We start from the raw sequence: 72,089 nt of genomic DNA, 5'->3' as shown, positions 1-72,089 counted from the left end.
GCATAATTTACGTGAGTTTAAAATCATAATGACCGCGCATAGCGCGGGTGGTACACTAGTACTTATAAAAATCAAAACTTGATTTCTTTATTTTCCTTTTAATTTCAAATAATTTATATAAAAAAAATGAGCTTCGATTTTTATGTGCAATACTGTTTTAAATATAATGTATAATTGTGACATTTTGTTGAAGTATCGCAAATAAATTGTTATAATTTTGATGCATAAAATGAGTGTCACATATGTGTGACTAAATTACAACACAATATTTAAAAGATGCAAAATTGACATAAATATATAACATTAGTGCAACGCTATTATAAATATGTGGTATAATTATGACATTTTGTGGAGGTGTCACAAATAAATTGTGTAATCTTGAGACATAATAATGAATGTAGCATATGTGTCACTCAACTGTGGCACAATCTTCAGATGACGTACAATTAACGTAAATATACGACATTAATGCCACACAATTGTAAATAGAGTTAATATATAGATAAAGCCACTTTCATATAATAAAATTAAAATTTGGCCTATGAAATAAAAACATTAAAAAATGGCCAAGTTTTGTGCAAAATGTCAGAAATACCCCTAACATTAAAAACATAAAAATTAGCCATTTCTTCTCCAATTCTCTCTCTCCCCTCTTTCTCTCTCTAGGTCTACGCATTCTCTCTCTGCTTTCTCATTCTCTTCTCTCTCTCATCTCTCTCTCCACTCTCTGTCTTCTCGACGAGTGAGAACCAGCCAGCCGAGCAACGATCCGGCGCGGCGGCGGTTGTGGGAGGCTTCGGGGAGGGTCAGGCGGTGGTAATTGTTAGTCAAGGGGTTGAAGAAGCCGCGGCGATTGGAGGAGCGGCTGAAGGGAACTAAAATTCTCTCCGATCTGATATTTGATCGGCGAATTCGTGAGCTCCACCGGAATAAGCTCGGCGGTGGTTTCAGATCTTACGACTGTGATTCCAGAGACGAGCAGTCGCGCCGTCAGGGAGCTTCAATCAGGAATCAGGGCATTCTAGGGCTGGCGATTAGAGTACTTGGGGGAAGAAGAAGGAAGAGGAGGGGCGGAGTGATGGTGGTTCTGATTCGAGTAATTGGGGAAAGAGGAAGGAAGAGGAGGGGTGGAGGAGGGTGATGAAGATGTGGAGAAGGAGATCGAGGAGGCGACGAGAAACACCGCCGTCTATCTCCACCACCGCCTTCACCTCCATCGACGTCGCCGCCAGCCACCTGCCGCAATTCAAGTGGCAAAAGGAAGACAAAATCCTTCTCCCAGTTCTGGTTCCACGGGCAGAGCTCCGCCATCAGCTTCAACCTGCGGCTAGATCTTGTCGGCTATTATCCGAGAAATGCTCTAGAATAGTTCTCTCTCTTTCTTCTCTATATCTCTCTCTCTTTGTTAGTCTCGACCGCCGCCGCCAGCTTCAGATTCAAATCTGTAGAGAAGAGAAGCAGATAAGATGGTGGACAAAGAGCCGACCTCTCGCCAGTCTTCTAGAGACGGCGGCTGAGAGGTGTCGGCGATTTCAAACGAAGAAATTAGGTCTCGATTTTGTATAATCTGGAGTTGTAAATTCCGAGGAGAGAGATGGAAGATGAGAGAGTTTGGGGGCAAGGGCTGATAGCGACGCCGCCGTCGCCGGAGTCGGCCATGGCAGAGTTGAGTTTGATGTTGAATTTGAATAGAGGTGTGAATTGAGTCGGCCATGGCAGAGTTCGTGCGAATTTGGAGTTGTATAATTCCTAATGCAAAAGAGATGGAAGATGATATTACAATTAGGGTAATTCCAGATTATACAATTCGAGAGATGTAATTGTGATGTGCGAATCTGGAGTTGTATATACGAAGGATGACTAATTCGTTCAATTAGGGTAATTACTAATTCTTCAAACAATTCTCTGTGCGTTCAGATTCAATTTTATACGAAGCGCGTTGGACTTTGTTAGGCTAATTTTTTCAGTGGTGATATATGAAATTTATTTGAGAGATTTAATTGATTAAAAGAGAAAAAATTTATGATTAATGATGTTGAATTCACAATTAGGTCTATGAATTCACATTTTAATGTTCTTCAATTCACAACCAGACCTATGAATTCACAACATAATATTCTCGAATTCACAACCAGATCTATGAATTCACAATTTAATGTTTTTGAATTCACAACCATCTCGATGAATTCACAACTTAATGTTCTTGAATTTACAACCAACTCGATGAATTCACAACTTAATATTCTTGAATTCACAATTAGATCTATGAATTTACAACTAAAATTCAAATTCAAAACCAAAATAAATTCTAGTTTTAGTTGTGAATTCAAACTTTAAAAACTCAAATTCACAACCAAAATAAATTATGGTTGTGAATTCGACTTGTTGTGAATTCACAACCAAAAAATTCTTATTGTGAATTAAATTTAGGTTGTGAATTTGACTGATTGTGAATTCACAACCAAAAAAATCTGGTTGTGAATTAAATTTTGATTGTGAATTCGACTGGTTGTGAATTCACAACCAAAAAATTCTGGATGTGAATTAAATTTTAGGTGTAAATTCACAACCAAAAAATTCTTGTTGTGTATTCGACTGTGTAGGGTTTAGGGTTTAGGGTTTAGGGTTTAGGTTTTAGGTTTTAGGGTTTAGGGTTTAGGGTTTTGGGTTTATGTTTTAGGTTTTAGGGTTTAGGGTTCATGGTTTCAGTTTTAGGGTTTAGAGTGGATTTAGGATTTAGGGTTTAGAGTGGATTTACGGTTTAGGGTTTAGGTTTTAGGGTTTAGGGTTTAGAGTGAATTTAGGGTTTAGGGTTTAGAGTGGGCTTAGGCTTGTGAATTCACAATCAAAAAATTATTGTTGTGAATTCGACTGTTTAAGGTTTAGGGTTTAGGGTTTAGAGTGAGTTTAGAGTTTAGGGTTTAGGGTTTACGGTTGTGAATTAAATTTTCGTTGTGAATTCGACTGATTTTGAATTCACAACCAAAAAATTCTTATTGTGAATTAAATTTAGGTTGTGAATTCGACTGGTTGTGAATTAAATTTTGATTGTGAATTCGACTAGTTGTGAATTCACAAACAAAAAATTCTGGTTGTGAATTCGACTGGTTGTGAATTGTGAATTCACAACCAAAAAATTTTGGTTGTGAATTCACACTGGTTGTGAATTGCGGGATTTTTTAAAGGGGTGATGTTTAAAGGGTAAAATGAAGTGGACATTTTTTTTAATTTTTAATGTGAAGGGTATTTTGGTAACACTGGCCATTTTTTAATATTTTTATCTTAGTGGACAATTTTTAATTTTACAATATGAAAGTGACCATTTTAAAAATCCACTTTTGTAAATATGTGGTATAATTATGATATTTTATTGAGGTGTCGCAAATACAATGTCACAATTTTGAGACATAAAGATAAGGGTCACATCTGTGTCACTAAAATAGGACACAATATCTAGATGACGCACAATTGGTGTAAATATATGACACTAAAAGCTTAAGTGCCGTAATTTTACAACATATACATCTAATGTCACATGTGTATATGTCGCAATAGGTCTGCTTTCTTGTAGTAATTAACCGCAATTCTCCTAAAATCGTAACAATTAAAATAAAACAACCCCCCCCCACACTTAGCCTTTTACTTGTCCTCAAGCAAAATCCATATTAATCAAATGAAGAGTGCTGAGGAGTAATATATGCAGAGCAGAGGAATGGACTTGGACAGAGGCATCGCTCGGGTCAGAGGAACAGGATCAATCAGAGGAATGGGCTCCGTCAGAGGAACGAGCTCGGTCAGAGGAATCACTAAAGTCAGAGGGATGACTTACCTACAAGATAGTCAACGGTAAAAGTGACCACTTCACCCGGGAAACGCCAGAGCAGAGGAATCGCTCGTTCGCAGAGGAATCCAAGGCTCCGCGATATGTACGTTTCTTTGTCTTTGAACAGAGGAATGAGCAAAGGCAGACGAAATTACCATCGTGCCCCTGACCACGCGGGGAGCATGACTTCTAGGACGAAATTACTATTCTACCCTCAAATGTACTCTATAAATACCCATGCACTCACATTATGTATCTTAACGTGTTCCCTATTAATACAACAGCAAACTTACTTTCTCTCAGCAATTCGACTCTATTATCTTAAGTTCCACGATCAACACTAGGTAAAACTCATAATCTAACCACAATTCACCGATTAAAACGTTACCCACTCAATCATGATTCACCAGCTTGCGCCATCTGTGGGAAAGCTATGAGTTTGAGGCGTGAGTTTCAGCTTGCGCATGCAGATCTGCAATTGCGGGCGGATTTGCATGCGCAAGAACCGATTAGTTCGATGATTCGAGTACCCAGGTGGATTCGGGGCGGTAGATCTACTTTTTCCGCTCCGATCCATCTAAAAACTCATAGATTCGCAGGTTTTGTTGCTTTCTCGCATGTGCACGTTTGGAGGATGGGTTCAATCAAGAATCGGGTGCTGGTATCTATATATTTTGCATGCTATGACGTTAATTGCATGTGGTTCTCATGTTTTCTCGTATGATCTTCATTTTTTACCGTATCTAACGTATTTCACTAATGATCTCTCGGTTGTTGCTCTGTTTTTACTTGTTTTTGGGTTTTCTGGGTGCTTCCTCTGACAATCGGTTCTCTCTCCGTGTTTGAATCTGTGCCCTGGGTTTATTTCCCGGTGCATGGAGGTATTTTGGTCGGGGATTCATAATGGCCTTCACGCCAGTATTAAGGATTTCTTATATTAAGGATTCCTCTGACAAAGGGTGGTTCGATCTGTCTTTTATGGGGTTTTTTCTCACATTTTTTACGTGTAGGTACCATGGACTCCTCTGATGTTTGCCGCACCCTCGAGAAGGACTTTGACAACACCAGGCTCAACTCTGCCGCCCATACTGAGATGCCCGTCTCTCTCCTTAGCAGTCTGCCAGTCAGCACTGTTTTATCTACACCGCCGGGCTTCCTCAACAACTCCGCTACCCCGCTGACGGGCCAGAACATCACCCCCCAGAGATCTGCTCTGGTTGCTGCTGGATCTGAGTTGCAGGGCTTGGTTTCCACATCTGGTGGTGGGTCGCTAAACTTCGTCCTAGCAGAGCAGATGATGGCTCTGTTAAATTACACTGCTGTGCGTCAAGCGCTGGGAACTCCGTTCGTCCCAACTGTCCCCGCTACCGCCCCTCTGCTGGGAATGCTCAACCAGCAGGGCACTGAACTACCACCTCACGCTGCTCTGGAGGTGAACGAATAAATTGCCAATAAACAGCCTGCACTGCCGAAAGAAACACCGAAATTCCCCGCTGAGAGGGAACCGGAGATGAGGCCAGAGGGGAGCCGTACTGTGCTGCATAGCATTTTCAGAAGGGAGGGGGTGGACGAATCTGACAGTCATTCCATTACTCCTATGTTCGAAGAGGAAGGGCCAAGGGAAAATGCGAAGCTGAAAAATCAGGTGTCACAACTGAAAAACCAACTCAAAGATCTGGAGGATACTCTGAGGGAGAAATCTCAGAGGGTTGAAAAATCACAGAGGTCAGAGAGATCCCACAGAGCAGAGAAGTCATACTGGTCAGAGAAGTCCCGCCGGACTGAGAGGTCAGAGGGACGGGAACAGGAGCACACCTCTGGCAAGCAGGGATACAGGGGCCACAAACGCCACCATGCCCATGATTCACCAAGAGACAGGAGGGAACATGGGAGATACAGGGATGAAGGGCGTGCCAAAACATCAAGGATCCAAACCACCACTAGCCGGATCCCGTTCTCTGCTGATATCCTGGCAGATACCTTGCCAAGGAGCTACAAACCTATTTCACTTGACTACGACGGTACCACTGACCCCGAGGTGCACCTCAGCCGGTTCGAGGGGCTCGTCACTCTACACATGTATTCAGAAGGCATCAAGTGCCGTATATTCTCTACTACTTTGACTGGACCCGCCCAGCTATGGTTCGAAACTTTGGCCCCAAACTCTATTCACTCTTTTGAGGACCTACAAACATGTTTCCTCAGACAGTTCGCAAGGTCGCGAAGGGTAGGGAAGTCAGCCATCTCTCTGATGGATATAAAACAAGATCAACATGAAACGCTACGGGAGTACACGACCCGATTTAATCTCGCTGCTCTGGAGGTTCCAGAGGCAGAGTCACAAATAAAAAACTGTGCATACGTCAGAGGGTTGAAGCCTGGGCTTTTCTTCGATGAGTTACAGATCAGGCTGACGAGAGATTTTGATGACATCATGTTAAGACTACCAGGGTATTTGCAGTTAGAGGATGCCCGAATGGCCTGGAAGGCAGAATATGATAAACACAAGGCCAAAAGTGTCGAGGCCGTGCCAGAGCAGAACAACCGGAACCAAGATCGGGCACCTTTCAGAGGGTTGCCCCCTAGGGTACTTCCTCCTCAGACAGAGTACCACTCCGCCAACAGCACACAGTGAACGAGGTCAACCGCTTCGATGAATATACTCCTCTGAACAAACCACAAGAAGAAATCTTTCATCTGATTAAAAACCAGCCATTTTTCCGGGCACCGGGCACTTACAGGGATGGGCAGCCACAACAGGGGCATAACCACAAACTATGCGAATACCACAACTCTTATGGGCACTATATTAGGTACTGTGGGCATCTCAAGCATCAATTGAAACTCTTGGTACGCTAGGGCAACCTGGATCAATTCATAGCCAGAGGGAATGAGGGTCAGGGTCAACAAGCTCAGGGAAATGACCAGAGGCAAGATCAGGGCAATAACTGGGACCGACGCCCAGAGGAAAACCGCGATCAGCGCAGAGGAGTTGCACAGCCTCAGATACCTCCCCATCCGGCTAGAAGGGAGGTGCACATGATCTTTAGGGAAAATGGGCTACCAACTTCCAACCGAGCCAAGAAACAGGTTGTGCGGGTAGTGATGTCAGGATATTATCCTAAACAAGTAATGGAAATCACGGGCGGAGCAGAGGAACCAGCCATAACCTTCGGATCAGAGGACTTGAGGACTCTCATGTACCCCCACGACGATGCATTGGTTTTCACGGCCGATATAGCAAGCTGCATCGTACATCGCATCTTTGTGGATTCTGGGAGTGCGGTGAATATTCTATATTTGGAATGTCTCCAAGCTATGGGGATTGAAGCCACTATTGAACCTACGAACGCTCCTATGTTCGGATTTGGCGGAGAAATCGTCATGCCGCTAGGGTTTGTGGAGTTGCCAGTTAGTCTTGGCAGAGCATACGCCAGCAAGACCAGGGTGATACGATTTTTGGTGGTAGACATACCCAAACCATCTTACAATGTGATACTTGGGCGCCCTGCTCTAACGGCGTTCAGAGAAATCATTTCAATGTTCCACCTAAAGATGAAATTCCCAATCGAAGGTGGAAGAGTAGGGGAAGTGTGGGGCAATCAAAAGATGTCAAAGGAATGCCATGTGCGAATGCTCGTGCACTCTTCAGGTAAAAAAAGAGATAGGGTGGCAGAAGGATTAGATGCTAGGAAGAAGGGGAAGACGGGTGATATCGCTGCCCCGGCAGAGGAACGACGGGAACTGACAGAGTTGTTAAATGCTCAAGACACTGCAGAGAAATCCGCCTTGATATCTACCAATGATGTGTGTAATATGATTGAGTTATTTCCGGGAAAAGAGGGCTTTCAGATGAAAATCGGGTCATCCATGGATAAACAAGCCAGAGCAGAGTTAATCAACTGCCTTAAGAGAAATGCAGATGTGTTTGCTTTCAGCACAGCCGACTTAAAGGGCATTGACAGAGGATTGGCGGAACATCGCCTCAATGTAGATCCCAATGTAAAACCAGTAAAACAAAGAACAAGACACTTTGGGGCTGAAAAAGATGCTGCGATCAGAGAACATGTCCAAGGATTACTAGATGCGGGTCATATCGAAGAGGTGCAGTACCCGAAATGGATTTCAAACGCCGTGATGGTGGCCAAAAAGACAAACACCTGGCACATGTGTGTGGATTACAGGGACTTGAATGCTGCTTGCCCTAAGGATCATTACCTTTACCGAGGATTGACCAACTGGTGGATTCTACCTCGGGTTGTGCGCTGCTATCCATGATGGATCCATATCAGAGGTATCACCAAGTCAAAATGCATAAAGGAGATATAGCCAAAATGGCCTTTGCCATCTGCTGCGGGGTATTCGGTTGGAAGAGCATGTCGTTCGGTCTTAAAAACGCGGAGGCTACATATCAAAGAATGATGGAAAAAATATTTAAGGAACAACTCTCGAAGAATATATCAGCATACATGGATGATATGCTTGTGCGAAGTATCAGGGCAGAAGATCACGTCTCTGACTTAGAGGAAATTTTCACAGTCATCAGAAATCATAGGCTCATGCTTAACCCAGCGAAGTGCACTTTTGGGGTCACCACAGGGAAATTTTTGGGGTACAAGGTCACTCCGGCAGGGATCGAGGTCAATTTAGATAAGGTAAAGGCCATAATGGATATGACACCACCCAGAGAAATCAAAGAAATGCAAACTCTGAATGGGCGTATCATTGCCCTGAGCAGGTTCATTTCATGATCGGCAGAGCGAAGCTTGCCATTTTTTAAGATTTTGAGGAAGGGGGCCAAATTTCAATGGGATGCGGAATGTCGATTAGCTTTTGATGATCTTAAAGCGTACTTAGCAAAGCTCCCGACTCTGACCAAACCAATTCCCGGGGAGGTGTTATATTTGTACATAGCAGTGGGTGAAGAATCAGTCAGCTCTGTCCTTATCAGAGAGGAGGGGAGCCATCAGAAGCCAATCTACTTTGTCAGCCGGGTGATTCAGGGGCCCGCATTAAACTATTTAGAAATTGGAAAGGCTGCTCTGGCAGTCATGGTCACAGCTCGGAAACTAAGACCCTACTTCTTATCGCATCGCGTGGTGGTTCGAACTGCCTTACCTTTCAAACAGGTGCTAGGAAGGCCAGATCTTTCGGGACGCATGGTGAAATGGGCCGTGGAGTTAGGGGAATATGATGTGAATTATGAACCAAGGCTGGCTATCAAGGCCCAAGCCCTTACGGACTTTATTCAAGTAACTACTCGTCGCCCGGTGCAAGTGTTTTGGGTGGCTTTCGTGGATAGATCAGTTACAAAAGAGGGATGTGGGATCAGAGTGTATATCATTTCTCCAGGATCAGAGGTGTACCAATTCGCTATCAAATTCATCTGTAAGATGTCCAACAATGAAGCCGAGTATGAGGCCGTGGTCAGAGCAGCACATATTTTGTCAGAGCTGAGGGTGGAGTGTGTCATCATCAGAATCGACTCACAATTGGTGGCTCAACAATTCTCGGGAGGATATCACATCAAAGAAGATCGGATGCGGCATACCATTGCAAGATTACTGAACTGAAGAAAAAATTTATGGAATTCAGAATAGAACAGATCTCTCGAGAAGAAAACACTCGGGCAGATTTACTAGCACGAGTCGCCAGTGCAGTGGAACAAACGTGGAACGATGAGATCATGCTGCTCTGCGACACCAGAGAAATGGGGACTTCCCAGGTTTTTACGGTGGAAATTCGGGATGATTGGCGGGCTCCAATTATACACTTTCTCATAACAGGAGAACGATTGAGCAAAGAATCCAATCAGAGGGCTCGATACGAGAACTATTGTTTGATCAATGATCAACTCTACAAGTGCTCCTTCACCCATCCCTTACTAAAATGTTTATCTCCTGAGGAGGCTAACTTTGCTCTGACAGAAATTCATGCAGGTTGCTGTGGTGGGCACACGGGGTTCAGGGATCTTATACGAAAAACCATCCAGGCAGGGTTCTATTGGCCAACCATCACTAATGACGCCAGAGAATTCATTCGCAAATGCGAAGCTTGTCAGAGGCATGCCAGCAAGATCAATATTCTAGGGGAGACTATGGGAGTAATGTATGCTGCTTGCCCATTCGACAAATGGGGCATATATATCATCGGGAAATTGCCTACGGCACCAGGGGACAAGTGCTTTCTCATCGTGGCGGTGGATTACTTCTCCAAGTGGGTAGAAGCCGAGGCCGTGTCAGAGATCGACGAGGGAACCGTAGAGCGATTCATCTGGCGAAACATATGTTGCCGGTATGGAGTCCCCAGAATCATTGTATCGGACAATAGAACCCAATTTACAGGGCAGAGGATTGCCGATTTTTGTGATCGCATGGATATAACGCAACGCTTCGTTGCGTTATATCCGCAAGCAAATGGACAGGTGGAGTTAGCAAATAGAACAATTTGCGAAGGGATCAAAAAGCGGCTAAATCAGAGCAGAGGGAAGTGGGTCGATGAGCTAGATACCGTACTTTGGGCCTATCGCACCAGCCCAAAAATAGTAACCGGGGAGGCACCATTCACTCTGGTATATGGATCCAACGCGGTGATACCAGCGGAAGCCAGACTGGAGTCGTACCGGATAACAACATATAACACAGAGCAAAATGCAGAACTCCGCAGAGCCGAGCTAGACCTAGTGGAAGCGCAGAGGGACGAAGCCCAGGTCAGAGCAGCGAAATACAAGAGCATTATCAATGCCAGATATGACAAGAGGGTCAGAGAGCGAAAGCTGTCCAAAAGCAACCTAGTTCTCAAGAGGGCCGACGCTCTGAAACCAGTGGGCAAGTTCGAACCCAATTGGGAGGGTCCTTTTATTGTCACAGAGGTTTTGGGTGGCGAAGCATACGTATTGTCGGATCCAGACGGCAGAGCTCTCCCAAGACCGTGGAATATCAACACCTTGAAAAAGTTCTATGTGTAATTTTGTTTCACGAACTATCAAATTATAGACCGGATACTCTTTTTCCCCACAGGAGTTTTAACGAGGTTCGGGGCCATGTTATTAATAAAATTGGATGCGTGGTTTTAGGAATTCCGCGGTGTTGTCTCAATTCATTTTAATTATCTCATTTTAATTTGCATATTTTACTTAACATGTTCATGCAGAGCATTGCACATGTCACCAGAGGGGGGGAGTAGGGTATATACCCATAATTCATAATTTCAATCCAAATTGCTGCTTAGCAAGTCAAGGGGAAGACAAACATCTAGGGTCAACATCCACGTAAAGGGAAAAACAGAGGGTTCATTTTAATTGTAAGCCGTGAAAGTTGGATGCATCCCCCGGATCATCCATGCTCCGCGTAGAGGGTTCGTTTTAATCGTAAGCCGTAAAAGTTGGATGCATCCCCTGGATCATCCATGCTCCGCGCAGAGGGTTCGCTTTAACCGTAAGCCACGAAAGTTAGATGCATCCCCCGGATCATCCATGCTCCGTGCAGGGTGTTCTCTTAACCATAAGCCACGAAAATTAAGCGGGTCCCTTTGACCGTCTATGCTCCGTGCAGGGTGTTCTCTTAATCGTAAGCCGCGAAAGTTGGATGCATTCCCCGGATCATCCATGCTCCGCGCAGAGGGTTTGCTTTAATCGTAAGCCACGAAAGTTGGATGCATCCCCCGGATCATCCATGCTCCGTGCAGGGTGTTCTCTTAACCATAAGCCACGAAAGTTAGGCGGGTCCCTCTGACCGTCTATGCTCCGTGCAGGGTGTTCTCTTAATCGTAAGCCGCGAAAGTTGGATGCATCCCCCGGATCATCCATGCTCCGCGCAGAGGGTTCGTTTTAACCGTAAGCCACGAAAGTTGGATTCATCCCCCGAATCATCCATGCTCCGTGCAGGGTGTTCTCTTAACCATAAGCCACGAAAGTTAGGCGGGTCCCTCTGACCGTCTATGCTCCGTGCAGGGAGTTCTCTTAATCGTAAGCCGCGAAAGTTGGATGCATCCCCCGGATCATCCATGCTCCGCGCAGAGGGTTCTTTCTTAATCGTAAGCCGCGAAAGTTAGCTGAGTCCCTATGACCAGCTATGCTCTGCGCAGAGTAATTCCAGCCAGCGCGAGGGAACCGTCAGAGAAATGCCTAGGAGGGAAGCGTCAGAGAAATGTTTAGGAGGGAAGCGTCAGAGAAATGCCCAAGAGGGAAGCGTCAGAGAAAGGCATTCGAGGGAAGCGTCGGAAAAATGCATATGAGGAAGTCAGAGCCATGAAAGGCAGAAGAATCGCGCATACTCCAACAACACAAACAAGTAGAAACTGACCAGAGAAATCACAACAATTTCAACAACACATTCAGAAGAAAGCCGACCAGAGGAATCACGAACACTTCAACAAAAACTCAAAACCCTACTTTCTACAGAGGAGACAATAGCTACATCTCGGAGCGCCAAAATACAATTCACATCAATTCAAAGGCAAGACAACAACAACAGGACAACACGAAGGGTAAATAAATGCGGAGCCAGATCAAAAAGCGAACTCATGTCATTTCAAAATAAGGGAGAAATCATTCAGATGTATCATTCAAATGTAGCAGAGTATTTACAGTTAAAATATACAAATTCCGGCAAAAAAAAGGAGAGAATAATAATGGCAGTCAGGAGGTAGGAGCAGCGGCAGAGTAGTCAGGGGCAGCAACTTCAGCGGCAGCATCGGAGGCTTCAGTAGAGGGGACCCCTTCTTCGAGCACCTTCAGCGTGTCAGAGTCATCCACCTCGCGCAGTCGCTGTTCCACGTCCAACAACTTCAAAGCCTCTTTGGTATATTCTTTCAAATTTCGATACAGGGCAAAGAGCTGATCCACAGCTGCAGAGGTGGAGGCGGAAGTATCAAAGGTGGAAGCATCGAAGGCGGGAGGCAAAGGAGGGTCCATGCTGAATTGAGCAAAACCCCGGGAGCCAACATCAGCCCAATTTCTCAACTGACCCACGAATGTCTTTAGGGCTTCGCAGAAAGGGGCCTGGTACTTGGGAGCAGCCGGCACGGGATCGGGACAAACCCCAAAGGCAAAAAGGGGAAGGACCCTATCCAGAACCGGGTACCACCACAGAGGCTTCTCCGGGGATTCAGCAGTTATGCCCAACAGAGCATTGAGGTCCTCATCCTTGATGTTGTCCATCAAGGCCGCCAAATCCAGAGCAGAGGCCTGCTCCGCTGACGGTCCCAGCACTTCCGCCGTCTTCATCGTCGTCTCCTTGATAACATGGGCAAAAAGCTGGGAAAACCCCTCCAGATACTCTGGTGTTCTCTGAAATGCCGCCAGGGTATCCTCCAGCATTACGTCCAGAAATTGCTGGCCCCGTGGGGAGATGAAGAATTCCAAACGATGATCCCGGGCACCTAGCACATAGCCCCGCTGCAGAGCACCTTCACAGGTCGCTTTCCAGCGGCGCTTGGACTCCTTATACTTCAATTGGTATCGCGCCCGGAAACGCGCCAGGTTCTCATATCCCTCCTTCTTGGTCCTCTCCAGCTCAGAGGCCAGGGAGGCCTTCTCCACCTCCAGCTGATCAACCTTGGCTCGCAACGCGGCCATGTCGGTATACGCCTGGCTGAAACGCTCCACCAGGACCGTGACTTCTTGATCGCGCTTCGCTTGCGCCTCCTTCTCCTTTATTAAGTCTTTTTCCAGTGTATCGTAGTCATCGATACACTGGATTGCCTCGCCTATGTGGGACTCCAGCTGCAGGGGATCAGAGGGAAAGTGTCAGAGCAGAGAAATCAAAAAATAAAAAACACCAAAAATTGCTAAAGTAAGAATAAATGCAGGGTACCTGAGTCCACAGTTGGCCAATGCTGCTGGCCAATTTTGCCCTTTTCATTTTGGAAGCTGCCTCCCGATCCTTAGGATGGATCTGGGTAAGCAATTTCTGCACGAAATCTCATCCCTTCATGGACGAGACATGCTTGGAACCAGAGGCCTCTGATGCCTCTGCAGTAAGGGCAAGAAGATTTCCCCCTTCGGCATCCACGGAGGTGGTCTCCGTTTCATCTGCCGGCTCCTCCTCCACCAGCCTGCTCCCTTTTTGCAGGGCCTCCCTCCTCCTTTTCTCTCCAAGGGACACCAAGGTACCCTTCATCTTCTTTCTTGTAAATGCAGGGGTAGGGATGTCCTAGGCCTTCTCCAGAGCGGAAGCATCCTCGGAAATTTCCACCACGGGGATATTACCCCCAAAAATAGCAGACCTTCCCTCTGCTATGTGGGAACCAGAGCTAGAGCCACCAGCCCTCTGACTGTCCGGGCTGAACATCGCCAAGACCTCCATGGACTTTCCTTTGCCCGGAGGAAGGCTTCGAGTGGGGGTAGTCACCCCGGCGACGTCAGACATAGTTCGGGAGGTGTCCATCCCAGAGCCAGCAGGCTGCTCTGACGTATCCGCTCTGGAGCTGGCATCTCCAGAGCCACGTCCCCCGGGACAAGAGGGACGGTCAGCCGAAAGGATTGATCGACATTTCTGTCTCCACGACATGCCTACAGACAAACAAGGTTATATTATCAAAATCAGAGGAATGACTATATATATACTTATTAACACGTGATATTACCTATAGCTGTGCGTGGATACAGGGGGAATAAATCGTTGGCTGCTAGAGCCGAGTTGCTATCAGTAAGCTGTTTGCAAGGGAAGGGCTCTTCGTTATTTAGGGCGTTAAGGTGGGCTATCACCCCCAGATCAAAATCACTGGGGGTTCCTTGGGAAGAGGGCTTATGCTTGGTGCGAATTTCATGCCACTTTAGCTCTTGGGCACCGTATTGGCGCCAAGTGCCAGTGGAGGTCACCACGTAGCAATAATAGGGCAGGGAGCCCTTATCATAGGAGTTCATGGAGTTGAGGAAGGTGGTGAGGTATGTTTTGCGAGCGGCGAAGCTATACAGGGGACCACCCTGTAATCTCAGGGATTGGGTTTGAAGGAATAACTTTTTCGTGTCTTCGACACCGTGAGCTCTACACAGAATATGGAAACAAAATAACCTCCGAAGGGCGGAGGGGGCTATTTGGCAGAAGGGAATCTGGAAATAGTTGCAAACTTTGACTAGAAGTAGAGGAGGGGGAAGTCTCAATCCGGCGTCAATCTGGGCTCGTCATATGGCTACAATATTCATTTGCATCCTACGGAAGGGCTCTAAAGATTTGGACTGGGGTTCGAACCTCAGGCCGGTGGGATTTCTACATATCTCCGCCATCTTGCTCATGTCCGCAAAATCCAGCCTAGAGTCGGGAATGGGCTTAGGCATTTTAGGATGAGGGGGGAGATTCGGGAGAGACCGGAGGGTCTTGAGGGTTCGGAGGAGCAGAAGAAGTCGAAAGGTCCTGGGGATTCTGGGGAGCAGGAGAAGAAGGTGGAGAAGCCGGAGAAGAGGGAGTGGGAGAAGGGAAAAAAATAGGTTGGTCGGCGGAGGAAGAAGCCATGGCTAACTATAACCTAGACTTTACAAGCTCTGAAAGAGAGCACCAACAGATTCAATACAACTAACCCACGCTGAACACAAGTATCAAGGAGAGGGGATGTCAGATTTACCTAAGCTTGCGGTAGAAACTGAGGAAGATAAGTCGCAGGGTATACGCCGGAATTGGGGAAGGAAGGCCGCCGGAAATGATGGAAGTAATGAAGCGTACGAAGTAAGGATGGAGAAAATGAAAAGTAAAAAATTAAGTTTGAATCCACTAAGGTTTAACCTACGCGGGCAACAGCAAAGTAGCGGGATGAACGACACGTGGCACTGAGGGGAGGATCGACGGTTAAGGATTTCTATGGGAATACGAAAAGACGAAAGGGCTGAAAAGGTAGCCTCAGGATGCGGTAAAGTATGCTGCAAGAGGGCAGGTATTTAATGCATATGACGTTTGCAATGTGCGCAAACACTCTAACTAGTTACTTCGTTCCAAAGCAACTAGCCAGACCAGAGAGGGGAGTAGCTGATGAGGAGTAATATATGCAGAGCAGAGGAATGGACTTGGACAGAGGCATCGCTCGGGTTAGAGGAACGGGATCAGTCAGAGGAACGGGCTCAGTCAGAGGAATCACTGAAGTTAGAGGGATGACTTACCCACAAGATAGTCAACGGTAAAAGTGACCACTTCACCCGGGAAGCGCCAGAGCAGAGGAATCACTCGTTCGCAGAAGAATCCAAGGCTTCGCGATATGTACGTTTCTTTGTCTTTGAATAGAGGAATGAGTAAAGGCAGACGAAATTACCATCGTGCCCCTGACCACGTGGGGAGCATGACTTCTAGGATGAAATTACTATTCCACCCCCCAAATGTACTCTATAAATACCCAGCACTCATATTATGTATCTTAACGTGTTCCCTATTAATACAACAACAAACTTACTTTCTCTCAGCAATTCGACTCTATTCTCTCAATTTCCACGATCAACACTAGGTAAAACTCATAATCTAACCACAATTCACCGATTAAAATGTTACCCACTCAATCATGATTCACCACACTTAGAACAAAACACTGCCTGAAATAAGAGTGTAAGAGAAACACTTCCCTGAAATATCATTCAAGGAGATGAGCCCATGAAGTTCCGTATTGCCATGCATGTTTCTCATCCACACAAGATGTCAATCCCAAGAGCACAGATGCTGCACCATACACCAAGGACACAACCCAACAAAAATCAAACATAGCAAAAGAAAAAAGAAACAAAGGAAACTAAGAAAAATCATGGGTTGCCTCCCACGCAACGCTAGTTTTAGAGTCGCCAGCCCGACTTAAGGGAACCCTTAACCAAAGCCTGATTGAAGTTTCAGCTGCCTTAGTGCCTGTGTTAATACATCATCTTTCAATGCATCTGTGGGCCCTTTTCATGCACATCCAATGCTCATAGCACCTAATGATCTCTCTTCTACATCTCTTCAGGAGTCAAATTCAAAATTTCCATATTCTTTCTCATCCATCAGTAGTGCACACTATAAATCGTGCACTATATCATCTTCATGTTGCAGCATATCCAAAAAATCTTCTTCAATGGCTGCCTCCTCTTGCAAGTTAGCTAGGAACTCTTGCACAATGTCGTCTTCATCCTGCAACTTATCAAGAAGTTCATGCACAATGTGATCCTCCTCCACAACATTAAATATCTCAACATAAGGACAGTTCTGCAACGAAGGATTATGAGTAGTAGGTTTCTTATCAAAAACTGAGAATATTACCGATCTACCTGACCCGGCCATACTCAATGTTCCAGATCCCACGTCAATGCGAGTATGGGTGGTGGCCATGAAAGGTCGGCTAAGCAAAACAAGATGTCCATTCTCTCCTCTAATTCATTTGCTCACATCAAGCACCATAAAGTCCACTAACACTATAATCCCTCTCACTGTGACTTCCACATCTTCCACAAGTCCCTGTGGGCTGCTAATAGAGCCGTCAGCTAGCTCTATTTTTATATCAGTGCACTTTAACTCGTCTTTCTTCCTGCCCAGCATCTCAAAAATATCAAGCGGCATCAAATTGACTGCCGCACCCAAATCGAGCATACCTGAGACCTCCTCAAGTCCACCCAATCCAATACCAAAAATGAAGCTTCCTAGATCTCCTTGCTTCGGTAGTGGTTGGGTTGGATTAGTAGTGACAGGCGACAGAGGCTTGCTGGGGCATTGGATAACTTTAATTACTTCCACGATTTTGCTTCTCCATTTTCCAATGGTGTCTTCCCCGAGTTTCCCTGCTGAAAACCTTTCTTGTCACGCTCCACTCCTTGAGGCAAAATATCAAATCCCTTGATCCTTGGGGCATCTTCTTTGACAATTTCAATAGCGTGAGCTTGATGCAGTTGTTGGCCCTAAGTGGAGGACTTTCCAATTTGCTGCGGTTGCTGTAGCTGATTCAAAGCCCCCGTGAGTTGCCCAACTGTAGTCTCAAGGCGCTTGATGATAGCACTCTGAGCCTCCATCGCTTGCTTGCATAAATGTTTGCATCGTATCCTCAAATGATGGTCCCGAGTGTTGGTACTACTGCTGTTGGGGCTCAAAATTATTCTGCTGCATAAAGCCCTGATTGTACTGCTCAGGAAAATTCTGTTGCTGCGGAAAGAGTTTCTGCTGCTGGTTCTGATATCATATTTGCTGTGGAGGTCTGCGAAACTAATTCCCTTGATTTGACCCTGACCCGCTAGGAGCTTGACTCCTCCAACCAGAATTTGAATTTTGCTGGCCTTGATTAAACATGAATTTTTGCTCAAACTGGGGTCTGTTTGAATATCCTTGAGCAGCATAAACTTCAGCTTGTCCTTCTGGTGTGTATTTTTCCATTCTGTGACACTCATTAATTCCATGGTCAAAATCACCACAAATTCCACAGCTTTCTATAGTCTGCTCTCGGGCAGTAGGAATTTCTGCCTTGCTCATCTTTAGCTGCTGCTGCTCCTTCATCATCTCGGCCATCTGCTTTTGTAGCTCATAATTCGGTGCCACTGCACTCGCTTCAACCCGTCGTCTACAGGTCGACTTTTGTTGGAAACTCTCAGCTAGAGTCTTGGAAAATCTGATTGAGCTCTGCAGCTGTCTTCCTGGCTATGTTTCCGCCAACAGTGCTGTCATGAATTGAGCCGTGTGAACCAATCCATCATAGAAAAACTAGCTCAACATGATAGGAGCAGCTTTTGCAATCTTTCCTACGCCTCATGGAAAGGCTCATCAGCTCCTTGGATGAAATTCATAATCTGTGTATGAATCTCCTGTGTCTTGTGATTGGGATAAAACTTCAGCATAAATTTCTCACATGCCTCTCCCCAAGTAGTGATGGAGTTTGGCGACAGGGATAACAGCTACGTCCTTGCCCTATCCTTCAACGCATACTGGAAGCATTTAAGTTTCAAATGATCTTCTGTAATAACCTATAGCGGGAAGGTCTGCACCTGGGTGCAAAAATCTTGGATAAACTTCAGTGCATCTTCATTAGGCAGCCCGTAAAAGAGTGGAAGCAAGTTTGAATCGTTCGGCGTCAACTTATAATTCCTAACTGCAGTAGAAAGAACTATAGCTGAACTCGTGGCCTCAATGATAGGCCGGGTAAAATCTCATATGTACTGCAGATTTCTTGCTGCCATTTATTCTCTATCATGATTGGATTGCACTTCTTCTTCTTCTATTTGATCACCTCTAGACTCTTCAGAATGATTAGAGTCAGTATCTGCAGTGTCCTTCAGATTGGTATCTGAATAAAACCTTTTTGTACGTTCACACTCCTTTTCCACAAAACTGTTTGAACTCGACTCAGACTCCTCCATGCGGTTTCTAAACACTTCCTTGCTGCAACTTCTAAACACCTCGCTAGGCCGATTAATGTTGTCAATGCATGGCACCAATTTTCTTTTCAAACTTCGGCGACCCTGCATACACAACACTAGCAAACAAATCAAACACACCAGATGGAGAAAATAACCAAGTCAAAAGAAAGAAATAAAATAAACACAGAAAACAAAGAACACACAATAAAACACCTAAAGCCTTCCCCGGCAACGGCGCCAAAATTTGACAAAACTCAAAGCACCTATTGAATTGACTCGCAATCGTACGAGGTCAATTGCAGTGAAATAAGCTAACCCAAGTCGTACTCTCAAGGAAGGCTAAGCAGGGCGTTCACTCGTCTTGCGCACAATTAACAAGAAATTAAACCTAAACACTCTAATCAATATTTTGGGTCTGACACACTCTCTCTCTCATTAACTAGCACGTAATTGAAATAAAGCATATAAAACTATCTAAGCGAAAAATCAAATGTAAATAAACAGTAATGAAATAGCATGTAATTCTACGCTAGGGTTTTTAAATAAGAACATCAATTATCTAGGCAACAATCTAAATCACATATAAGAATTAATCTAAAGAGCATACGGAAAGAAATAACAGATACTGTATTGAAATCATAAATCTAAGAGTTTTATCTAGGCAATAAATGGAAACTTACAGTAATGACGATAATTGGAAAATAAATCTCTAACTATTGAATTACTCTAGGCGTAAGGATAAAATCTCAAAGCGAATAAACCCTATCTAAGAAAACTGGTGTCTGGAACGATGGCTAGAACTACGTCTCGGAAAAGTGTACCCTCGAGAAATGAGAAATAAGCCATTTATACTCTAGGCGTGAGAAAATGCACCCAGCGGGTGCTGGGGTGTTGAGCGAGAGGCACCCCAGCGGATGCTGGGGTGTTAAGCGAGAGGCAGGCGTGTGAGCAACATCCCAACAACCGATGGGGGTGTTCGAGTGAGGAATCCAGCCAGCTGGGCTAGTCGCTAGGAAGTGTTTTGCGAAGGCGAGCGACTGTTGGTGTGCTTGGCGGGGGTGGTTGGCTCGCCTGCTGTGCTTTGGAGGCTCGGGCGCTGGACACAGCCCGCGAGCGCTGGAGGAGTTTGACAAGAGAGGGAGCGAGTTCTGGGAATCAGTGTGGTCGCTGGAGTGGAGGCCCCGCCCGCTGGAATGTAGCTCGGGCGCTGGATAGGAACGCGAGCGCTGTAAAGGCGGCTGAAAAGCGAGCGAGATGCTGACGCGAGAGCGAGCGAGACCCCAGCGAGTTGGCGAGCTTGCGCGGTCACTGGGCAGGTCGCTAGGAATCCAGCGAGAATGGGCGCGGCTGCTGGCCTTTTGAGCGGGCGCTTGGAAAGGTGCGCGCTGCCTCGTGCGCGTGCGCAAGCGCCTTTTCTTAAATCCTCACTGTCCACTATTTCTTCAATTCCCTGCAAAATGTAGTCCATACGTCATAAATACTTATGAATCAATTAAAATGTGAATCAAAAAAACAACCTCAATTCTCCTAAAATCGTAACAATTAAACATAAAAGGGTGGAATTAGAGTAATCCTACTTTTGAGGATAAAAATATTCAATTATCCATTTTATCAATCATGAGTAAACAACCCCTTTTAATTACTAATTTTGATTAGGATATCTCGAAATGAAGTTTCAAAAAGTTTACTAATCACGGCGACTTTTACGAGACTTAATGAGAACAAGATTTCTTGATCATAAAATAATACAGAAAAAAGATCCCTCTAAAAAAAAAATTACAGAAAAAAGATAAAAGAAAATCTTTGTGCAGCAAATAGCTTCAAATCATTTATAGATCCGAGCTGTGGTAAGTGGTTCCCGTTACATAATCCCAACACAAATCTCACCTGAAAATTCTAATTCGAGTAAAAAATATTTGATTTCATCTGCGAGGAGATGAAATCATACAAATGCAATCACAACTAAACCCTAGAATTACAACCTTAAGAAATCTACTTTCTTAGGCATAAGAAACGCAACAAGCCAAGAAACAGACTGTACTCAACAGGCTTAGATTGCTCATCTGCTTCTACCCTTAGCTTGCATAAATCGACCGACGTCTCAATAAACTACGAAATGATCCACTCTAGTCATCTTTGTTTTGATCTGCTCTCGAGTCAGAGTCATTTTCACCATCATGAGCCTTCAACCCCAAACTCAAATCCAAGGTGCTTTCATTCAGATCTTGCCGTTCTTCACGATTGCTCTCTGAAGCCTGACACAGTGCATATGAATAGTTTAGAGCTGCTTATGCTGAAAATTGTCGTCTAGAAGGGGACCGGGGGAAAGGGTATATTTCTTTATGGGTCGAACAATATTTAAGTAATATCTTGGATATGTGTACCAACACAGGCTACCAAAATAGCGGAACATTAGAACATAGCAAGATAAGAAATCTACAATAGCTTGATGGAAACAATTTGAGCAGATGGACCTGCCAATTTCCTGAAGGGTGAGTTCTCTTTGATGGGAAAGGGTGGAAACATATATTTTCACCCTTTCTTTAACTCTTTTAACATGTTCCGTAGGGTGGATTAATTTTGCCAGGCATGATGGAAATTTTTTCCGACAGCCGTTTTCTCCCTCCCGTTCACTCCAATTCATGATTATATAATTATGGGGTATTCCACTAGAGAACAAGGGATACAAAAGATAGGGACCACTACAATGTGATAAAATTTTCCTATCTTTTCTTATTCTTCATTTTCTAAATTTACAATCAAAGAGAATGCACCCTAAAGGGTAGGAAAAACTGCTCTATAGTTTTTCAGTAAAGATATCCCTATTTATGAAAACCAAGTACTCTTGGACTTGTCTATGAAGAGTGTAGGCTTTGATATGACGATCCACAAAGAACAGAGACCTAATAAACAACCAGAGCAAAAGATGAGAGAAAAACAAGCATTAGGTCACCTGGTTTTCATCCATCGGTACATCATTCATGTCAGGTTTTTCATCACCTCTTGACATCGCCTCTACTGCATCTGAGTTATCATCACTTGGCTTATTTTCATCCTCTATGTGCTCCGAGGATTCATTTTTTTGTTCTTCAAGCACAACAACCTGTCCAATTATACAGATGCAAAATAAGAAAACATAATTTACAGGATCTAGAAGTAATCACGCAAACGGTTAGTCGGCACTACAAGTTGAATACTTTTGGACAATCCACAATCCATTAACAATGCTGGTGAACCCAATAACAGGGCGTAAATGCTGAAAAGATCTTTACTTTTTCACTTTGAATAACATAAATAAATAAGTAATAGCAATGTAGCATGTGTTTATCCATGCCAACACACAGGTCATTCATATTGCTAAAGAACAGAGGGTATACAGGGCACTGAGAAGTTCATATTCTGACTACAAACCATTAAGAGCTTCAGGTACAGGTTGCAACGAAAAAAATGTGTTTCTCATCGTCTTTATCAGTAAAATTGTCTACTCAAACACTCAATTGCCTCAACAGACCACAACAATAAAAGCTAAGAATCTTATGCAAACAAGTATCTTTCTAAAACAAATCATCCCGAGGATTCTCATGGGTAAGAAGGATGATCTTTACCTAGGTAGCAGAAATACATATGGTTCCTCTCCACCACTTATAAATTAAATCGAGCAAAAAAAAACCTGTTCTCCGCCTGGACCCCCCCCCCCCCCCCCCCCCCCCCACCCCCTAAAATAAAAGAATATACAAACAAAGCTACATGAGAATCCATAAGGTTGTGTCTGGATAAAAAGGTTTGATATGTAGTGAGTATGTTAGGGAAGGATTTGGAATCACTCCAATTAATGGGTCTTCACTCCAAAAGAAGTTTGGGACAAAAGTATTGGAATTTATGAATTTCAAATCTACCTCAACGGATTAGTTATTATGAATTTCAAATCCATCTTCCAATTGGAAAGCATGAACATATGCATACTTCCAAAAATTCAGTCAATAATTATACATTGATCCCCAATTCGTGGAATTTAATTACAAAAAAAAACAAAACCCTAGACCGCAAGAAAAACTCATAAATCGCACCAAATCGAATCCGATAACCCTAAATTCAGCTGCCAGAAATAGAAACCCATACACAAGCCAGCACACAGGCAAATACACAAGCAATTAAAAGACACGATTGAAATAAACCAAAATTGAGATCAAAATCAAATAACGCGAAAATTACCGGGATATACTTGAATCGTTTCTTCGGAAGCTCCTCCACCGCAGCATCGTCGTCTTTACTTGAATTTTTGGGTTCAGCATTACCATTATCGCCGCCGTTGATATCATTGTTGCTGCCATCTTTCGATTCGCTGGGAGCGATGGGCGTCCACTTGTAAAGCTGGAGGTGGGAGGAGCCGTTGCTTCCATTGGCGGTTCCGTTAGAGGCCGCGTGATGGTGGTGGTTGGAATTAGGCGGCGGCACGTAAACCCACTTCTTCTTCCACTTGCGAACCGGGCCGGTGAAGACGGTGGCGGGGCCCCCGTAACGGGTAGAAGATCGGCCGAACCTGGCCCCTACTCCCTCCATTAATGAGATGAAGCGGCGGAGGCGAGTACCGGCGGCGGCTTTCTGATGACTAGATTTGAATGGGAGCGTATGTAACTGTAACACGTCGTTTCTCAATAATTCGTTTTCCTTCGCTTCAAATTTTAATTGTGTATCTTCATTTTTTTTTCTTGTTTTTAGATACAGTAATAATTTTGGTCGCCCTTTTAATTTAAGGGTTGAATACTAAGAAAATTTTGGTCAATTTCTAAAGAATGGAGCATAATAAAATCCTTCAATAATTACTCTAATTGAAATTTTAAAGCTATATTTTGATTTGTCTAGGTTTTTATCTATTGAAAGTAGGCAACCCTATTGTCATTAATAGATTTGATTAGATTAGATTAGATTGAGGGTTATGATAAGTCAAAATTCTCCGAGTTCTAAATTGATACTTCCTCCGTCTGAGATATCGTTTTCACATTGTGGATGACGCGTATTTTAAGAAAAATGGTGGATAGTAGTACTTCCTCCGTCTCATTAAAGTTGGCCACATTTCATTTTTGGTGTGTCCCATTATTCTTGGCCACTTTCTAAAATAAGCAATAATTTAACTTAGTTAGGATCACTAATTAAGTTACTAATTAAATCCTAAATCTTGTTTAAAATAAACACACACACCCTATTCACACACAAACACTACACAGCAGCCGTTTCTCCTTCCTATCTTTTTCTCCGGCGGGATGTCACCACCATGGCCGCCGCCGCTTCTTGCCCCTCGAAGCAGCGATGGGTCCCCTCGTCTCCTTCTCTCCCTCTGTTCTCTCTCAGATCTAACCGTCACCGTCGCCCCGTCCAGCTGACAGCAGCGGCTACCGCCACCGTCGCCCCTTGCCCTCTCAAGCAGCCATGTCGGTGCCCTCTTCTCCCAACCCTAGATTTGAAATCGCCGTCTTCTATTCGCCTCGTTTGAATCGCCTGATTTTGTTGAGTGATTTAGGAGTTTTTGAATTGAATCACACACAAACACACTCGTCTGCACTCTCGTCTGTGCTCTCCCAGCAGGGTCGTTTGATTTCAGGTACAAGATCTGGTTTTCTAAAGATCTCGCCTTCACAGTGTTTGGGGGCAAGATCTGGTTTTTGATTTCTGGTTTTTTAGTGGATTTTGAAGGGTTGTGGTTGGCGGCGGTGGTGGTTGTTGGAAGATTTGAGGGTGGTCGGTGCTGAAAAAAAGAAGAGGAGGAAGAAAAAACTGAGGGTGGTCGGTGGTGGTGGTGCTCCGGTTGCCGGTGGCCGGTGGCGACGAGTTGCTGGCAGATTTGTGGTGGTTGTTGTCAAATTTTCTAATTAAGCAATTAAGATTAAAAAAAAAGTGTATTTAAAAATATGGACCACTCAATTAAAAGCATAACAATACATTTCTTAATTTCCGTGCCGAAAAGAACGTGGCCAACTTTAATGGGACGGAGAGAGTAAATAATAGCGGATATTGTAGTAAGTGGAGTTTGGGCCCCACAATAAAGGCACGTTTTGATTAAAATATAAGGTTAAGAGAATAAATTGTATGTGGACCCTACAACTATAAATAAATGTGTAAACGATATCGCGGACAGACCGAAATGGCAAATGTGAAAATAATATTGCGGACGGAGGGAGTATATATTTTTTATATTATAAAAAAAACATTTAAAAGTTTAAGAAAACCTTTTATTTGAAGGTTTGTACCATGTGGATCTTTTATATATTTTAAGAATATATTTGAAGTATCCAGCTTCGTATGGACGACCGCACTTAATAATTTATATTAAAATTTTTGTATAAGGTTTATGGAAATACCACAAATAATATAAGTTACTTGTGTTTTTCAAAAATCAACTTTTTACTATTAAGGGATGTTCAGTTTGTAGGTAATTAGTCTTGTAATATCTTGTTCGGTTAGATCGATACAACTGATACTTAATCTCGAGGGGAATATGCCAAGACTTATAAGCCATGACTCGTATTGCACAAAATCTATTAGTCACATGGGGTAGGTTTGATACTTTTTCTTTGCTATTTTCTATTGCACAAAATCTAACTTCGTTTTGACGAGGTTGGTGTGTGTTTCTTCCAAAATAATCAATGTTCGTCTTGCCATGTTGTCCCATAACAATGATTTCATCAAACTGAGTAGTTCATGTACTCATAATTTACATCATCTTTTTTATGTATTGAAGTTCTTTTTGAAGATCTTCATTGGCTAAAATCAACTCGTTTCTATAATTTTTCATGACTTCAAGTTCCTGATTGAATCTTTTGTTGATTTCTACGACCATGAGACACTTTTATATATTTTTTCATATGTATCACAATTGTCTTGTAAGACATAGATCCTCTGTCTTTAAAGAAATCATCTATCAAATTAATGACACCTAGATCTAACATCGATTGTTAAGGTGACACGCTTTGATACAATAAAATATTCGATAAATATGGGGAGACATGTGCTGAAGTGAGTGCTACACGAACGTAAATAAACAAAAGCATAAAAAACAACATGAGAACTTGGTAACTTAGTTCGGTGACAACACACTTACGTTTGAAGGGCCATGCCTAGGGAAAACAATCTACTAATTGAAGTTAAGTTACAAAGGACGTACAAAATAAGACACCACTTTATTACGCTTGGCAACTTTCCAAAACTCCACCAACGGTAGATTGCTGGATGTGTATGCACCACACACACTTTAAACCTCACATTTAACCTGAACTTGGTATGCAAGAGTCTAAAACTTTTTTACAAGTGTACACTCGATATTATTTAACCTCACAAAAACACTCTACTGCTAGCACTAATACTGGAACTCGTATGAAAAAAACAAACAGACAAATAACATTCTTCAAGTATGTGAAAAATATGAAAGAGACAAAGATAATCTCAACTTCTCTAACTTTTCTGAATATGAGATGCCTTTAAATACTCTTCAAACCTTATGTCTTAACTTGTGGTCGAACAAGATACATTCCTTATATAAAGATATGTTCCTTATATGGAAAAATAATCTTCTAAAAGAAATCTAGTTCAAACGGAAACTACTATATATATAGAGGGAGGCTAAAATAAAAACGGGTCTTAAAATATAAAATAGAAACCATTTTCAACCCTTAGATCATATTCAACCCTTGAAATATAAAATATAAGGTTGATTTCATCACCTTATTGGATGAATTCATGATCCTGAGTTCGAATACCATAGGTAGCAAAAATTTTAATTTTTGCAATTCAGACATTTACACAACGAATTTATACGTTTTCTACGAAAAATTCATACATTTACATACGATTTCTCTAAGATTAAATCTCAACTATTATATTATGATAAATCTGTTCCTATTTTGTACTCTACGAGTTGTTTTCAGCCTAGCCTTCCCAAAAGATATTTTTTGGGTTCAATATGGCAATGATGTAAGATATAAGGACAAAATTTTATATTCGTGGAACAATTGTAAATGAACATATTGGGTTGTATATTTCTGAATGCAGACTCTTATGTTAAAAAATACATATAAGAAGCTTTTAACCATCTAATATTTATATCGAACATTTGTGTAACGTTTAATGAACCAACAAATGTTTGTGTTGAACATGGTAAATACATTTGCAAAACATGCAATATTAACTTAATACATTTGACGCAAAACTATCATATATAAACTATAAATCCAATTTAAGTCCAGTATAGGAGTATAAAAAAATTTAGACCTTCAAGATTATTGACTATAAACAATATTAAATGACAAAAACACATTGTTCAATTGACAATGCAATGAAAAATATTCTGAACATGAAATTAATAGTGCTAACATTGTATTTTCAAATCAACAAAGAGCTGCATAAATAAATAAGTCTTAGTCTAAGAATTATGAATTTGAAGCTTCTTTTGTAGGGCAATTTCTTGAATCATGATGACCCATAGTTTTACATTTTCTACAAAGTCGCTGAGGTTTCTGCGCAAGAATCATGACCTTTTCTTGGTCCAATTTTCTACGATCACCAGCACCATTGCCTTTAGTCTTAGATATGTCAGGGCGAGAACAGACAGTGATTTTGTTCGACCAGAGCCATAAAATTTCAAGAACCTTCTCTTCTTTGAGTTCGTTGATTGCTCAATATTGGCAAACTTATCCCTAACTTCAATGAGATTATAATACAATTTCTCTCTCAACTCTTCATTGTCTCTTACGTGTCCAATGGAATCACTAACAATCTTAAATAATTGAAAATCCCCATCTGATGTCGAATGAGAATAATCATTGGGTTGTTCAACATGTGATTCGGCGGGACATAATATACTAAACTTGCACCATCACCTAACAATGTACTTCTGAGGAATATTATCAATTTTCAAGCTCTTGAAGACAAGAAACATATGTTTGCAAAGGGTACCTTTTCGGATGAACAAATTACAACCGCACGTCAAATAGTCTTGGGAATGCATATGATGAACTGTGAAGACACCATCTACATTGTCTTCAACCACATAAATGTTTTCGTCGCCTTCTGAATACATTTTCCGTATGATACATCCTCAGATTGAAAAATCTATATTCTCTTGAACATCTTTGAACACAACATTCGTGTAAATAGCTTATGCATGACTTCAATTGGTAAGCATCCTAGGGGCACGAGACTCAACCTAAACACTACTCTAGATTGACTCGCAATAGTACGAAATCTATTGTAACGTGTAAGTTAACCCAAGTCGATCTCACAAGGAAAGTCTTAAAGGGCTTCTAGTAGTATCGTAAGAAAAACAATAAAAAGAAGATTTAAACTAAAACTTGAATTTAAACTTAAAATCAAACTTAACTTGAACTTAAACTTAAACTTAAACTTAACCTAGGCAAGAATTTAAATAACTTAAATTAAACCTACTTATGAAATTAAATACTTTTAAATTTAAAGACTTCTAATCTAGACGTAAACTAAGGTGCATAATTTAAATTGCATAATTAAAAAGAAAGCATAAACATAAAGGCAAAACGTAGACATATTTAAACAAAACAAAATTGAATTACGAAATACCGTAAACGTCTTGAACAAGTAATCGTGTCACGCAATCACAAGCCAAGAAATAACTAAAAACTTAACTAAATCAAAAACTAACTAAGAACAATGAAAATTCGAGACTATGAAAAAGAACTATGAAAGCAATAAATCCTAAATTTCGGATGCCAAGAGATCTCAAAGATGGCGTCTAAAACTAGGGCAAAAGGTGTTTTTACAATGAAAATTAAACCCTATTTATAGACCTCAAATTTCCCTAGATCACCATGGAAGTTGCCTTGCAAAGTAGAACTCTAAAGGCAATAAAATCGTGCAAGATAAGGCAACTCCAGCTAGATGCGCGCCATGGAAAACACTCCTCTTTGGCCAACAATTGCAGCTCTGGCGGAAATAACTCTGCTCTGGAAAGGTCGGCTTTGGTCCGCTACAGCGCTATCTTCGCAGCTCTGCTCTGGCGAGCGTCTCTGCTCTGGCGCACTTCTCTGCTCTGGTGCGCTTCTCTGCTCTGGCATAGGACTTCTCTGCTCTGGCAGAGGACTTCTCTGCTCTGGCAGCGGACTTCTCTAGGGAAGTTCAGCTCTTGTTGATTTCGGTTTTGACTCTGCAATTCAGCTCTGCTCTGCTCTGGAAAGTGTGCCTAAAAACGCCATTCTTAACCCCAAAATCTCCAAAATTGCACTCTTCCATCTATAAAACCTAAATCTCCTGCAAAGCATAAAACAACACATAAAATGCACCAATTTCCAGAAGATTATCTTAAAATAAGCTCATACAAACCCCAAAATTGAGAACAATTAAGCATAAATCAACCCCTCCACACTTAGCCTTTTGCTTGTCCTCAAGCAAAATCCATATGAATCATAGGAAGAGATTGATTTCAACAATGCTAATTTCCATCCAAACATTCACAAAGTCAATTCAACATTTTACCAACAACACACATCTCTCGATCATGCAAGTACCTCAAAGTTTAAGAAGCAACAAAAGAGTAATGTAAGCAATTCGATCAGACCCAATTCTCCGCTAAAAGTGAATTCCCTAATGTGATCGCTTTTATAATCAATATCACCATTTTCACACTTTGTGTGCTTAAATTTTCGACAGTTGTGCCATAGTTCATGAAATAAAAATCATTTGGATGTAATCCAAAGTCTTTTCACGTGGTTTCCCATGCTCATAGTTAGACTAGAGGAGCAGAGACTCAAAGCTGTCACGTTTCAGAACAGGCCAGATGTTTCAGAGCTGACAATATTAGAGCTGGTTTCCAGTGTTTTTCACAGATAAGATACAATCGTAGGCAATCACAATGACAACACTTCTTCTAGCATCTACCGGACAAATCACGTTTTACTTATTTACAATCGTGTTGCAACAAAACTCATAATTCATTGCATAATCAAGAGACACATATTAAAAGTAAAACAAGAATAACCACCATTCATTCACAAACCCGAAATTCACATTGAAAACCATCTCTTCTTCCACAAATTCATAAAAATTCGCACGATTCAAAGACCAAAAACTAAGCATAGAAAGACTAATCTCGCTCAATTGAAAATATAAGCTCAACAAAACACCCCCCCCCCACACACTTAAAGCATGCCATGTCCTCAGGGCAAAAGAAAAAGAGTTAGAAAACATCCCTGATTATAGGCATTGCAGAGCTGAACTATCGTGAGAGGCGGTGAAGAGTGAGGTTTGTGGCCTTGGTAGAGGAGAGACGACAGCGCTGACAGCTGCAGAGTAGAAAGTCAGCTCTGACTCTGCACGGCAGAGTCAGAGTAGAAAGTCAGCGCTGTCGTTCTGCAGAGTAGGACTTTAGCTCTGGCTATTGCAGAGCTGGGTAGGTCAGCGCTGGCGTTCTGCAGTGCTGAATCTGGGGAGCGAAGGCGCTGGGCAGCGCTGAAACTGGGCATCGTAGCTATTGCAGTGCTGGAAGTGGGCTGGGCAGCGCTGGCGGCAGAGTTAGAACTGCAGCGCTGAAGTCAAAACATGAACACCAACATCAAAGTATCCACATAGCAACCAAAACTTAGGAAAAACACAAGAAAACAACTAAAAACAAGGAAAGAACAAGAAAAACAAAACAAGAAAAACATAAACAAACCAACGGTGGGTTGCCTTCCACCAAGCGCTAGATTTAGAGTCGCCAGCCCGACTTCAGTTTTGATTCATCAATGAGGATCGTGCAGGGCTTGAGACTCCACCTCCATTGGAGTACTCCGCCCATAGTAGGATTTCATGCGATGACCTTTGACTTTGAAATTCTCCTTCGCATTCTCCATGTACAACTCGACTGCACCAGGGTCAAACACATCTGTTAGCACCGAACCTTCTTGCTCTCGAGATAGCTCTGCCGATCTAAACACCGAATTTTCCTTTCCTTCTTCCGGGCATCTACTCATTAATTTCTCCTTAGTAAAATTCTGGCAAGTGCTCATCATAACAGGCTTGATGGGCAGCGCTGGGCTCGTCAGAGTTGGGAAAAGAAGTGCAGGGCTGAAGGGTGCAGAACCGGCAAATGCAGCGCTGAACTCTTCATCTTCCCGAGCTAGTTCTTCCGTGTCTGCCGATCCTGCAAAAACATCCACATACTCTTGTTCCTGCATAATACCGTCTCGACCAAGCCATCAATAGGATCTATAAATGAGCATTCGTTGATAAAATTTGCAGAAGGCATTGCAGGACTATCATGCACAGAGAAAGACACTGACTCCCCTAACACGGTCATTTTAATATTTCCATCCTTAACGTCAATCAAGGTGTTAGTGGTTGCCATAAACGGTCTTCCTAACAATAGTGTGTGCTCTACACCATTTTCATGCACCTCCCCAATTTCAAGAACCACAAAATCAACGGGAATAATTAAGCCCCCAACATTCACCAACACATCCTCTACTATCCCACGGGGGTATCTAACGGACCTATCGGTTAGCTGCAAACACATGCGGGTGGGTTTCAAATCACCTAACTCTAATTGTTTAAAAATAGAGTAAGGCATCAAGTTAATTCCGGCACCCAAATCTAACATACCAGAGGCTTCCTTACCATTTCCTAAAGCAATTTTAATCACAAAGCTACCTGGATCGCGCTGCTTTGGTGGCAAGGGTTGCTGTATGATAGAGTTTGCAATTTCCGAGACTAGAATCTTCTCATTGTCCTCGAACTTCCGCTTGTTTGAGACCAACTCCTTGAAAAACTTCAAATACGCCGGGACTTTTCTGATCACATCAAGGAGGGGCAGATTCACATTCACCTTGGCAAGCATGTTGTAGAAGTCAGCGAACTGTTTATCCAGCTTTTCATTCCTCAATCTGCTCGGAAAAGGGATCGGAGGTCGATATGGTGTAGTAGACTTGTGAAGTTTATCCTCCCTTCCTTCCTCCATCTCTCCATCTTTTGGCTGGTCTGCCTTCTTTCCATCGCTAGAGCTGGTCATAGCTGAGCTCGGCAGCTCTGGTCTGATCAGAGCTGAGCTCGGCAGCTCTGGTCTGGGTTGGGCAGAGCTCGGCAGCTCTGCTCTGGTGAAGGCAGAGCTCGGCAGCTCTGCTCTGGTGAAGGCAGAGCTAGGCAGCGCTGACATTGGCGGAGCTGGATTCGGCAGCGCTGAGCTCGTCAGGGCTGATCTGTGCAAAGCTAGATCCGGCAGGGCTGGGCTGGGCAGCGCTGGCACTTCCACTTTGTTATCCACCATCTTACCACTGCGCAGAACAGTGACAGCTTGAGCTTGGTGAGTTTGCAAGGGCTGGCCATGGAATTTTCCGGGCTGCTGTTGTTGTTGGATTTTATTCAAAGTACCGGAAAGTTGGCCAACAGTTGTTTCAAGTCTTTTTATGGTAGATGCTTGGGACTCTATATTCTGCTTAGTCATCTCCATATTTTGCTTACTAATCTCCATGAAAGCTTGCAAGGTATCTTCAAGTGATGACTTCTGAGGTTGAGTGTGTTGCTGCGAAGGCTGAAAATTCCCTTGCTGTTGATACCTCGGTGGATATTGTTGGGGAAAATTTTGTTGCGGTGGGCAGGGCTGCTGACCTTTCCATCCATTATTGACGTTCTGCCCTTGATTATAATTATGCGGTCTGCTCTGCCCTTGATTATAGTGCTGCTCAAATTGTGGTCTGCTCTGCCCTTGATTATAGCTCTGTCCTTGATTATAGCCTTGCCCTTGATTGTAGTTTTGCACGAATCCAGGTCTGCTCTGCATTTGATTATAGCTCTGAAATCCTTGAGCCGCATAGACCTCAGCTTGTCCTTCCGGAGTAAACTTCCCCATTCTATGGCAATCATTAGCTCCATGGCTGAAATCTCCACATATACCACACGACTCAACGTTCGGCAGAGCTGGATTCTGCAGGGCTGGATTCGGCAGCGCTGACATCGGCAAAGCTGGATGCGGCAGCGCTGACATCGGCAGAGCTGAGTTCTGAACCGGAGAATTTTCCATCTTGAGCTGTTGGACTTCTCGCATGATCGAGGCCAATTGTTGCTGCATCTCGAACTGGTTTGTCACTGCACTAGCCTCTACTCTCCGTCCTCGGACTAACTTTTGTTGGGAGCTCTCGGCCAAGGTCTTGAAAATCTCTTTCAGATCTGCCGCGGTCTTCCGAGCTATGTTACCTCCTGCCGTGCTATCCACCATAAATTGGGCAGTTTGCACTAACCCATCGTAGAAGAACTGCATCAACATAACATTAGTGAATTGATATTGAGGGCATTGACGGAGGAGTTCTTCATATCTCTCCCAAGCTTCATGCAAAGGCTCGTCCACTCCTTGGGTGAACTCCATTATTTTCGTTCTCAGCTCCTGTGTCTTGTGACTTGGGTAGTATTTCAGCATGAATTTTTCACAAGCATCTCCCCATGTAGTGATAGAGTTGGGCGGCAGAGATAGCATCCACATCCTCGCTCGGTCTTTAAGTGCATAGGGGAAGCACTTGAGCTTGAGTTGGTCCTCCGTGAGACTAAGCAAAGGAATTGTTTGCACTTGGGTGCAAAAATCCCGGATGAATTGCAGAGCATCCTCGCTTGGCATCCCGTGGAACACCGGCAGTAAACTCGAGTCAATGGGTTTGAGATTATAGTTTCTCACTGCGGTGGGAAGTACGATTGCTGAAGTGTTTGTGTCTCCAATCACAGGTCTGGTGAAGTCTCCCATGTACTCCATGTTCTGGGCCATCTCCTTCTTCTCCTCGTGTATAATCTGTTCTGCTTGGTCTTGTTCAGAGCTGGTTTCTTCCTTATTTGTATTCTGCTCAGTGCTCTACCGTGTCTGTATTCTGCTCTGTATCGGCAGAGCTGGCGTCCTCCTTCGTTGGCTGCTCTGAAGATTCAGAGTCAGAGCTAGCTGGCGAATCTAGTTCCTCCTCTCCTACGGTCTGCTCTGGATCTTCAGGTTCAGAGTCAGAGCTGGACTTGACAGAGCTGGCAGCGCTGTCTTCAGCGAAGACTCCCTTGCAGCTATACTTCCTGAAAATCCCTTCGCTCGTACTATGCAACGGGGACACAAGTTTGCCTTTAAGACTACGACGACCCTGCATGCACAACACTAAACAAACGGATTAAACGCACCGAGTGAAAGAAACGTAAAAACAAAAACGAGAAAAACTGGAAATTAAATAAAGCAAGTAAAAAAAACGACACAACTAAAACGCCTAAAACTTTCCCCGGCAACGGCGCCAAAATTTGACTCAACCTAAACACTACTCTAGATTGACTCGCAATAGTACGAGATCTATTATAACGTGTAAGTTAACCCAAGTCGATCTCACAAGGAAAGTCTTAAAGGGCTTCTAGTAGTATCGTAAGAAAAACAATAAAAAGAAGATTTAAACTAAAACTTGAATTTAAACTTAACTTGAACTTAAACTTAAACTTAACCTAGGCAAGAATTTAAATAACTTAAATTAAACCTACTTATGAAATTAAATACTTGTAAATTTAAAGACTTCTAATCTAGACGTAAACTAAGGTGCATAATTTAAATTGCATAATTAAAAAGAAAGCATAAACATAAAGGCAAAACGTAGACATATTTAAACAAAACAAAATTGAATTACGAAATACCGTAAACGTCTTGAACAACTAATCGTGTCACGCAATCACAAGCCAAGAAATAACTAAAAACTTAACTAAATCGAAAACTAACTAAGAACAATGAAAATTCGAGACTATGAAAAAGAACTATGAAAGCAATAAATCCTAAATTTCGGATGCCAAGAGATCTCAAAGATGGCGTCTAAAACTAGGGCAAAAGGTGTTTTTACAATGAAAATTAAACCCCATTTATAGACCTCAAATTTCCCTAGATCACCATGGAAGTTGCCTTGCAAAGTAGAACTCTAAAGGCAATAAAATCGTGCAAGATAAGGCAACTCCAGCTAGATGCGCGCCATGGAAAACACTCCTCTTTGGCCAACAATGGCAGCTCTGGCGGAAATAACTCTGCTCTGGAAAGGTCGGCTTTGGTCCGTTACAGCGCTATCTTCGCAGCTCTGCTCTGGCGTGCGTCTCTGCTCTGGCGCACTTCTCTGCTCTGGTGCGCTTCTCTGCTCTGGCATAGGACTTCTCTGCTCTGGCAGAGGACTTTTCTGCTCTGGCAGCGGACTTCTCTAGGGAAGTTCAGCTCTTGTTGATTTCGGTTTTGACTCTGCAATTCAGCTCTGCTCTGCTCTGCAAAGTGTGCCTAAAAACGCCATTCTTAACCCCAAAATCTCCAAAATTGCACTCTTCCATCTATAAAACCTAAATCTCCTGCAAAGCATAAAACAACACATAAAATGCACCAATTTCCAGAAGATTATCTTAAAATAAGCTCATACAAACCCCAAAATTTAGAACAATTAAGCATAAATCACTCGTCACCAAGAGTTAGCTTCTGGTAAGTATGTCGATGTGCGTTAAGACCACTGCAATAATTAGAATAAAGTAAGACAATGTCAGCATTCTTGTTGAGAAAATGTTTGAAATAGTTGTTTTCGCTCTCGGACATCGAAGTGGTTCGAAATAGACCGCTCATGGATATATCTCTAAAGTATGTTGGGATTGAAAATGTGCAATGATCTTCAAACATGTCAGTAAAGCATCTGTTTGTGGCAAGATCATATTCATCGATCATGTTTTTTCAATTGCCCTTAAACACATTAGGATCATCATGGTCCGTCCAAACAATCATATCATAATTTAACTTAAAATTTGGATCGTCCCTCAGCCTTATTGGTAGTTTCTCAGCAACCTGAATAGTTATGTCTCACATGCAAAACCCGTGTCGTGTTTCTTTCCAAGAAGATGTGACTACTTTCTTTAGTCCTTGATCAGTTATGAAAACACGAGGTGCATGCCCCATAATTTCGACAAATTTATCTAACACCCAAGCATAAGGCTCCATATCTTCACGTGAGATTAAAGCTGCACCAAATTAAATGTACTTTTCATGATTGCATCTCCTAGTGAATTGAGTGAAAATCATTTTGTACCTACATACACATTGAGAACAACATATTATAATACTATGTATAATCAGTCTGAAGTGAATACATGTTCAAAAGTGAAATTCTGACACTTTTCTAGTTGAACATTTAAACAATTGTATTGAACACGACAGATGTACAAAAAGAATTAATAATGACTTTATGATTACCTATTGGTGTTATAAGTAGCGTCAAAGGAAATGACCTCTCCAAATAATTTGTAAATTTTAACTGAAGTTTCATCTGTCCAAATTAGTCAAAGCAATTTATTGTCTTCATCTGCGTCGTGAAAAAATTTGAACATGTTTCCTAACTTATGTTTGTTGGTAAATGCCTTCAACAACATATGAGCATCAGATCCTTCGGAGTACACATTCAAGTCTCTAACGTAATTATTGAAATCAGTGCTAGTACAACCCACAACTTCGTAACTAATTACAATCTCCTTGTACATATGAAATGTACGCGTGAGATACTAGAACTGGTGAACAATTGATGAAGATCATCGAGCTTCCTTTTGCTAAGCATAAGATGTCGAGTGGGTACATGCACCATCGAATGTGTATGACCTTCATTGAATGCACGTAGCTTGTAACAACCGCATGTTGTGACTTGAAAAATTGCTCTAGCCCTGCAATCAGCCTTGTAAGATGTGGTCTTTCATTTCTTTGACTTTGAATTCTTTGGGCACATAAATGGTTTATCCGCCCTGTCCCATACTATTTGTCTATTACATAAAACATACCTGATTCTAACTGTACCATCGTTTGCATATTTAATCGTGCTCATTTGAACCTGGAATCCACATACAACAACATAATCCATGTAAAATTTAATACCTTCGGGTAAGGTACCAAACATGTGCCCACCATATGGTTTGATTGAATCCTCGTAGGAAGGAAAATACAACTCACAGTCTGGTGTGGTTATGTTGATGTTTTCTGTGAAGAAATATGTTCATGGAATATATGTCAGTTGTTCATCGTATCCATAACAATGTTCATAGGAATTTATAAAATAAATGAAGAATACCGATAAAAAAAGCATGTTACTCTATGTTCCCGGACATTTAGGATTACATTTAATCAGAATACATACAATATGACTGATGTGTGTATTTTAGTTGTTCATATTCTTGGATTATTTTGTGCTTTAATGAAATTTAATATACACACTTAGGTGATTTTTGGTGCAGAAATTGAAGAAATTGATGTTGGAGAAGTTGAATAGAAGAATGGTGAAAAAGAAGATTTGTTTATGCAAATATTGAAGAAGGCCGAAAGATACAAACAATGCCAAATTACATTGGGCTCTAATTTTAATCAGTGTTTGGCCCATTAATACATAGGACGTGAGGTATTTTGGAGGGGAGGAACTTGACTTTGGAATTAATCAAGCAATTGGCGGCTGACCTTATTGATTAAATTAGGGATACTTTATCTTTTGGGTATTAGAGAACTTTAGGGGCGGCTGAACAAGCTTGGGACGGAAGTCAGTGGAGATTTGTGGCTGGAGTCTGGACTACAACAACAATTGGTTTAGGAGTATTTTTAATTTCTTTCTTTAAGATTTGATACTTGTACTTTGGTTTCAAAACATAGAATTGATTAATTGAAGTTTCTAGTAATATTATATATTTTAGTTCATTAGATTATTGTCATGTTATCTTTTTATTATTTGTTTATATTTTATTTCAATTTCATGAGTAGCTAATTTTCTTGATTCGGTGAGAATAATGAAACACTAGTTTAAAATCTGTGAGACCTAATTGTGTGTTTAATTGATTTAATTGGATTTTGATTTGTTTCCTGAGCAGAGAGTTTTAATATGATTTTCTTGAGCCTGATCACCTTAGGTTAATTCAGATTAATGTTAATTAGTGACGAAGTTATCATATCGATAGTAGGGAATAAATTGGTAGACGAATTATTACTTGCGTTTCTTGGATAACTTGTCTAAATTGCGTTCCTTCATCTTAATGCTATTGAAACATTAGATCTAGATCTGGCGTCTACAGCTAGGTTATGTTTTAATAAAGGATACAGCTAGGTTATATTTTAATAAGGAAAATAGTTAGGTCTGGCGTCTACAGCTAACTATTGATAAAGTAAGTGGTGTTGGGAACCTTGTGGAATATCATAATCCTTGTTTTGATGATACCAAAATTCATAGGTCTTAATTGTAATAGACTAGAATTGTTTTGAACTCAAGTGTTAGAGTTCGTTTCTAGTTTAGTATGCGGTTCTGAAGACTGAAGACTGAAGGACGAAGGACTAAAGACTGAAGACTGAAGATACCAACTGAAGTATCAGTTGAAGAATCATTTTGGAACTGATTACTTAATGCGTGCCACAGACTGATACTAAAGTCAAGTATCAGTTGAGCATTCTTCCTCGGACTGATCTTCCAACGTTCAAAGGAAGCCACGTACTCACAAGAGTACAGCCGCATTAAATGCAGAGATCTCAGGATCTTATCTCTGCAGAGGTCATTCCTATTTGGTGGATACTTTATCAGAGACATCACATCTCCTGTTCCTCAAGAGAGTCGTTTCCACCAGACAAGGAACCTCGAAGATTGAAGCCTCAGCCCAAATTCGAATTGCTCTCCAACGGAAGAAATCTTGAGGACGTTCTACGCCAACGGATCTATTCAAGAGTTCTCCTACAAATAGCGCTCGAGGATCACTTCAACCTTCACCGATTCAACGACATAAGCTGAAGCTCTGCCGAAATTGCTACTCAGCCGAAAGCTTAAACTCCCCAAAGCTTGAATCGAAGAAGAGAATTCCAAAGCCAAAACCAGTCACTGCTGATTACATACATTCTCTTAGACCTTAGGCAAACCTCTGTTTACCCAGAAGCCAAGGTCAAACTTGCTACAAAGAACTTGTTCTTTGCAGTATAGTTGGCACTCGTTCAAACCTCCTTTCCAAAAGAAAGATTTGAGTGTTTTGAGTGATTCGGAGTTCAGAAGGGTTTTCTGACTCTAAGAGTCTTAGCGCGGGTTGTGCTAAGCAAGAGAAATCCAACACGAGTGAAGTGTGGGTACTGAAGAAGGGTTTTCTTCAGTGGTACGGTTGTGTGCACCCGACAAGCACACGGTTTGGTTTGCAGTGCACCTGTTAAGCACTTGCGGAGTGGATTGTTGGTCTGATCAACCGACCGTGGATGTAGGAAAGGGTTTTTTCGAACCACGTAAAAGTCCATGTGTTGTTTACAGCTTTCAGTTTTACATTCCTACTTGTATTGTTTCAATTGATAAACTGAATACTGATTAACGGCAAAGAGAAACCTAAGACCAACAACGTGCTCAACCGAGGCTATTGCGAAACTAAGTTTAATTTCCGCTGCGTATGATATCAGTCTGACTGATCTATCTTTTGATAGTCAGGAAGAGTGTTATCATCTCTGTTTTAGCAAACTCGACTGAAGCCCATAAGTGCATCAGTTAAGTTCCAGTAACTTAACTGATAACTCCTTACTGAAGAGCTTTCAGTATCAGTTGTCAACCCTGTTTGGTCAAAACTATTTTCAGTCAACAGGTGTCTTTGTTTGCGTGTAAAGTTTCATTTAGATCTCTATCTTGAGATCCCTCTGATTGAGGAATTTGTAAAAATAGCCCATAGGTGTATTCCCCCCCCCCATACACCTATTCGAGACCCCCGGGACCTAACAATTGGTATCAGAGCAGGTTGTTCGCAAGAACACTCTGTATCTGATTAGGTTCTAATTGAACTAGATCATTTTTCTCAAAGGTCTCGAAAAAAAATTTCTCTTTCATTTTGTGCTTGCTGTTTGTTCTATCTGTTGTTATCTGTTTTCTCTTTTTTGATGGAGACTAACCACAACAGATTATCTTCTCTACCTATGTTTAGTATTGAAAAATACGACATATGGAAGTTTCAGCTTGAAAACTTCCTCACCGCCCAACATTGCCAAATGTGGGAAGTCATTACCAAAGGACCAATCATCATCACTGAAACCGTCAAACGGATCCCTGTTGATCCACATCAGGATCCTTACGATGAGGTCCAGCCAAAGCAAAAGACAGACTTCACCACCAAAGAAAGGAAGCAAGATGAGCTAGACAACCTCGCCAAAAGCATCATCTCCGGCACCGTTCCCGACAAGCATGTCATGAAGATCATCAAGTGCGGAACTGCAAAGGAGATGTGGGACATTCTTGAAAGAATGTGCGTAGGTTCCGAGGAAATCAAGGAGAATAAGCTATCCGCACCTTACCAACAACTAACTGGAGCACTAAACATTCAAAAAGCAAAGAAACTATGGAATACGTCTGAGAATATATCAATTTAGTTACAGGCCCAAAAATAAAAGACTATGAATATCTCCACACAGCAGCAAAAAGAACAAAAAAAATACTAGGCTAAAAATGCAAACCATAACCAATCTCCATCCCTCTCCCCCAAACTTATTAAGGAGCAAATGCTCGAAAATAAGTTTGGAGGGAATAATAGATAAAGCTTATGGTGAGCATACTTACAAAACACTCAAGATGGCGGTCCTCCCTGTCTCCTCTGGAACTCCTGAAACTGTCGTAGGATTTCCTCCTGCATCGCCATCTGCTTAGCATACTCCTGCTGCTGCCTCTCCATTTCTGCCCGCTGCCAAGCCTCAAAAGTCGCCTGCCAATTGAACTCCGCCCTTGGATACGTCTCGAAGGCGTCATAATGAGCAAAATGCTCACGTTGATAAGCATCCATAGCTTGCTGCTGCAGGCAAACCGTCGTGACGTCAGTGCGCATAACAGTGAGCTGCGCTTCTTGTTGCTCGGCAAAGGCCTGCAACTGCTGCATCCTCTCGGTGAGCTCAGTAACATCAAAATGAGCTCCCTGTCCCCATTGGTCTCCTGCTGCTGCCGCTGCGGGATCCTCTTGTTCTTCTTCCTCCTTATTCACATGCTGAGGGGCCTGCTCGTCAGCCTGCTCACCCGTTATAGCCCTCACATGGGCGCCTGTATTCATCAGCCAATTCTGGGTCTCAAAGCGCCCACCCACACTGGTGAGAGTCGGGTTCGGCAGAGGGAAGTGGTCACCTTCACTTTGCACCAACTTAAATGGTGGTTGGGCCCTCGACATGAATCTCATTCGGACCATACGGTGACCATTGAGCAGCTTATCACCTGCTAAAGATTCCCATTGAGCAACTGCAGGACAAACACGGCGTGCGAGGGGTGTAAGCATCCCTCCAATCGTGATCACTCCTGCATTGGCCTTTGATGCCTTGAACAACTGCTTGAGAAGGATTTGGGTTAAATCCATTGGTGTGCGTGTAAGCATCCCCCAAATGATAAACAGCTCGTGCTGCATCACGTGGCTGTTGTCCTTCCTAGCAAGCACCGTATAAGCCAGAATGCGGTGCGTCATCCTTAGGACAGGATTCCGAATGTCCGCTGCATTTGATGTCCCCGACACAAATGGACCGGCGCTTGGCGGAGCTATCTCTCTCCAGAATGATGTAGCGTTGAACTCTGTACCGATCGAATGTACGGTGTAGCCTCCCACTCTGCAATTAAGCGTCGTGGTGATCTCCGTCACCGGGATATCAGCCTCCCAAATGTTGTTAAGCTGAAATGAGATCCTGCTTGGTCTGGATTGATTGAAGACCGACTGGTCCAACGTGCTTAGGATCTCCAAAGTTGCTCGTTCATAGATGGGCCATCTACCATTGAAGATGTAGGTCCACCCAACATGGTAGAATAGATCACGCACGTCATCATAGATTCCCATCTCCCGAATCGGCATAGTGTGTTATCTCGATCCCCTTCCATGCAATCTTTCGAACCCGAACTCGGTCATCGTCTGAAATGAGGGATACCCCATGAAACTCGGGGTCCTCACGAGTGTACTCGGCCGGTTGGCGGGAGCTTGAGGCGCTGGTAGCTCTACGTTTCTTGGGGGCTATTGTACCTGGATTATTTGCTAGTTAGAAACCATTTATCACTCCATAAGATTTTAAAACAGGTTAATCCAACATCACCTATCAATCTCCCTCTACAATTTCAACTTCATTTGTCTATCATAATCCCCCACATCATGCTTAATCTTCCCAAAGATACAAAGTCTCATGGATTTTATCAATGCCACAGTCAACATCACATGTAATCATCAAACAAAGATCAAGCAAAAGCAAAGCAAAGATAAGAACCCCTTGAGACTTAACAATTCTAGCACTAGCATGCTCTTTTGGATTCAACCAAAGTCAACATCACCAATAAGCATTTGTCAATAAGCTCACACAACAACACTAAGCATCACAACCCAATCTCCTTAAACAATTAAGCTCAAAATATTGTTCTAGCATAAACCCTAGCTCTACTAAACCAACAAAAGTCCACATTCAAACCAAAGAATCGTAGTAGTAGCATAGGAATAACACTAAATTAAGAGTTAAAAGCACATACCTTGAAGATTTAGGAGCAAAATTCGAAAATTCTATTTTTCTTGAGCAAAACCCCCAAAATCGTGAATCTCCCAATGTGGTGGATGAAAACTCGAAGTAATCAGATGGAATGGAAGCTAATGATGTGGGTAGTAGATGTATGGAAGGGATTTAGAAGATTCAAAGCCGTTTGGGAGTAATTTGAAGATGAAAATTTGAAAATTTCGCCACTATGTGTGCTGAGTGTGTGTCTTGGGTGTGAAGTATGTGGAATGGAGTAAAAATCGCGCATAAAACCTACCTGGAGCAACTCGGCGACCAACTCGGCGATCGCTGAGTTGGTCGCCGTTTTTCAGCATTTTTTAGATCAAATTCGGCGGTCGCCGAATTCCAAGCTCCAAGCGTAAATTGCGTTCAGGGATTTCGGCGCCCAACTCGGCGACCGCCGAGTTGGTTGTCGAATTTGACGGCCAAATTTCTGCATTCGGCGACCTACTGGGGCTTGGTCGCCGTTTTTCGATTTTCACCCCTTTTTTTTAACTGCAAAAACGAAAAACACTAGGAAAAACATCAAAAATGAAAACAATACTAACAAGGCAAAACTAACAAAAACGAGAAGAAAACAACGACAAACGAAAACAAAGAAAAACAAGCAAAAGCTAACAAAGTAATAAAAATTGGGTTACCTCCCAACAAGTGCTAAAATTAACGTCTATAGCTTGACGATACCTCACAATCATGGATCAATGAAATTGACCACTTCCACGTCGCGGTCCAACTCTGCTTTGAAGTATGGTTTAAGACGATGGCCATTAACAGTGAAAGTGGACCCATTCGACGCAAGAAATTCATAAGTCCCATTTCGATTGCTCTTGTGAACCACATATGGACCTCTCCATTTAAACTGCAGCTTGCCAGAAAATAACCGAAGCTTAGAATCATACAAGAGTACCTCATGTCCCGGCTTGAATTCCTTTGTGCGGATGCTCAAATCATGGAACTTCTTTGCTCTTTCCTTGTAGATACGAGAACTCTCATAAGCTTCATTCCTCCACTCATCCAACTCCGTCAACAAATCACATCTTGTATGACCGGCATCCTTAAACTCCAAATTGATTCTCCTCGTGCTCAATCTCAACAGGTAAATGACAAGATTTGCCAAAAACAAGTTGATAGGGAGATATACCAATTGGAGTCTTGTAGGCAATGCGATACGCCCAAAGAGCATCATCCAAGTACTTTGCCCAATTTTTCCTATTTGCGACGCTCTTCTCCAAAATCTGCTTGATTTCTCGATTGGCCAACTCCGCCTGCCCATTAGCTTGAGGATGATATGGAGTCGTCACCTTGTGCTTTACTCCATACTTTGCCAAAACGCTTGCTAGCAACTTGTTGTTGAAGTGCGACCCCCCATCACTAAGCAACGCTCTCGGTGCTCCGAACCGAGTCAAAATATTCTTTTGCAAGAATTTAATGACTACCTTGGAATCATTGGTGACAGTTGGGATCTCCTCCACCCATCTAGACACATACTCCACAGCAAGCAAAATATAGGAAAAACCACATGAAGGAGGGAAATGACCCATGAAGTCAATTCTCCAAACATCAAACAACTCTACCTCTACAATGATATTTTGTGGCATCTCATCCCGCTTGGTAATATTGCCCATGCGCTGGCATCGATCACAAGACTTAACAAAAACATGGCAATCTTGAAAAATTGAAGGCCAATAAAAACCACTATGGTTTACCTTCATGGCCGTGCGGTTAGCAGCAAAGTGACCTCCACTAGGCGAGCTATGACACTCCTCAATGATCTTTGGCCATTCATGCACTCTAACACATCGCCGAATAAAGCCATCAGCGACCTCCGGTACAAGTACGGATCCTCCCAATAATAAAACTTGACATCATGGAGGAACTTGTTGTTTTGATAGTGCGACATCCCCTCAGGAAGAACTCCAATAACCAAGTAGTTGACATAATCCGCATACCAAGGATCCTTAAATAACACAGCCTAAATCTGCTCATCGGGAAAAGACTCATTGATGGCCATCTTCGGATCATCTCCCTCGATCGGATTCTCCAAACGAGACAAGTGGTCGGCTACCACATTCTCACATCCCTTTCGATCACGGATCTCCATATCAAACTCTTGAAGCAACAAAATCCAACGAATCAAACGGGGCTTAGAGTCCTTCTTCGTGAACAAGTAGCGGATGGCGGCATGATCAGTGTAGACAATTGAATGAGTTCCAATCAAATAAGAACGGAACTTATCAAAAGCATACACCACCGCTAGCAGCTCCTTTTTCGTGGTAGTGTAATTCATCTGAGCAGAATCCAAAGTTTTACTAGAGTAGTAAATGACCTTGAATAACTTATCTCTCTTTTGTCCCAACACAGCTCCCACGGCCCAATCACTAGCATCGCACATCAACTCAAATGGGGCACTCCAATCCGGCGTGATCAACACTGGCATAGAAAGCAGCGCTACTTTCAACTTCTCAAAGGAGACGAGGCACTCATCGGTGAAGACAAACTTCACATCCTACTCAAGCAAAGCACAGAGCGGCTTGGACAGCTTGGAGAAATCTTTGATGAAGCGCCTATAAAATCCTGCATGCCCAAGAAAGCTCCGCATAGATTTCACAGAAGTAGGAGGCGGCAACTTTTCAATAGCCACGATCTTAGCACGATCCACCTCCAAACCTTAGGCAGAAACCATATGCCCCAAAACAATGCCCTCACGAACCATGAAGTGGCACTTTTCCCAATTGAGTACGAGTGCCGTCTCCTCACAACGCTGCAACACTTGAGCAAGATTGTCCAAACAATTATCAAAGGATGAGCCAAAAACAGAAAAGTAATCCATAAATACCTCCATAATGTTTTCAATCAAACCATGGAAAATCGCCATCATGTAGCGTTGGAAAGTGGCAGGAGCATTGCAAAGACCAAAAGAAATCCTCCTAAAAGCAAAGATGCCATAGGGACAAGTGAATGCCGTCTTATGCTGATCTTCCGGGGCTATCATAATTTGGTTGTAGCCCGAATACCCATCCAAGAAATAGTAGTACTCATACCCTGCCAAACGGTCAAACATCTGATCAATAAATGGCAATGGAAAGTGATCCTTACGTGTGGCTGCATTCAAAGCTCGATAATCAATGCACACGCGCCATCCTGTAACTAGCCTCGTAACTATCAACTCCTCTCTTTCATCTTTGATCACAGTCATGCCTCCCTTCTTAGAGACAACTTGCGTCGGACTCACCCACTCACTATCAGAGATGGCATAAATGATACCTGCATCCAACCACTTGAGCACCTCTTTTCTCACCACCTCTTGCATAGCCGGATTTAAACGTCTTTATGGCTGCACCTTAGGCTTGTATTTCTGCTCCAATAAAATACGATGCATGCAAATAGAATGACTAATTCCTTTGATGTCAGAAATAGACCATCCTATAGCAGACTTGTACTTCCTCAAAACTCGCATCAACTTCTCCAACTCCAACGGAGATAAATAAGCAGACACAATAACAGGAAAAGTCTCATTCTCACCCAAAAATTGATACCTCAAGTGCTCGGGAAGTGGTTTCAGCTCAAGTTTGGGTGCAGCTACAGCTGGTGCAGATAAATCAACTTCCTTTTCCACCAACTTGCTTCCCCCATCAACAGGTTTGTGAATATCCATGTAAGGCACGAGATCGATGGGATGACTCTCTACGGCCTCCAGCTCTGCAATATAATCCAAAATCTCATCACACGCTTCATCAAGCTCGGAGTATGGAAATAACGACTGTGTGATGCACTCCTCCAAAGGATCCTCTACAGCTACATGAAAATCCACTACAGCCTCAATTAAATTGCAATCCTCAAGTTGGGGCTCAGCTGGCTTCTTCATCGCATCATAAATGGACAACGTCATCTTTTCATCATTGACGCGGAAAGTAAGATCTCCCTCTTGCACGTCTATCAACACACGGCCCGTAGCTAGAAACGGACGCCCCAAGATCAATGGAGTATTCTTGTCCTCCGGCATGTCCAAAACTACGAAATTTGCAGGAAAAATAAACTGCTCCTCCTGCACCAAGACATCCTCTACAATTCCCTTGGGATAAGTCAGGGAACGATCTGCCATCTGTAAAGCAATGAAAGTAGGCTTGATATCTCCAATCTCCAATCAGTTGAAAATAGAGAGAGGCATCAAATTGATGCTTGCCCCTAAATCACAAAGAACGCGGGAGAAATTCTGCCCTTCAATCACACAAGCGATAATAAAGCTGCCAAGATCCTTTTGCTTCAATGGTAGCTTTCTTTGTAGCACAGCACTGCATTCCTCGGAAAGATTAATCGTCTCATATTTCCCCAACTTCTTCTTGTTGGAGACTGCATCCTTGAGGAACTTGGCATAGCCTGGCATATCTCTCAAAGCATCAAGTAAAGGAATGTTGATGTGAAGCTTTGAAAACATCTCCATGAACTTTGCTAACTTCTCATCCATCTTTGGCTTTTCCAGGCGACGCGGGAAGGGCGCTACAGGCTTGTACTCTGGCCTGGGAAACGTAGGAGTAGGAATAGGCTCCTTAACAGCAGAAGTATTTGACGATACCTTAGAAATAGGCGGCGAATCGCATACAATCATCTCCAAGTCATCCTCCTCCACAATCTCTATACTTTTTTCCTTGCCATCCTGCAGCTCTGGATGATTCTGATACTGAGTCCTGCTCCTTAATTGAATCGCATTACACTGATTTTTTGGATTGACCTCAGTGTTGCTAGGGAATTTTCCTGGTGTGTGCTGCGCAACTGACCAACTTGAGTCTCCAATATCTGCACTTGCTTGGACAGTGCTAAAAAATTATTTCCAATATGACCCACTTGAGACTCCAAATTGATCATCCTTGTATTAACAGTTGCCTTCATACTAGACACCTCTGTTAAAACCTGCTGCATCATATCCTCAAGTGATCCCTTCTTCGGCTCATTTATAACTCCTCCACTAGACACAGAAAACTCAGGTGGAGGCTGCACAGCATTGTTGGGATTTGAATAGGAAAAATTTGGATGATTCCTATTATTAGGATGATACGGTGGATTTCCGCCTTAATGTCCCTGATAGTTTGGTCTATTGAATTGGTACTGCCGCTGGACATAATTAGCATATTCAAACTGTGACACATCAGATAAACTCGGCTGCTGAGGAATTTTAGCTAGCAGTGCTTTTCTCTCCAACTCATACTGCTTTTGAAGAGCTTCATATTTCTCCTTAAAATCATCTCTCTCCTCATGCACAGCTGCAATTCTTCTCGTAGAATTTCTGTCATTCGGCCATTGATAACTATTGGAGGCCATCTCTTCTATCACACGATAAGCCTCCTTTGTATTTCTATGGAGAAGACATCCACCTGCAGTAGTATCCACCATACTTTTTGTTAGACCAGTCAAACCATTATAAAAATGAATGATCTGCTGATCCTCCGTGAAACCATGTTGTGGACAGTTCCTGAGCAGCTCACGAAATCTTTCCCAGGCATCATGAATGGTCTCATCTCCTAGCTGAGAAAAGTGAGAAATCTCTGCAATGATTTTCTGAGCTTTAGAAGCAGGAAAGTATTTTTCCAGGAAAGCTCTACACAAATCATCCCATCCAGTAATAGCACCTATATCCAAACTCTTGAACCACTCCTTCGCTCTGTCCCTGAGAGAGAATCCAAACATCTTCATTCTGATGGCATCTGGTGGCACTCCATTCTGCTTAATAGTGTCGCAGATATCTAGAAACTGAGTAATGTGAGCATGCGGGTTTTCAGAAGCCGTTCCACTAAACTGTTCAGCTTGCACCATATTTATCAATCCCAGCTTCAGCTCGAACGTGGTAGCCTGCACAATTGGTCCCCATCTGCCTCCTTGAAATTGATCAACCCGAGGCTGATACATGTGATTCAGTGGTGGCTCTGGTGGAGGAGCCCGGTTGCGCCTGCTCTCCTCTCTCTCTTCATCTAGCTGCCTCTGAAGGTCTGTCACTGCTCGCATAAGGGTTTCAAGATCCAAGTTATTACGTTGCTCTGCCATTGCTTGCTTCTTCTTTTCGCGGTTGTCTTTTTTATATTGCTTTTCGATTTCCAAATTCAAAGGTACAAGATGTTCCTTTCCTTTGGATCTCGTGATCATACACTCCTGAGACAACAAACAAAAATCAGAAACAGAAATTAAAAGCTAAAAAAAATAAAATTAAAACTTATAACGCCTGAAATAATACTTAAGTCTAGTCAGAAATATTAAAGTAAATTCTAAATAGTCCCCGGCAACGGCGCCAAAAAGTTGATCGCTAATTTCTTAACAACAATAACTGCAACTAAACAGTATAATTGTAGAACAAAAATAGCAAGCAGAGTATCGTATCCACAAGGACTATTACAACGAATCACTTTAAGTAATCCTAAATAAACTCTAGTAATATTCAGGCACACTCAAATAAGAATTAAGAATAAAACTTAAATCAAATCAAAGCAAATAAAATATGATAAAAACTCAAATAATAAAAGACTCTGACCCTAGGGATGTACTTTTACTAATCAATTACATGCATTTAATCTATTGATTCAATTACCACTTTAATCCAACCCCGATGAAATATCACTATATTATTCACAAGCTTCTCTAACGAACACCTATGAACGTAGATTAATTTACCCATTTTTCACATTCAAGACTCCAAGGAATAAATTAACTCCAAATAGCACACAAAGAATAGCTTCCTATAGCTTCACCTGTCGCATTCAAGACTCAAAGCTAACACTATATCATGCATTCCTGAATCGGCTGAACAATTATCGCATTCAAGACTCAAACTGAACAGCTAAATATGTAAATTATTGATCAGGTAATTCACAAGAAAACAGGCACAAGGAATCATGAATCACAAGTTGGAAGTTAAATTGATATCAATAAATCATAAACACATCATTAATCAGCTATGTACAAACCCTAGGTTCAGATTAACGAACTAGCCAGACATCGTAAAATAAAACATAAACATAGTAAATAAGAGAACAATTATATAAAACCGTAGTAATTGAATGTAACAGCTTGAATCTTCCGTCTTGTAGAAATCAAAATCCAGTGCTCTAAGAATTGAAAAAGCAATGAAAACTAAAGCTATGAAACTTAAAAATAAAAGTTGGGAACCCTAGATAGGTCAAAAGATGACCTATTTATAGTCTTAAGGTAAAACAAAGAGTTTAAAAATCGAAAATAACATAGAAAAACGTAAAAACGCGGAAGGCTTAAAACACGCGACCAAAACGGCGGCCCGTTCGGCGGTCGCCGAATTTTGCCCTAAAACGGCCCAAAAATGGCGGTCGCCATTTTTCTTCCACCATGCATAAAACCAACTCAGGGATTTCGGCGGCCAACTCGGCGGTCGCCGAATTGGTCGCCGAATTTGTTCCTCAAATGCTCAAATTTCGGCGGTCAACTCCTTTGACCGTCGAATTTTCTTCTTCTCGCCCCGACTTCAGAATCTCCGTCTTTTATCGATTTTTGGGCTCGATTCTCTCAAAACTCTTCTCTTAAACATATTCCTTACGCTCCATGCTCCAGTGCCACTCATTTCTGCATCAAAACAACTAAAACTACACTCGACCGTGAAATCATGAAATAATAGCCAATGAACTCCAAATGATAATAAAACAGGCGTAAAATCGACTTAAACCGCATAATATAGACCATAAAAACCATGCAAAATGAGTGTTTATCAAGTGCCACTTTAAGATGCAAACACTTTATATGATTGAGAGAATTATGCTGGATATCTTAAAATTGACATGAATCGGGAGACAAATCACTTCCGATTTTCGCAAACTTAGAAGGTGAGTTTGTATTATTAATGTTCTTGCATTTATAATTAAATTTATGAATTTAATATTCTTGAATTCACAATTAAATATTTTTGAATTCACACTCAGATCTATTAATTCACAATTTAATGGTTTTGAATTCACAACTAGATCTATAAATTCACAACCAAATTTATGAATTCACAACTTAATGTTCTTGAATTCACGACCAGATCTATAAATTCACAACTTAATGTTTTTGAATTTAGGACCACATCTATGAATTCACAACTTAATATTATTGAATTCACAACCAGATCTATGAATTCACAACCAAAACTCGAATTCACAACCAAAATAAATTCTAGTTTTGATTGTGAATTCAAGCTTTAAAAACTCGAATTCACAACCAAAATAAATTATGGTTGTGAATTAAATTCTGCTTGTGAATTCGACTGGTTGTGAATTCACAACAAAAAAATTCTGGTTGTGAATTAAATTTTAGGGTTTAGGGTTCACAACTAGGGTTTACGATTTCAGTTCAGTTCCGTTGTGAATTTGCTGTTTCAGTTCAGCTGTGAATTCACAATCGTAATAATTCACAATTAGGGTTTACGGTTTCAGTTCAGTTCAGTTGTGAATTTACTGTTTCAATTCAGTTGTGAATTCACAATCATAATAATTCAAAACTAGGGTTTAGGTTTAGGATTTAGGGTTTCAGTTCAGTTCAATTGTGAATTTACTGTTTCAGTTCAGTTGTGAATTCACAATCGTAATAATTCACAACTAGGGTTTAGGTTTAGGGTTTCAGTTCAGTTCAGTTGTGAATTTACTGTTTCAGTTCAGTTGTGAATTCACAACTAGGGTTTAGGTTTAGGGTTTAGTGTTTCAGTTCAGTTCAGTTGTGAATTTACTGTTTCAGTTCAGTTGTGAATTCACAATTGTAATAATTCACAACTAAGGTTTAGGTTTAGGGTTTAGTGTTTCAGTTCAATTCAGTTGTGAATTCACAATCGTAATAATTCACAATTATGGTTTAGGGTTTCAGTTCAGTTCAGTTGTGAATTCAAAACCAAAAAAATCTGGTTGTGAATTAAATTCAGATTGTGAATTCGACTGGTTGTGAATTCACAAACAAAAAATTCTGGTTGTGAAGTCGATTGGTTGTGAATTCACAATTCACAACCAGTGTGAATTCACAACCAAAAATTTTTGGTTGTGAATTGCGGGATTTTTTAAAGGGGTGATGTAAAGTGGACATTTTTTTAATTTTTAATGTGAAGGGCATTTTGGTAACATTGGACATTTTTTAAGTTTTTTATTTTAGTGGACATTTTTTAATTTTACAATATGAAAGTGGTCATTTTAAAAATCCACTCTATTTTTTATTTTCGTCAATTTTATATTTTTTAGGACATTGCCTCGCTTTTTCTTTTTTAACTATAATCACTTATTTTTATATAATCCTACAATCAATTCAACCACAACCACTCATTTTCTTAAAACTTGTATCATCTCCAAATAATATACTTCCTCCGTCCCATTAGTAGTGTCTCATTTCTTTTGGACACGGAGATTAAGAAACGTGTAGAAAATAGATAAAGTGAGTTGGTGGAAATTATTTAAATATTAGGTATAGAGAGAGAATAGTGCCATAAAGGAAATGAGACACTATTAATAGAACAGCTCAAAAAGAAAAGTGAGACACTACTAATGAGACGAAAGGAGTATTTTTATAGAACGGATGAAGCAGTGATTCTTTAAATTATAAGGCAGTGCTAATTAAGACTATATTTATCAACAACCTGCACCAACCTAACTTTTTAATAAAAAAATTATTTCTCTCTCTTCCACATACACAATCTATAATTTAACAACCTTTATGTTTTATCAATAACCTACTACAACCTAAATATTTTTTCTTTTTTTATTATTTGTTGTCATATTTTTTAATTATAAAATGCCAAATGGCATTATCTCATTTAATTGAAAAGGTGGATGACCTTGGTTGGTCTGCAATTTTTTGGACAACCGGTTGTCAAGCTTTTCAATATTTTATTAATTTTTTCATTTAATTTTTTTGTTTTTTTGTGATGACCGATTGTAGATGGTCATGGATAACTGTAGTCTAAGGGTCCGTTTGATAGGGGCTATTAGATTAGATAAATTGTATTTCTTACCTTTTCCTTCCGTTTGATAGGCATTTTATATATTAGTCCAAGCCCGCAATAAAGTTCAGGCCTGCATGTTTTTCACTGTTATTATGAGATTACTAATTACACCAAAGTGGTGGGATAACTTATCTCTCTACCTAGATAAGAAGAAATGGGCGTGGGTTGGGGGTACTGGTGTTGGGGTTGGGATAATTATTTTTATATTTTTTATTTGTTTAGTTTACTTATTTAAATATGAGGTTAAAATTGTAATTTACTCTTTTATCTATAGTTGTATCTTTTGTATCAAAACCTATAAAATATTAATAATCTCACATAATCTATACTCCCTCCGTCCACGAAAGAACTTTCTATTTTTCCTTTTTGGGACGTGCACAAAAGAACTTCCTACCTATTTTTGGACTATACCCCACCACTTATAATCTTCTTACTTTTCACTTTTCACAACTCTCAATATTAATTATAACACTTTTTCACCACTCTCAATACACTCAACTACCTTTTATTCACTCTCAATACACTCAATAATATTTTTTCTTAAAACCCGTGCCACTCCCTCCTAGGAAGTTCTTTCATGGACGGAGGGAGTATTATTTATCTAGGTTTTATTTAGCATCCCTCCCTTATCTCAGGTTGTGTAAGGAAGTGTGTTACCATTACCACTCAGCAATAATCTATTTTGGTTTAATCGCACCGCTCCAACAGCACAAATCACACACTTTCCCGCCTTCAGTTTGAAAAATCAGTCCATCAAAGTATGTACTGCAGCATCGCCACTCCGCCGCTACAGCCGGCGCTGCAGACCTGCACTCAGGGCCACCGCTCCGTCCTCATTCTCCCCACGGAGGAGGGCGGCTCAATCTGTCTCCTCTGCCTCTCCGATCTCCTCTCTAACCCCAAATCCCCCACAATTCACGTCTCCTACGCCCTTTCCCAGCTCTCTCAAGCCCTTGATCAGCCTCACTTCTTCCGATCTCTTCTCACTTTCCACTCTCACTTCCTCGTTTCCCCCCTCGTCGCTGTCTTATCCAACTTGGACGACGAGCCCATCGCCAAACAGTCCATTGATTTGATCAAAATATTATGTGACGGATCGGGAAATAACTGTGATGGAAATCAGGATTTGCATAGGGAGTTCGTGGCTAGGGTTTCAGATTGTCTTTCTAGTGGCTCGTTGGCTTGGAGTCGTCGCCAGTTGTACATGGTAGTAGCCGAATCATTTCCTTTTTCTTTGGTGTTTCTTTTACCCTAACGATTTCCGAGGTTTGCTTCGGAGTAGTATGAATTTGCATTTGTTTGAAGGGACATAAAAGGAAGCGGAGCTACTATAACAAAAATAAGAGCATGTTTCTTTTGCACTGCACTTTGTTGAGTTAACTGCAAATGAACATTTTCAGATAAATGTAACTAAGGATGGGGGTTAATAGGCTTGCCTAATGGCTGATGATATATCTTTTTTTGATTCTCTAGTAGTTTGTACAATGTGATTGTGGTGATACCGTGATACATTGTCTGTGGTGATGCTTATCACTGTTCTTAGTAATTGAATGATTGTTTGGTCAATAGCTAAATTTGTGTTTCTACTTGGTAGTTGAGGACAATTATTAAAGTTAAAAAATGATACTCATATCACCATTACTTGATGTTTGTTTAGTTTTATACTTTGGCATCATCAGTAATTTACAACTAGTGAGTGCCAAAATTATAATTGGTCTTTCTTGTGCCTTGAGCAAATAAATAGAGAACCTATAATTTTGAAATTGTCCTGGCTAGGGTGCCTATAATTTTGGGTGCATGGTTTGTGGCTTTGGATAAAAATCATGTATACAAAAATCATTCTAGAAGGTATGTCTCACTTTGAAATTATTTTCTTCCTGTAGTCTAATAATCATGAGATTTTAAATTTCAAACTCGCAAGAAGTTTCATAGACTATGCCATGTTTTTGTTGCTTTTATGAAGTATAAGAATTGCCTTTCCTTCTGTACGCTTTTCAATGGAGTTAAACTCATAAAAGAAAAGTAAACAAAAATAGATATATGGAAACAGCATGCATAGTCATGAGATATTAAATTTCAGACTCGCACAATTTTGTTTAATATTGATTGATATTATGTGCTTTTAGCTCTCCATGATATCATTTAGAACTTCTTTTCCTGCTTTATCTTTCCTATAATTGTGTAGTATAAAACATATCACACTTATTTCTTGTAATAGCTCTTTTTCAGGCAATTTCTCTTTTAGCGTGAAGAAGCATTTTGTTGTTCCATATAGGATACATTTTAGCTAAAGGCAACGAATAAGGGCAGTAGATGTTTCTGATTATTTATATGTAGTTCATCTAGTTGAGTCAATTCCAGGATTTATTTTTAGAGTGATTAATGTCTGTCTTCTTATGAGAGTTGGAATAAAATTGAATAGTAACTCTCATTCCAGGGAACTGTGTTCTATTCTTCAGAACAGACTCTCCATTCTGAATGTACCATGACTTGTGTGCATGATCATTACATTTTGATGCAGGTTCACTGCTTCGGTGTTGTATTGGATAATCCAGATTCTAATTTGTATACATGTATTAAAAACAAAGATGCCCTCATTCTCAACCTTGTCACAGGACTTCAGTTGTCAAAGTAAGTTCGACTGATACACAAGGAAATATGTCCCTAACTTAGCATAAACTCAGTTATTAAATATTAACCTTGTTTCTTTCTTGGCTTATGTAGTGATGAAATCCAGGGGGAGATTATGTTTGTTTTATACAGACTATCCCTCCTCCAATACTCACATATGGACGGTTGTGGCGCTGATGTTTTGCTTTCCTATTGTCCTAAACTTTTTCAAGTATCACTTAATATCCTTATGAAAAGCCAAAGTGATGATGTTCGGCTTAACTGTCTAGGTTGGTTTTTTCCTTTCCTCTTTATTCACAACTTATCTACAGAACTTCTTTTTTCTTGTTTCTTTCTTATCCTCTCCCCTTCCATCAATGGACATTATTTGCAGCAGCAAATTCTTTAATTGATAGTTTAGAAGCTAATTGGTTTTGTGTTTCTTCTTACACAAGTTTAAAAGCTGAAATAACTTGTCTTTGATTAAACTGACATGGATGATGGAATAACTAAAGCATCTTATCTCTAGTGTAAAATAACCATGTTAAGTAGTGAAATCACCTTGAAGAAAGCTTCCAGTCTGCAGTCAACAGTTCAACACTAGGACTATGAGACATGTACCTTGCACTTATTTTGCCTGCAATTATTTCAGCAAACTGTTTGAAGTAGTTTTGACATGTGGAAGATCATATAGCGATAGTGAGTGTTACATAACATGATAACAATAAATTCTTGTTACAGTGCGTATTTTGACCACATGTTATCATCTCTCTGTAGCATTTCTCACAGTGTTGGTTCAGCGGGGGTTCTTTCAGACTGCATGCATTAATCATGTGGAGATCAATAGCATGCATTCCTTTGAAGCTGAGAGCTTAATGCAAATAACAAAGGACGTGGTCAATGGCCCATCTCTAGAAATCTTGTTTGCTGAGGCGGTCAAAGGGCCCCTGCTTTCTTCAGATACTCAAGTTCAGATTGCAGCATTGGATTTGATCTATATATATCTTTCATCAGAATATGTCACACTCAAGGAATGTCAGGCTCTCGTCGAAGAAAATATAGCAGATTATGCATTTGAAATACTTAGATTATCAGGTAAGCGTTTCGAGATATATATTTAGCTTTCTATATTCATTTAAAAGGTAGTTAGTGAGTTTGTCCAGCCAAGAGTTATAAAAGGGTTTCAAATCCAGTAGCTCGGACCAATTTGTTAGATTAAAGAGGTTTCCATAAAAAATTATGAATGCACGAGAATGATTGAATTAATAGGAATAATGAAAGTGACCAAACCCAAAGAGGAATTCTAACAGAGAACAATCCTCCCATTCCAAGCGTTAAACGCTGCTATGGTCAAGACTCAAAATCCTAGACAGTTTCTCTGCTAAGGAGTCAAAACCTTTTATTAGTCAGGCTGGACAAGCCCGTGAACAGAAGCCTGTGACTTACTAATTACTAATGTATTTAATTAATATAGAAAACCAAATAGTATAACTAATGAACTGCCGACGCGTTCGGCTGCTTCTTCTTCTTCTTTTTTTGCCTTCTGCTTTTTCTTCTTCTTCTTCTCACTAACACATAAATATGCCATACATTTCTTATGGTCACACGAACAAGTTGATTTATGATATGCATCATTTGAGTGGATATTGTGATTACTTTAGTCTTAACTTGGGTATGTTATGGGAAATTACATTTTATGCCCTGTTCATGTCTCTACATGGAGTCCAATTCGCCTCTTCATTACATGCAAGGTCTTTACATTTTCAGTATCAATCAATTAGCTAACTTATTAATGTTTTTCTCCAATACACTTGTATGATCTGAGCTTAATATCTTTACTCAATTGATCATTTTTTTAAAACTTTATTGCATACAAAGTGATACATTTCATGAAACTAATTGTTCATATCTAGGGGTTGGGTGATTTTGTAGGTTGCGAAGATTCCATTGTCATCTCTTCAATTCAGGTTCTTTATTTATTATCAAATGCTGAGGAAGCCTTCAGACATCGACTGGCAATTGGATTCTCAGCACTAGTTCCTGTTCTGCGTTACGTAGCTGAAATTCCTTATCACCCTGTGCAGTGCCAATTACAGAATCTCATTTTAAAGTGTGTGTTACACTGTCCCGGAGTTGTATCAACTTGCAATGTTGAGGAAATAAGTACTATCTTGGCAGGAATGCTAAAGAAATGTACATCTGGTGAGATTGGCATTCATTCAGAGACATTCACTTTGTCATGCTCCATATTTGTCACCATTATGAAATGTTCATCTTCTCGTGGGAGTTTAAGCTTTGCAGCATCAATTAAAGATGCATCAAGATCTGCCGTTTCAATTTGTTTTGGAGATAACCATGTAAACGCTGATCAAATTTTGCATTTTCTTTACCTAATCAAGGAAGCATATGCCTTTGGCAAGCAAGAAGAAATCCTAGTCTCATCTGAAGTGAGACTGCAAATTTTTATAATTGACATATGTAAATTGCAAATTTTACCATGGTTTATAAAGGTGATCAACATCATGCAAGAAGAAGATATTGCCTTGGGAGTCTTAGAAGTATTTCACTCAATACTACTTGATTCTAGTGTTGGTGTCAAGGATTTTGCGGAGAGTCTAGTTTTGTCGTCATGGTTCAGTGAGTTATTTGGATGCTTGGGTTTATTTCCCATGGAAAAAATGAAGCAGAGCGTGTATGTGACCTTCAGTTCAATTGTGGATGTAATCCTAGGGACTGATTCAGGGCAACCTATTAGGGATGCTGCTCTCCATTTGCCATCTGACCCTACAGATTTGCTATTCCTTCTTGGTCAGAAGAGTTCCCATAATCCTGTGCTGTTTTGTTGCCAATCTGCAGTTCTGATGATACTGTATGTTAGCTCTCTCTATAACGACAGGTGTGAAGCTGCATAAAAATTGTACTTCCACCCTACCTCTGTTAACATTAAGTTGATTTTAGTTTTTCTTTTTCTTTGTTTGAAGGTTTGCTGATGAGAGATTGATACTATCTTCCCTGGAGCAATTTATTTTACTTAACAGTGGTGATTTCTTCTGTGGAGCCTCTGCCTCAGTAACTGTAGAGCTATTAGTAAATCTGTATGGATTTTACAGGGGTTTTGCCAAGATGTGCTACCAAAAGCCTTACAGTCCAGAAGCTGAGAGAATCCTTTTTCAGTTATTGGAAGAAAAGGATTGGGACTCTCTGTCTACGAAGATTCATTTGACATCACTGATGTGGTTATTTCAACAAGAAAAACTCTGCAAGTTCTTATATAACCAGATATTCAAGTTCTGCAGGCGCAACAGCTCAATTGATAAAAACATGGTTTTTGACAAGGACACTAAAGAAACAGTGGATCTCCATGTCTTTGCTGAGTTGATAATGTCTGAAGGTAACTTTGTTGCATTGATTTTCGTATGCTTACTGGGAGATCTTGTCGAAAATTCTTGCCAAGATTATGACATCATTCCAGTTCTGGAGGCATGTACACAGATAATCGAAATGGCTCCAGCTGCTTCAGATCAGTTTTGCATGCATGGAATAGATGGTGTGCTACAGAACATTTACACTTTTTCATCTTGCTCTTCACCTAAAATATTCGTCTGCACGAATCAACTTGTGTTTATCATCTTAAAATCAGTACAGTCTGACTCATTGTCTAGTAATGATACTTGGGTAGGAATCACCATGAAGGTAAATGAAATTTTACTGATTTACTCTTGTTTGTTGCTTATGCACATTTATAATACATTAACTAGACTTTTTTAATTTTACAGTTGATAAACTACCTGATCACGGCTGTGGAAGAAGATGGATGGACTGAAGAAGGTATCACAATACTTGGAATTCTTTCTCTGATTTTGCACCACTCAACAAAGCAGGCATTAACCGAGGCTTCTAAGATCATAGTTCTTAATGTTCCTTTGATCTCAACTATTAATTCCACAATCTTTGAAGCTTATTCCAAGGGGCACACACTGTTTGATCATGATGAGGGAACAAAGACGGGGGAAGTTCTCATATTCGTGCTTTTGCTACTCTTTTTCTCCATGAGAAGGTACCCGTATTTCTAATTATTGCGGGAAAAAGGCACTGTGCTTTTTTGCTTATTGAATACTAACTTCACTTGTATTTCAGTGTACGAGCTACTCTTCCAGATATCATAGATTTGCAAATATTGCTTGCTGAAGGTATAGTGGAGCCACAATCCTATCTCAGCATCCGTTGCCCTGATCTATGCAAGATAATGCATTTTGGATCTGCTCAAGTAAAAATGATTGCTTCATTTTGTCTTTTGGAAATGTTCATGGGACTAGAAGACAATGCAATCAGAAAACCAGTTGATTTGAAGTTCAGAGAAGGCTACCTATTGTCAATATCAGCAGTATTAGAAGGTCTGATATTTTTTGGTGACATCAAAGTTGCATTGAATTGTTCCCGATGTCTGTCAACTCTCATGGCATGGGAAGAACATAAAATAGAATCACTGTTGCCAGAAAAATACAGATGGTGCAGATTGATAGTACAGGAGCTTGTGATGTCTTTGTCTGCTCCAACTCTGACAAAATCGTTGATGATTCATCACAAGCCCGCTTCTAATGTTGCAGTTGCATTGCTAAAGCACAGTAGGGGATCTCCTTGGATGACTAAAGTGTTCGATGATTCATCCATAGGAAACATCATTCAAAATTTAAGCACGACTAATCTAACCATTGAATTAGTGTCTTTATTTCGGGAGCTTCTGTGTTCTGGTCATCTCAATTCCACTCATATTGCCGATCTGACTCGAGTTTTCCAGGTATCCAACTACACCCCCTTGATGATCATATGCTCCTATATTCTTTAGGATCCTAACATCGCATGAGGTCTTTCAGGCATGTAGGAATCACGCGTACATGGATGAAATTGAAGATGGGGTCACCGAAAATCAATTGGAGATCAATGTAGGCGCTAACCAAGATCACATAGGCAGGATGCGTGCCTTTCTTATTGGTCTTGTGTCTTCTCGGTGGCATTCTGACTGTGAGAGGTCTCAAAGTAGAAAGAAGCAGTTGCTAGAAGAGATAGAAATGTTTAGCATATGCTTGATGGAAGAGGAAGATGCATCATAAATATTTTTATGTAAGACAATGAAATTCAATGATCATGTAGTTTCCAACATAGCAGGGTTCTGGCCTATATGTACATATGCTAGTTCTGGGAGTAGTAACATAATCAACATTTGTAATATATTAGCATGTTTCATATCATCTTCGTTTAGTTGAAAGTTCAAACTGAACATGAAGATGCAGTATATTTCACTAAAATGTTCGGAGAAGAAATATTTGGTCATTTGGTGCATTAAGAGCCCGATAGAATATAGAGTAAAATTTTGAAGTAGCCAAAATGAAGCATAAAACACAATTTATGGCCACACATTGAAAAAACACAAATTTTGGCCATTTTTATTGATTTGGACGTTTTTGCCCTTAATGAGGCGGACTGGGTAGGATCAGGCACGCGGGTCGCGTGCCGGGTCGGGTTAGGCACTTATGGCACTATTAGTGCCATAAGTGCCAACGAAATTCAAAATAAAACTAAGTAAAATGGTCATCAGCACAAATACAGAAACAACAACATCATTTAAACCCTAAATGGAACATCTAAACCCTAAATGGAACATCTAAACCCCAAATGAATAATCTAAACCCTAAATGGAATATCTAAACCCTAGGGGGAAGTGTGCACTTATGGCACTTATGGCACTATTAGTGCCATAAGTGCCATACGTGCAGCACAGATCAGATCAGATCAGATCAGTCGATGGCTGAAATCGAAGGAGGCGGAGATCAGATCTGCCGATGGAGGAGGCGGCGCAACGATCAGATCAGATCCACCGTCGCCGCCTCATCAGATCAGATCCACCGCCGCCGCCGAGGAAGGAGGGAAGCATGCCACCGGAATTAGAATCGCGATCGATTTCTGCTCTTCATCGACGCGGAAGAGAGAGAGAGGAGGGAAGCACGCCGCCGGAATCACGACCGATTTCTGCCGTTCATCAATGACGCGGAAGAGAGAGAGCGCGAAAGAGAGGGCGCGCGAGAGAGAGAGAGAGAGGAGGGAAGCTTGGATCACACGTACTGTTACTTGGTTGGAGATGGGTTGGAGATGGAAGGGCAAATTAGGCATTCCGCCTAATTAATGGCTAAAATTTGATGTTTTAAGATTTGAGGCTAAAATTTGATTTTGTATGCCCAGTAGGGCCATTCGGCCCTATTATCTCTAGAATATATATATAGGCTAAAACAAAAACCAAAGTAAGTCTATAAAATAAAAACCATTATAGGTCCTCAGATTTTAATAAATCAACGGAGATTTGCAATCCTATTTCAATAGGTAATTATCCGTAGATTTAATATTAGGGTAAAGAAGTAATTTTATGATTTTAATAAATATCCTTTCCTTAAATGAAGGGATTGCATTTAATCAAATATATTTTATTCCTTCTTCACAAAACTGAAAGATTACATTTAATCAAATATCTTTTATTCCTACTACAAAAAAATTCATGCATAAATAAAAAATAATTCACGCAATAGATATAGGGTGAGGCTAAAACAAATCCTACGTATATAATAGCAAAATAAATCTTATCATACGTGGCATCGTATAATCACTCCATTCTAAATTTCGTCAATTCTCATTCTTTCTTATCTATTTATATATTTCTAATCAATTTTTACATTATAGCAAAATAAATCATATCCTACGTGGCATCGTATAATCACTTCATTCTAATTTTCCTCAATTCTCATTCATTCTTATTTATTTATACATTTCTAACCAATTTTTACATTTAAAGACTATTAAATAATCATATAAATTTATAGATAAATTCTATACTATTAAATAATCGTATAAAACTATTAGATAAAGTCTGTACTATTAAATAATTGTATAAAACTATTAGATAAATCAACATATCGATTTAATTATAAATTCTACATATCCATTTGATTATCGGAACCCAGCCAAATTAAAACACATTAGCACTTCGAGGGTCCATTTGTCTGTTTTCGAACGCCTGAAATCCCTCCCAACCTCATACCAACTTTTCTTATATATATAAACTCAATGACCAACAAGAACTCATCATGCCTCACAATCCACCTTTTTTTCACCCGAAAAATTTAACTTAATAAAATGATGGCATCCAGAATAAGAATCCTTATACCCACTTAATTGAGATTGTTCCAAGTGTGACTAAAACTTAAATAAAGTATACCAATAAATCAATCCACGAAAAGCAATCAATTCAAATGTCAATTCAGTTTTTAGAAAAGATATTCTTCAACTAAATGTTATAAATAAATAAAATACATGCCTATGCCCAATCTATCTATATATATATAATAGCAAAATAAATCCTATCCTACGTGGCGCCGTATAATCACTCTATTTTAATTTTCTTCAATTTTCATTCATTCTTATTTTTTTTCTAAATTATTAATTAATTTCCCTATCTAAAAAAGATTTATATTTGTATTTTATTTTATTATATAATATTAGTTTAAGTTTATCACATCATACTCACAAATTAATATGTATATATATAATACGTTTATATATAGATGTATTTACTTAAATAATTAACTATATATATATATATATATATATATATAATTGAATATGATTTCAAATTTGACGATGTTGTTTAAAGTTTGAGATGAGATTATTCTCATAACTTAATTATAGTTTCACAAATTATAGAGAAAATGATACTCACAAGTAAGTTATAATCTTCAAGCTCCATACAAGATGATATTCAAAATTCAGATGTAGTATTTCAAACTCCAAAGAATATGATTTTCAAAATTTTGACGTTCAAATGTTATACGTGGTCTTCAGAGCTTCATATGATTATTTGGTCTTATTAGGTCCATATGAGATGATACTCATATGACATATGTTTAGTTAAATTATTTCTTATCCGTCAAATATAAAGAATTTGAACAAACTTAATACTCCCTCCGTCCCCCAAACATCTTCCTAAGAGAGGATGACATGAGTTTTAATAAAAGTTAGTTATGTATTTGATAAGTTGAGAATGAGTTCCACAAAAAGTGAAATTATAAGAGTGATAGTTAGTGAAAGTGGAGAACGAGTCCCACAAAAAGTGAAATTGTAAGAATAATAATTAGTGAAATTGTTTCCAAAAATATGTTATGAAGATGTTTTGGGAACGAACCAAAATAGAAAAAAAAATGTTTGAGGGACGGAGAGTGTAAATATTATCGATATACGATTAACAGCAGTTGCGACACATCAATCGTACATCATATCATACTTTAAATTTATATTTTTTTCTTTTAAAATCTTCAATCTCACATCAACTTTTTATAAACTTCATCAAATGAATATTTATATAAAAATGTATTTCTATTATCACAACCTACATTTAATTGGCGAAAGTGATTAAGATTAATATTATTTCAAATATTGTATTACTAATTTAATTTGATCATATCAAATTAATTAAAAAAATAATTTATATATAAACTATTTCATATGCTATAATAATAAAAATAACATAAAATAATTATAAATGATGACATAAAATGATTCCCGTCGAATTTCGATGGGTTTGACGCTAGTAATTCATACATAAACAAAAACAATTCATGCAATCAGATTATTCCAAAACGTAAAATTCATACATAAACCAAAACTAATTCATTCAACAGTTGCATATTTGGTTAATAGTTTGTGGTGTATTTTAGAAGTAGAAATTAGACAGTCGTGATATTTCTTTATTTTTAGCCAAAATAGAAAATTAGACATTCAATAATGATACGAATTATTCATAACGTTTCAACACTAATTCATACATATTCTGTATATCATTCATCCAATAAAGGCATATTACAATGTCTATTTTGCATTCCAAACTCATCACCGTGCGCCGCCTCCTCGGCCTCAATTGATGCTAAAACAAATAATTCATACATAAACTACAAACAATTCATGCAATCAGGCACTCATCACCGTGTGCCGCCTCCTCGGCCCGACGGCCCCAATTGAAGCCACGCAGAGCCTTGTCTCCAAGCCGCTTCCAGCAGCGCCACCACGCTCCGCCCCCCACTCCAGTTCAGTCGGACGCCGTCAGCGCGGTCCTGCGCATATCTACCACGCCTCCGCACACCAGGTCTCGTTGTTGTTCATCTGTGCACCACCTCTGTTCGCCGCTCCTGCACACAGCGCCGCCGCCAGATCCAGACGCCGAGCAGCAGCGCCGCCACCATTAGTTCCCACTGTAGTACCCTTAGTTCTCGCCAATATTCGAGCTGACGACCTCCAGAATAGTTTCACCAACGCATGAAAACAGATGGATTATCTGTTGGGATCGGGTCGAAAAACGCAGCGGAAATAAATTTTTTTGAATTTATAAATAAAATAACTATTATTTCATTCCAACGGCATTAACGACTTCACGTTAACATGATGAGAGAGCGAGCAAAGATTCTCATACCTTTTCGCACTCCGGTTGTTGTCGGGTTTAAAAGCGCAATCAGTTGCTCGCAGGGATCCAAGCGTATCCCCTCTATCAATTCCACACTTTAGCGACCGTGTAAAGTGATTAGTTCTTCGCTAGCAAAACCAAGCACTCCTTTTCAAAACCAGAGATTGTCGATCAGAGAGTGAGAGAGACCGAGCAACCAGAAGGAGAGAAAAAGAAATCTGTAGAAACGTTTTTAACTCATAGAGAAACGATCCAATTAACCCTATAATTGATTGCCTTAATTATAGAATTAATCTATTTCTACAGTTACGTCTACTCAATAGACGCAACGTTTCTTTTTCTCCAATCTGGAGAATACCCGGATATCTTATATCCGGATACAGCTATATATATATATATATATATATATATATATCCATATATATAAATATGATTTTTATTAGATTTAAAATTAATCTAATTAACTTAATCTCTAACTAAATTAATCCAATTAATTTAATATAGAATCAGACTTGTTAATCTGATTACATTCAATAAAACTAATTTAATTGAATATCTAAATTAACTCATTAATTTAGAACAAGTCTCAATTTAATTAATTGGATTTAACTATTAAATCGATTCAGTCTGACACGTTCTACTAAATTGTGTGTGACCCTCTTAGGTTCACGACTAGCACTAGTAACAGGCTTGTAACACATTACAACTTAATTAATTTATCTGATAAATTAATTCACTTGAAATTAACTATTTAATTTCAAGAACCTATAAACCATGGGAACATCTAGCAAGTAGCATGGCCATCTAGCACTATGTGAAATAGCGAGTAAACCTATTTTGATTATGAATCGTCATATACGTACGATCCTTCTATTTTCTAATTTCCCAATTGGATATTGAGTATGGAATTAAATCGAAAACTCAAATAATCCAATAATCATATTTTCATTGAATTCAATAACTCTTTAATGAATCATAATTCATTATGCCTTGGCCAAGGTCTTCAAGTTATGAACAATGAAAACTATAGGAAATTTTCTTGTCTCACAAGTAATAGATTCTTTATTGACCACTCATTAATCTCCATATAAGTTCATATTTCATCCAACATAAAATCTTTAGCGATTGACTAGCAATCAGAAAATATATCAAAATGAAATAGAACTAATACAAGATTAATCGTATACTATCATAATATAGTAATTATTATTTCGCTAAAACAAATTCCATATAAGAATTTCTATCGGGTCAGTTCGGTGTACCTGTTCTCCAACAAGCACCCACATATATACACTTATGTCAACTACGTTAATGTTGATGAAACGCAACATTCTCATATTATGAGTATGTATCATATGTGCGAGCTATTTCCAATAATTCAATATCATTTTCTTGAATAGTTATTTCACTTGGAACTATTTTAAGACCAAAGCTTTAAAGACATATTTCATAATCACCATCATATGCGCGATCATATCTTATAACTCTTTATGGTCTAAGGAATCGCATAAGTTATTAAAAACAAATACATTAGATAAGTAAATGCCTTTATTAATATAAATTCCAATGAGATTGAATTTACAATTAAATAAAAACGACCAATCTAATTGGTGCGTCGGGTGTAACTCTTTCATTATCTCGTCGTCGCGCAATAGAAACAAATGGATTATCTCGTCGGCAATGATCATATCACAAAGTTATATATTTGGACCTTTTTTCATTGATTGTTTGATTGCACCCATGAGGTTATTTAATTTATTAGGTAACAAACCCACATCAATATTGAGCTCCTATGAAAATTGAGTTTATAGTGATGGACTTCTATGTGATTATAGAGATGGCAATGGATATTGAACCCGGCCCAAATCCATAGATCCGAATTCGTTTTTTAGGATATGAATCTCAAAATTTTAGGATATTTAGAAACGGACCTGAATCTTGAATTTTTAGATGCGAATCCGCCCTAGATCCAATCCATGGATCCATTTTTTATAATATATTATTCATATTTTATATTTACTTTTCTAATAATATAAAACATAAATATTAATATTAAAAATCAATCACAATACTAATACTTTAAAAATTAATATACAATACTAACACTTTACACAATATAAATATTAAACATAAATATAAATATATAAAACATAAATAAATATTAAAATTCAATACAACAGTAAACTTGCGGATCTAGATCCATAGACCCACGGATCTGATGGATATGGATCTAGATCACAAATTTTTAGACCCGTCGTATCTAATACGAATCTGAATCTTTGAAAATAAAATGGATCTGAATTATAAGATTCGATCTAGATCCGACCCATTACCATCCCTAGTACTCCCTCCGTCCCACTAGAATTGGCACACTTGCCTTTTCTGTTTGTCCCACTAGAATTTGTACTTTTCTAAAATAGTATGTGGTCCATACTTTCTCTACTCACTTAAAATAAGTGGACCCTACCTACTTTACACTCTTAACCCTTTATTCTTAATCTCTATGCCCAACTCAAAAGTGCCAATTTTAGTGGGACGGAGGGAGTAATATTGAGCAGACTTAAGAGAATAAAAAGTTAAGATGTTACTCCCTCCGTCCAATTATTCATGGCCTATGTCTTTTGGCACAGAGATTAAGAAGATTAAGATTAGAAAGAAAGGTGTTCCATTAAGAGATTAATTAAAAAAATTATTCAAAATTTTCTGTGATTCTTTCTACTGCAACAAATCAAAAGCAACACATTTTTTTACTGCAACAAGATCCAAACCCTCAAAATTGTACTACTGCAACAAGATCAAAGACTTAAAAAAAATTCAGCCTTCACAAAGATTCGGCCCCAAATTCTTCATCTCCCTCCACAAAAAAACATCTGCCCCCTCCCAATCAACAAAGCAACAAATATGAAAAAACAAAAATAAGATCGATCTACCTTCAATAACTAAGAAACAAGATCAAGAATCAAAAAACATTAAAACAAAATTAAAAAACAGACGGAGGAGGCGGCGCGAAAAACAGAGGGTGGAGGTGGAGGAGGAGGAGGAGGAGACGCCAAAATCAGAGGTTTGAAGGCGGAGGAACAATGGCAGCGGCTTCGGTGCTGTCGACCGGACCAGGGAGAGAGAACAGAGATCGACTGGATAGAGGGAGGTGATTTGGGGGTTAGGGTTTGAAGAGGGCGGCGGTGGCGGCTTCTAGCTGCAGTTCGCCGGAGATTAAGAGAGAGGCAGTGGTGTGAGAGTAAACGGCGACAGCGTGAGGAATGACGGACGAATCTAGCACTGCGCAAGAGGCGAATGAGGTGGCGATAGCGGCGTGAGGGAGAGGTGGGGGTCGGATCTAGCGCGGGGTGGTAGTGGTGGTGGGGAAGAGAAGAAAATGAGGCGCGACAACGCTAACGGGGTAGCGTGAGGCAGAGAGAAGGTGGAAAGGAGGGGAAAGAAATGAGAGAGAGAGAGAGAGAAAGATGAGTGAGGCGCGCTTATTTAGGGTTAAGATGGGTAATTAAACTTCTAATTATACTCTAATTTTAGCCCAAAAGCGAAACAGGCCATGTAACGTGGAACAACCCAAAAAAGAATACGAGCCATTAATAATGGGATTAGGGATGTCAATCTAGCCCGAAACCCGTGGGCTGGCCCGATTAACCCGCTACCCGAGAGGGTTAGAGTTGAATATTTTCAACCCGATAAAAGTTACAACTCGATTAACCCGTAACCGAATAGCCCGGCACCCGATAGGGCCGGCCTGACTAACCCGATGGGCTAGCCCAAAACCCGAATACTTAATACTCTCTCCGTCCCATTATTGAAGACACACTTTCCTTATTGGGTTGTCTCAATAATAAAGACACATTTCTATTTTTGGAAAAAAATTAGGGCTTAACAACACTAATAATGCATCACACTAATTAGACTATAAATAACTAACTAAACCCTAAAACTAGATGGGTCCGCCTCCCATCTCTTTCTCTCTCGCTTGAATGTTTTCTTCTCTCCGGCGAACAGCACCGCCGATTCCTCCCTCAAATCTCCGGCGAAGCAACGGTAGGCGAGCCCACCGCCGGACCCCCGATAGGGACGTCGCCTTTAGTGCAGGCAACCAGAGCCCCAAAACCAGACGTCCGGTGAAGAAAGACGACAACCTTAAATCTAACCCTATTCTGGAAAACCCGCCCCCATCTGCCGCTGCCCATCTCCGCGATTTGAGAGTGGCAGATCTGAAATTTATGGGTTCAATTTGAGAGATGAAGAGAGTGGTGGATCTGGTTCTCGGTTCGATTTGAGAGAGGAAGAGAGAGATACATGGCGGATCTGGTTCTGCACTAATTTTTCAGAAACTTTCAAAATCAATTGTTTTTAGAGTTGATCTGGTTCTGGATGAGGTACTATTTTCATATACATGGCGGATTTGGTTCTGGTTCTGGATTCGATTTCTGGTTGTGTTGTTTTGATTTTCATGATTCAATTTTTTTGTTATGTTGTTTCAATTTCTGGATTCGATTTTAATGGTTCAAATTTCTAAATTTCTGGATTCAACGATGTAGTGGTGGTCGGCGGCGGTGGTGGTGGTCGGCGGTATAGTGGTGGGCGGCGGTGGTAGGCGTGTTGGATTTGTATACTGAAAGCAAGAACGTTTTATGCTTGTATACAATGTTTCCTAAGTTCACTATTTTAATCTCCTATCTGATTGTGTTCATGATTGCATATGTATGTCCTTTGCCTCTATATAAGTAGATTATATGGTGTGTTGTAGATCACAGAAGACCATATAATTGAAATGACCTTAAGAGATTTAAAATGATCACAGCCGAGATGACTTTAGGACGAGTCATTGGTTTAGGCTGCGGTATAGATGGAAGTAGTTTGTCTTGACTACTTGTCTATACTGGTACGTCATAACGTATTGATAGGACCACAGTGAGATGTATTCTTCTGTCTGACTTAAGTGAAAAATCAAAAATCTCGGTGACTTAATAGAATCTTAATACTAATAACACTACTAGAAAAATGCACATAGATGACACTAGATAGATGACACTTTTTCTAAAAAGCGTCATCTATGAGCGCATTTTTTGTTTAGATGACGCTTTGTTAAAAAAGCGTCATGTATGAAGCGTCAAGATTGCAATAGATGACACTTGTACAAGAAGCGTCATGTATAAGTGTCATGTATTTATAACATAGATGACGCTTTATGAAAAACGTCATCTATGTGCGTGCTTTTTAATTAATATAGATGACGTTTTATGTAAAGCGTCATCTATGTGCGTGTTTTTGAATTACAGTAGATGACGCTTTATGAAAAGTGTCATGTATGATAGTGTTCATCAAAATTTTATTTCAATCTCTTTTTTATTTTATTTTTTTAACATTTAAATCATTTATCTACAACACCACTAATTAATTATTATTGATATTACTATTTAAAATTTTATATAGTTATTTTTGAAAAAAAAGTGCTCTAATTTATTTATTTTTTAAAACTGTGTTATATTATTCTAAATTGTGGTAGATTGTTCTAATTTGATTTTTTTAAAGTAGTGTTTGCAATAATTTTATTATTGATTATGCTATTTAAATTTTGATATAGTCAATTTTGATTAAAAAAATTATGTTGAAATATTTTTATAAAATTAAAAGAATAAAATATGTATTGCTTCTAAAGAGGTTTGAACATTTGACTTTAGGAATAAATGTATGTAATATCTTTTCCAACTACACCATCAAAATATTTTGTAAATGAACCAATTCTAATTCTATTTATACGCACTTATAAAAAAATAAGAAATAAAATCTAATTACCCTAGTTAGCCTTAAGCAAATTCGCGCCCATCAAATTTGCATCCAGCAGCCTCCAGTTCTCAGTGAATTCATTCATCTTCAACAAAAAATTGTCCATTGCCGCGCCGCTCACTGCCACCTATTCGTCTGAAACACTGCCGCCAACTGCCGCGCCGCTCGTCTGGCCACCGTCGACTGCTGCCTCTCTTCCGCTCTCTATCTCTCTCACCCGCTTTATCTCTATCTCTAATTTCTATCTCTCTTCATTTGCAGAGCCGCTGCCACCGCCGAGGATGTTGTAAGTATCTCTCCGCCCTTTTGCCTCCCTCCCATCTCCAATACTTTTTCGCTAGCATTCACTCTTTCACTTGAGAGATTTTGGTGCTCAATTTCGAATTTTAGGGTTTTTTTGCTAATTCATTGTAAATGGGGGGTTTGAAGATTCCGAAGGCTAAAGGTTTGATTGCTGCCATCAGAGAAGAGAATTGCTGCCATCTTTAAATTAGCTAGAGGTTCGATTTATGCCATTATGTTTGTTTGCTTTGCTGAAGCTGAAGGAAAATGAGATTTAAAGCTGAAGATTGAAAATTCCAGAAATATTGTAGAAACGTCTGTTGCCGCTTTAGTCGTGTCATCATCGCCTCCAGCCTCTGAATCAGTTCATCAGCTTTCATTCTTCAGGTAACAACTCAACTGAAATTCAAAAATGTATTTATGGCTCGAATTTTAGGGGCAGATTATTATGAAGAATTGATTGCGTGAATTGAATATGGCATATTCTTTTATTTATCTTTTTTCGATGTTTGCTGAATGATTGGATTGGAAATTTAGATCTTTCGTTGAAACCTTCACTTGATGAGATATATGGGGTTCTATCCTTTGTGTTCTGGATACTAACTTTGATACCACTTGTTAAGTATGTCTTCATAGTGCTTAGAGCTAATGATAATAGTGTTGGTGTGATATTGAGTTGTGTTCCTTTTCTTCTTTCTTTTATGTTTATCTCTATGAAACTAATAACAAGCACTGCATGATACATACAGTCAAACGGAAGAAGAAGTAAAATCTAAACACCCCGAGTTTCATATGCAGATCTTTACCAGGTATAAGAGTAAGTATATACTTATGAATCTCTTATGATTTTGCATCTTCTATTATGCTAGTTATTTAAGCATCCATTAGTTATTTAGTACATTGTGGTGATAAAGCTTTTCAAATTGTAACTAAGGTAGGTTTCTGTTTTTAATTAAAAGAGGACTTATGAATCTCTTATGATTTTGCATCTTCTATTATGCTAGTTATTTAAGCATCCATTAGTTATTTAGTACATTGTGGTGATAAAGCTTTTCAAATTGTAACTAAGGTAGGTTTCTGTTTTTAACTGTTAAAAGAGGAAAATAGTGATTACTGCTGACACTGAGGCCGGAATCCCTGTGGAACAAAGGCCTTTGTTAGTTGTTACCATATCTTTTTTCATTCCGTTTAGATTGAATCACTAAATTGTGACTTTTGAATAGCCAGTGGAAAGAAAAATCATGAACTGAAAAGGCTTATGAATCTGCTTATACTATTTTATAGTCTGCCAGTGGAAAGAAAAACCATGCATATATTTCTAAGAGTTTTTTCATTTTT

The 72,089-nt window shown here is 40.2% G+C and overlaps 2 protein-coding genes, 1 long non-coding RNA gene and 1 other non-coding gene across 6 annotated transcripts; 3 read left to right on the top strand and 1 right to left on the bottom strand.

The window, feature by feature from the left end:
* Positions 1 to 20,911: 20,911 nt before the first annotated feature.
* Positions 20,912 to 23,948, bottom strand: LOC131011276 (uncharacterized). Its single transcript, XM_057939065.1, has 3 exons — positions 23,322 to 23,948; positions 22,063 to 22,212; positions 20,912 to 21,364 (listed from the first exon to the last, which is right to left on the bottom strand). Exons 1-3 carry the CDS (start codon positions 23,667 to 23,669, stop codon positions 21,236 to 21,238), a joined length of 627 nt encoding a protein of 208 aa, XP_057795048.1. The 5' UTR covers positions 23,670 to 23,948; the 3' UTR covers positions 20,912 to 21,235.
* Positions 23,949 to 48,040: 24,092 nt separating this feature from the next.
* Positions 48,041 to 48,147, top strand: LOC131013790 (small nucleolar RNA R71). The gene has a single exon (XR_009097871.1). It is a non-coding gene; the product is annotated as a small nucleolar RNA R71 (small nucleolar RNA).
* A 5,084-nt stretch (positions 48,148 to 53,231) lies between these two features.
* LOC131011275 (protein PUTATIVE RECOMBINATION INITIATION DEFECT 1) lies at positions 53,232 to 60,493 on the top strand. 3 transcript variants are annotated; one of them, XM_057939064.1, is made up of 10 exons: positions 53,232 to 53,774; positions 55,089 to 55,198; positions 55,292 to 55,467; positions 55,955 to 56,272; positions 57,110 to 58,073; positions 58,159 to 58,870; positions 58,954 to 59,005; positions 59,135 to 59,234; positions 59,315 to 59,975; positions 60,052 to 60,493. In XM_057939064.1, exons 1-10 carry the CDS (start codon positions 53,328 to 53,330, stop codon positions 60,286 to 60,288), a joined length of 3,777 nt encoding a protein of 1,258 aa, XP_057795047.1. In that variant the 5' UTR covers positions 53,232 to 53,327; the 3' UTR covers positions 60,289 to 60,493. The 3 variants fall into 3 exon arrangements, with proteins under 3 accessions (XP_057795047.1, XP_057795046.1, XP_057795045.1); XM_057939063.1 differs by having other exon boundaries at positions 57,110 to 58,046; positions 58,954 to 59,234; XM_057939062.1 differs by having other exon boundaries at positions 58,954 to 59,234.
* A 9,977-nt stretch (positions 60,494 to 70,470) lies between these two features.
* On the top strand, positions 70,471 to 71,308 carry LOC131011274 (uncharacterized). Its single transcript, XR_009096833.1, has 2 exons — positions 70,471 to 70,755; positions 70,899 to 71,308. It is a non-coding gene; the product is annotated as an uncharacterized LOC131011274 (long non-coding RNA).
* Positions 71,309 to 72,089: the final 781 nt, after the last annotated feature.

The sequence above is a fragment of the Salvia miltiorrhiza genome, chromosome 2 (genome assembly GCF_028751815.1).
Source record: "Salvia miltiorrhiza cultivar Shanhuang (shh) chromosome 2, IMPLAD_Smil_shh, whole genome shotgun sequence".
Lineage (NCBI taxonomy): Eukaryota > Viridiplantae > Streptophyta > Magnoliopsida > Lamiales > Lamiaceae > Salvia > Salvia miltiorrhiza.
Note: the sequence above shows the minus strand (reverse complement) of the source record. Positions and strands in the feature narration are given on the sequence as shown.

Coding starts and splice junctions, on each gene's coding strand:
- LOC131011276 (XM_057939065.1), bottom strand. CDS start 23,669: ATGGAGGGAGTAGGGGCCAGGTTCGGCCGATCTTCTACCCGTTACGGG. Junction 22,213..23,321: donor AACGATTCAAGTATATCCCG/GTAATTTTCGCG, acceptor ATAATTGGACAG/GTTGTTGTGCTTGAAGAACA. Junction 21,365..22,062: donor TACCGATGGATGAAAACCAG/GTGACCTAATGC, acceptor GCACTGTGTCAG/GCTTCAGAGAGCAATCGTGA.
- LOC131011275 (XM_057939062.1), top strand. CDS start 53,328: ATGTACTGCAGCATCGCCACTCCGCCGCTACAGCCGGCGCTGCAGACC. Junction 55,199..55,291: donor ACAGGACTTCAGTTGTCAAA/GTAAGTTCGACT, acceptor TGGCTTATGTAG/TGATGAAATCCAGGGGGAGA. Junction 55,468..55,954: donor TGTTCGGCTTAACTGTCTAG/GTTGGTTTTTTC, acceptor ATCTCTCTGTAG/CATTTCTCACAGTGTTGGTT.